The sequence below is a fragment of the Salmo salar genome, chromosome 25 (genome assembly GCF_965601325.2).
Source record: "Salmo salar chromosome 25, fSalSal1, whole genome shotgun sequence".
NCBI classification, from domain to species: domain Eukaryota; kingdom Metazoa; phylum Chordata; class Actinopteri; order Salmoniformes; family Salmonidae; genus Salmo; species Salmo salar.
Window position 1 is genome coordinate 21436145 of NC_138315.1, and position 72089 is coordinate 21508233.

General features: G+C 42.2%; 2 protein-coding genes across 6 annotated transcripts in view; both read left to right on the plus strand.

The window, feature by feature from the left end:
• The first annotated feature begins 40464 nt into the window (after positions 1-40464).
• On the plus strand, positions 40465-57320 carry creb1b (cAMP responsive element binding protein 1b). Of its 4 annotated transcripts, none has more exons than XM_082968975.1 (8): positions 40465-40625; positions 44540-44652; positions 45231-45401; positions 45639-45739; positions 45844-45992; positions 46240-46422; positions 46516-46672; positions 56500-57320. In XM_082968975.1, the coding sequence occupies exons 2-8, from the start codon at positions 44548-44550 to the stop codon at positions 56519-56521; spliced, it is 888 nt and encodes a 295-aa protein (XP_082825101.1). In that variant the 5' UTR covers positions 40465-40625; positions 44540-44547; the 3' UTR covers positions 56522-57320. The 4 variants fall into 4 exon arrangements, with proteins under 4 accessions (XP_082825101.1, XP_014028997.1, XP_014028999.1 ...); XM_014173522.3 differs by lacking the exon at positions 56500-57320 and adding an exon at positions 48676-54389; XM_014173524.3 differs by lacking the exon at positions 56500-57320 and adding an exon at positions 48676-54389 and having other exon boundaries at positions 45234-45401.
• A 10170-nt stretch (positions 57321-67490) lies between these two features.
• LOC106586338 (cyclin-Y-like protein 1) overlaps positions 67491-72089 on the plus strand; it is a 17858-nt gene continuing 13259 nt past the window's right edge. The window contains exons 1-2 of one of the 2 annotated variants that reach the window (XM_045707364.2): positions 67491-67560; positions 68339-68519. In XM_045707364.2, the coding sequence (XP_045563320.1) occupies positions 68363-68519 (157 nt within the window). In that variant the 5' untranslated portion in view covers positions 67491-67560; positions 68339-68362. The other variant, XM_045707365.2, reaches the window with a different exon arrangement.

The window sequence follows — 72089 nt, forward strand, 5'->3', positions numbered from 1 at the left end:
GCTTCTATTACCAGACCATCAGACTGTTGAACAGCTTCTATTACCAGACCACCAGACTGTTGAACAGCTTCTGTTACCACCAGACTGTTGAACAGCTTCTATCACCACCAGACTGTTGAACACCTTCTATTACCAAACCATCAGACTGTTGAATACCTTCTATTACCACTAGACTGTTTAACAGCTTCTATTACCACCAGACTGTTGAACAGCTTCTATTACCATCAGACTGTTGAACAGCTTCTATTACGTCCAGACTGTTGAACAACTTCTATTACCACCAGACTGTTGAACAGCTTCTATTACCACCAGACTGTTGAACAGCTTCTATTACCAGACCATCAGATTGTTGATCAGCTTCTATTACCAGACCATCAGACTGTTCAACAGCTTCTATTACCATCAGACTGTTGAACAGCTTCTTTGACCAGACCATCATACTGTTGAACAGCTTCTATTACCAGACCATCAGACTGTTGAACAGCTTCTATTACCATCAGACTGTTGAACACCTTCTATTACCAGACCATCAGACTGTTGAACAGCTTCTATTACCATCAGACTGTTGAAAAGCTTCTATTACCAGACCATCAGACTGTTGAACAGCTTCTATCACCAGACCATCAGACTGTTGAACAGCTTCTATTACCACCAGACTGTTGAATAGCTTCTATTACCATCAGACTTTTGAACAGCTTCTATTACCTGCAGACTGTTGAACAACTTCTATTACCACCAGACTGTTGAACAGCTTCTATTACCACCAGACTGTTGAACAGCTTCTATCACCATCAGACTGTTAAACAGCTTCTATTACCACCAGACTGTTGAACAGCTTCTATTACCATCAGACGGTTGAACAGCTTCTATTACCACCAGACTGTTGAACAGCTTATATTACCACCAGACTGTTGAACAGCTTCTATTACCAGACCATCAGACTGTTGAACAGCTTCTATTACCAGACCACCAGACTGTTGAACAGCTTCTGTTACCACCAGACTGTTGAACAGCTTCTATCACCACCAGACTGTTGAACACCTTCTATTACCAAACCATCAGACTGTTGAATACCTTCTATTACCACTAGACTGTTTAACAGCTTCTATTACCACCAGACTGTTGAACAGCTTCTATTACCATCAGACTGTTGAACAGCTTCTATTACGTCCAGACTGTTGAACAACTTCTATTACCACCAGACTGTTGAACAGCTTCTATTACCACCAGACTGTTGAACAGCTTCTATTACCAGACCATCAGATTGTTGATCAGCTTCTATTACCAGACCATCAGACTGTTCAACAGCTTCTATTACCATCAGACTGTTGAACAGCTTCTTTGACCAGACCATCATACTGTTGAACAGCTTCTATTACCAGACCATCAGACTGTTGAACAGCTTCTATTACCATCAGACTGTTGAACACCTTCTATTACCAGACCATCAGACTGTTGAACAGCTTCTATTACCATCAGACTGTTGAAAAGCTTCTATTACCAGACCATCAGACTGTTGAACAGCTTCTATCACCAGACCATCAGACTGTTGAACAGCTTCTATTACCACCAGACTGTTGAATAGCTTCTATTACCATCAGACTTTTGAACAGCTTCTATTACCTGCAGACTGTTGAACAACTTCTATTACCACCAGACTGTTGAACAGCTTCTATTACCACCAGACTGTTGAACAGCTTCTATCACCATCAGACTGTTAAACAGCTTCTATTACCACCAGACTGTTGAACAGCTTCTATTACCATCAGACGGTTGAACAGCTTCTATTACCACCAGACTGTTGAACAGCTTATATTACCACCAGACTGTTGAACAGCTTCTGTTACCACCAGACTGTTGAACAGCTTCTGTTACCACCAGACTGTTGAACAGCTTCAATCACCACCAGACTGTTGAACAGCTTCTATCACCACCAAACTGTTGAACAGCTTCTATTACCAGACCATCAGACTGTTGAACAGCTTCTATTACCATCAGACTGTTGAACAGCTTCTGTTACCACCAGACTGTTGAAAAGCTTCTATTACCAGACCATCAGACTGTTGAACAACTTCTATTGCCACCAGACTGTTGAACAGCTTCTGTTACCACCAGACTGTTGAACAGCTTCTATCACCACCAGACTGTTGAACAGCTTCTATCACCACCAGACTGTTGAAAAGCTTCTATTACCAGACCATCAGACTGTTGAACAGCTTCTATTACCATCAGACTGTTGAACAGCTTCTATTACCGGACCATCAGACTGTTGAACAGCTTCTATTACCAACAGACTGTTGAAAAGCTTCTATTACCAGACCATCAGACTGTTCAACAACTTCTATTGCCACCAGACTGTTGAACAGCTTCTGTTACCACCAGACTGTTGAACAACTTCTATCACCACCAGACTGTTGAACAGCTTCTATCACCACCAGACTGTTGAAAAGCTTCTATTACCAGACCATCAGACTGTTGAACAGCTTCTATTACCATCAGACTGTTGAACAGCTTCTATTACCAGACCATCAGACTGTTGAACAGCTTCTATTACCAACAGACTGTTGAAAAGCTTCTATTACCAGACCATCAGACTGTTGAACAGCTTATTTTACCACCAGACTGTTGAACAGCATCTATTACCACCAGACTGTTGAACAGCTTTTTTTACCAGACCATCAGACTGTTGAACAGCTTCTATTACCATCAGACTGTTGAACAGCTTCTATTACCTGCAGACTGTTGAACAACTTCTATTACCACCAGACTGTTGAACAGCTTCTATTACCACCAGACTGTTGAACAGCTTCTATCACCATCAGACTGTTAAACAGCTTCTATTACCACCAGACTGTTGAACAGCTTCTATTACCATCAGACGGTTGAACAGCTTCTATTACCACCAGACTGTTGAACAGCTTCTATTACCACCAGACTGTTGAACAGCTTCTGTTACCACCAGACTGTTGAACAGCTTCTGTTACCACCAGACTGTTGAACAGCTTCAATCACCACCAGACTGTTGAACAGCTTCTATCACCACCAGACTGTTGAACAGCTTCTATTACCAGACCATCAGACTGTTGAACAGCATCTATTACCACCAGACTGTTGAACAGCTTCTGTTACCACCAGACTGTTGAACAGCTTCAATCACCACCAGACTGTTGAACAGCTTCTATCACCACCAGACTGTTGAACAGCTTCTATTACCAGACCATCAGACTGTTGAACAGCTTCTATTACCAACAGACTGTTGAACAGCTTCTGTTACCACCAGACTGTTGAACAGCTTCTATCACCACCAGACTGTTGAACAACTTCTATCACCACCAGACTGTTGAAAAGCTTCTGTTACCAGACCATCAGACTGTTGAACAGCTTCTATTACCATCAGACTGTTGAACAGCTTCTATTACCAGACCATCAGACTGTTGAACAGCTTCTATTACCAACAGACTGTTGAAAAGCTTCTATTACCAGACCATCAGACTGTTGAACAGCTTATTTTACCACCAGACTGTTGAACAGCTTCTATTACCACCAGACTGTTGAACAGCTTCTTTTACCAGACCATCAGACTGTTGAACAGCTTCTATTACCACTCAGACTGTAGAACAGCTTCTATTACCAGACCATCAGACTGTTTTACAGCTTCTATTACCATCAGACTGTTGAACAGCTTCTATTACCATCAGACTTTTGAACAGCTTCTATTACCAGACCACCAGACTGTTGAACAGCTTCTGTTACCACCAGACTGTTGAACAGCTTCTATCACCACCAGACTGTTGAACACCTTCTATTACCAAACCATCAGACTGTTGAATAACTTCTATTACCATCAGACTGTTCAACAGCTTCTATTACCATCAGACTGTTGAACAGCTTCTATTACCAGACCATCAGACTGTTGAACAGCTTCTATTACCATCAGACTGTTGAACAGCTTCTATTACCTCCAGACTGTTGAACAACTTCTATTACCACCAGACTGATGAAAAGCTTCTATTACCACCAGACTGTTGAACAGCTTCTATTACCAGACCATCAGATTGTTGAACAGCTTCTGTTACCACCAGACTGTTGAACAGCTTCTATCACCACCAGACTGTTGAACACCTTCTATTACCAAACCATCAGACTGTTGAATAACTTCTATTACCACTAGACTGTTTAACAGCTTCTATTACCACCAGACTGTTGAACAGCTTCTATTACCATCAGACTGTTGAACAGCTTCTATTACCTCCAGACTGTTGAACAACTTCTATTACCACCAGACTGTTGAACAGCTTCTATTACCACCAGACTGTTGAACAGCTTCTATTACCAGACCATCAGATTGTTGATCAGCTTCTATTACCAGACCATCATACTGTTCAACAGCTTCTATTACCATCAGACTGTTCAACAGCTTCTATTACCATCAGACTGTTGAACAGCTTCTTTGACCAGACCATCATACTGTTGAACAGCTTCTATTACCAGACCATCAGACTGTTGGACAGCTTCTATTACCACCAGACTGTTGAACAGCTTCTATTACGAGACCATCAGACTGTTGAACAGCTTCTATTACCATCAGACTGTTGAACAGCTTCTATTACCATCAGACTGTTGAACAGCTTCTATTACCAGACCATCAGACTCTTGAACAGCTTCTATTACCACCAGACTGTTGAACAGCTTCTATTACCAGACCATCAGACTGTTGAACAGCTTCTATTTCCATCAGTCTGTAGAACAGCTTCTATTACCAGACCATCAGACTGTTGAATAACTTCTATCACCACTAGACTTTTTAACAGGTTCTATTACCACCAGACTGTTGAACAGCTTCTATTACCATCAGACTGTTGAACAGCTTCTATTACCTCCAGACTGTTGAACAACTTCTATTACCACCAGACTGTTGAAAAGCTTCTATTACCACCAGACTGTTGAACAGCTTCTATTACCAGACCATCAGATTGTTGAACAGCTTCTATTACCAGACCATCAGACTGTTGAACAGCTTCTATTACCATCAGACTGTTGAACAGCTTCTATTACCAGACCATCAGACTGTTGAACAGCTTCTATTACCACCAGACTGTTGAACAGCTTCTATTACCACCAGTCTGTTGAACAGCTTCTATTACCAGACCATCAGACTGTTGAACAGCTTCTATTACCATCAGACTGTAGAACAGCTTCTATTACCAGACCATCAGACTGTTGAACAGCTTCTATTACCACCAGAGTGTTGACAGCTTCTATTACCAGACCGTCAGACTTTTGAAAAGCTTCTATTGCCATCAGACTATTGAATAGCTTCTATTACCATCAAACTGTTGAACAGCTTCTATTACCATCAGACTGTTGAACAGCTTCTATTACCAGACCATCAGACTGTTGTACAACTTCTATTACCAGACCATCAGACTGTTGAACATCTTCTATCACCACCAGACTGTTCTACAGCTTCTATTTCCAGACCATCAGACTGTTGAACAGCTTCTATCACCAGACCATCAGACTGTTTTACAGCTTCTATTACCATCAGACTGTTGAACAGCTTCTATTACCATCAGACTGTTGAACAGCTTCTATCACCAGACCATCAGACTGTAGAACAGCTTCTATTACCATCAGACTGTTGAACAGCTTCTATCACCACCAGACTGTTGAACAGCTTCTATTACCATCCGACTGTTGAACAGCTTCTATTACCTCCAGACTGTTGAACAGCTTCTATTACCAGACCACCAGACTGTTGAACAGCTTCTATTACCTCCAGACTGTTGAACAATTTCTATTACCACCAGACTGTTGAACAGCTTCTATTACCACCAGACTGTTGAACAGCTTCTGTTACCAGACCATCAGATTGTTGAACAGCTTCTATTACCAGACTATCAAACTGTTGAACAGCTTCTATGACCAGACCATCAGACTGTTCAACAGCTTCTATTACTATCACACTGTTCAACAGCTTCTATTACCATCAGACATTTGAACAGCTTCTATTACCATCAGACTATTGAACATCTTCAATTACCAGACCATCAGACTGTTGGACAGCTTCTATTACCACCAGACTGTTGAACAGCTTCTATTACCATCAGACTGTTGAACAGCTTCTATTACAGCACCATCAGACTGTTGAACAGCTTCTATTACCAGACCATCAGACTGTTGGACAGCATCTATTACCATCACACTGTTGAAAAGCTTCTATTACCACCAGACTGTTGAACAGCTTCTATTACCACCAGACTGTTGAACAGCTTCTATTACCTCCAGACTGTTGAACAGCTTCTATTACCACCAGACTGATGAAAAGCTTCTATTACCACCAGACTGTTGAACAGCTTCTATTACCAGACCATCAGATTGTTGAACAGCTTCTGTTACCACCAGACTGTTGAACAGCTTCTATCACCACCAGACTGTTGAACACCTTCTATTACCAAACCATCAGACTGTTGAATAACTTCTATTACCACTAGACTGTTTAACAGCTTCTATTACCACCAGACTGTTGAACAGCTTCTATTACCATCAGACTGTTGAACAGCTTCTATTACCTCCAGACTGTTGAACAACTTCTATTACCACCAGACTGTTGAACAGCTTCTATTACCACCAGACTGTTGAACAGCTTCTATTACCAGACCATCAGATTGTTGATCAGCTTCTATTACCAGACCATCATACTGTTCAACAGCTTCTATTACCATCAGACTGTTCAACAGCTTCTATTACCATCAGACTGTTGAACAGCTTCTTTGACCAGACCATCATACTGTTGAACAGCTTCTATTACCAGACCATCAGACTGTTGGACAGCTTCTATTACCACCAGACTGTTGAACAGCTTCTATTACGAGACCATCAGACTGTTGAACAGCTTCTATTACCATCAGACTGTTGAACAGCTTCTATTACCATCAGACTGTTGAACAGCTTCTATTACCAGACCATCAGACTCTTGAACAGCTTCTATTACCACCAGACTGTTGAACAGCTTCTATTACCAGACCATCAGACTGTTGAACAGCTTCTATTTCCATCAGACTGTAGAACAGCTTCTATTACCAGACCATCAGACTGTTGAATAACTTCTATCACCACTAGACTTTTTAACAGGTTCTATTACCACCAGACTGTTGAACAGCTTCTATTACCATCAGACTGTTGAACAGCTTCTATTACCTCCAGACTGTTGAACAACTTCTATTACCACCAGACTGTTGAAAAGCTTCTATTACCACCAGACTGTTGAACAGCTTCTATTACCAGACCATCAGATTGTTGAACAGCTTCTATTACCAGACCATCAGACTGTTGAACAGCTTCTATTACCATCAGACTGTTGAACAGCTTCTATTACCAGACCATCAGACTGTTGAACAGCTTCTATTACCACCAGACTGTTGAACAGCTTCTATTACCACCAGTCTGTTGAACAGCTTCTATTACCAGACCATCAGACTGTAGAACAGCTTCTATTACCAGACCATCAGACTGTTGAACAGCTTCTATTACCACCAGACTGTTGACAGCTTCTATTACCAGACCGTCAGACTTTTGAAAAGCTTCTATTGCCATCAGACTATTGAATAGCTTCTATTACCATCAAACTGTTGAACAGCTTCTATTACCATCAGACTGTTGAACAGCTTCTATTACCAGACCATCAGACTGTTGTACAACTTCTATTACCAGACCATCAGACTGTTGAACATCTTCTATCACCACCAGACTGTTCTACAGCTTCTATTTCCAGACCATCAGACTGTTGAACAGCTTCTATCACCAGACCATCAGACTGTTTTACAGCTTCTATTACCATCAGACTGTTGAACAGCTTCTATTACCATCAGACTGTTGAACAGCTTCTATCACCAGACCATCAGACTGTAGAACAGCTTCTATTACCATCAGACTGTTGAACAGCTTCTATCACCACCAGACTGTTGAACAGCTTCTATTACCATCCGACTGTTGAACAGCTTCTATTACCTCCAGACTGTTGAACAGCTTCTATTACCAGACCACCAGACTGTTGAACAGCTTCTATTACCTCCAGACTGTTGAACAATTTCTATTACCACCAGACTGTTGAACAGCTTCTATTACCACCAGACTGTTGAACAGCTTCTATTACCAGACCACCAGACTGTTGAACAGCTTCTGTTACCACCAGACTGTTGAACAGCTTCTATCACCACCAGACTGTTGAACACCTTCTATTACCAAACCATCAGACTGTTGAATAACTTCTATTACCATCAGACTGTTCAACAGCTTCTATTACCATCAGACTGTTGAACAGCTTCTATTACCAGACCATCAGACTGTTGAACAGCTTCTATTACCATCAGACTGTTGAACAGCTTCTATTACCTCCAGACTGTTGAACAACTTCTATTACCACCAGACTGATGAAAAGCTTCTATTACCACCAGACTGTTGAACAGCTTCTATTACCAGACCATCAGATTGTTGAACAGCTTCTGTTACCACCAGACTGTTGAACAGCTTCTATCACCACCAGACTGTTGAACACCTTCTATTACCAAACCATCAGACTGTTGAATAACTTCTATTACCACTAGACTGTTTAACAGCTTCTATTACCACCAGACTGTTGAACAGCTTCTATTACCATCAGACTGTTGAACAGCTTCTATTACCTCCAGACTGTTGAACAACTTCTATTACCACCAGACTGTTGAACAGCTTCTATTACCACCAGACTGTTGAACAGCTTCTATTACCAGACCATCAGATTGTTGATCAGCTTCTATTACCAGACCATCATACTGTTCAACAGCTTCTATTACCATCAGACTGTTCAACAGCTTCTATTACCATCAGACTGTTGAACAGCTTCTTTGACCAGACCATCATACTGTTGAACAGCTTCTATTACCAGACCATCAGACTGTTGGACAGCTTCTATTACCACCAGACTGTTGAACAGCTTCTATTACGAGACCATCAGACTGTTGAACAGCTTCTATTACCATCAGACTGTTGAACAGCTTCTATTACCATCAGACTGTTGAACAGCTTCTATTACCAGACCATCAGACTCTTGAACAGCTTCTATTACCACCAGACTGTTGAACAGCTTCTATTACCAGACCATCAGACTGTTGAACAGCTTCTATTTCCATCAGACTGTAGAACAGCTTCTATTACCAGACCATCAGACTGTTGAATAACTTCTATCACCACTAGACTTTTTAACAGGTTCTATTACCACCAGACTGTTGAACAGCTTCTATTACCATCAGACTGTTGAACAGCTTCTATTACCTCCAGACTGTTGAACAACTTCTATTACCACCAGACTGTTGAAAAGCTTCTATTACCACCAGACTGTTGAACAGCTTCTATTACCAGACCATCAGATTGTTGAACAGCTTCTATTACCAGACCATCAGACTGTTGAACAGCTTCTATTACCATCAGACTGTTGAACAGCTTCTATTACCAGACCATCAGACTGTTGAACAGCTTCTATTACCAGACCATCAGACTGTTGAACAGCTTCTATTACCATCAGACTGTAGAACAGCTTCTATTACCAGACCATCAGACTGTTGAACAGCTTCTATTACCACCAGAGTGTTGACAGCTTCTATTACCAGACCGTCAGACTTTTGAAAAGCTTCTATTGCCATCAGACTATTGAATAGCTTCTATTACCATCAAACTGTTGAACAGCTTCTATTACCATCAGACTGTTGAACAGCTTCTATTACCAGACCATCAGACTGTTGTACAACTTCTATTACCACACCATCAGACTGTTGAACATCTTCTATCACCACCAGACTGTTCTACAGCTTCTATTTCCAGACCATCAGACTGTTGAACAGCTTCTATCACCAGACCATCAGACTGTTTTACAGCTTCTATTACCATCAGACTGTTGAACAGCTTCTATTACCATCAGACTGTTGAACAGCTTCTATCACCAGACCATCAGACTGTAGAACAGCTTCTATTACCATCAGACTGTTGAACAGCTTCTATCACCACCAGACTGTTGAACAGCTTCTATTACCATCCGACTGTTGAACAGCTTCTATTACCTCCAGACTGTTGAACAGCTTCTATTACCAGACCACCAGACTGTTGAACAGCTTCTATTACCTCCAGACTGTTGAACAATTTCTATTACCACCAGACTGTTGAACAGCTTCTATTACCACCAGACTGTTGAACAGCTTCTGTTACCAGACCATCAGATTGTTGAACAGCTTCTATTACCAGACTATGAAACTGTTGAACAGCTTCTATGACCAGACCATCAGACTGTTCAACAGCTTCTATTACTATCAGACTGTTCAACAGCTTCTATTACCATCAGACATTTGAACAGCTTCTATTACCATCAGACTATTGAACATCTTCAATTACCAGACCATCAGACTGTTGGACAGCTTCTATTACCATCAGACTGTTGAACAGCTTCTATTACAGCACCATCAGACTGTTGAACAGCTTCTATTACCAGACCATCAGACTGTTGGACAGCATCTATTACCATCACACTGTTGAAAAGCTTCTATTACCACCAGACTGTTGAACAGCTTCTATTACCACCAGACTGTTGAACAGCTTCTATTACCTCCAGACTGTTGAACAGCTTCTATTACCACCAGACTGATGAAAAGCTTCTATTACCACCAGACTGTTGAACAGCTTCTATTACCAGACCATCAGATTGTTGAACAGCTTCTGTTACCACCAGACTGTTGAACAGCTTCTATCACCACCAGACTGTTGAACACCTTCTATTACCAAACCATCAGACTGTTGAATAACTTCTATTACCACTAGACTGTTTAACAGCTTCTATTACCACCAGACTGTTGAACAGCTTCTATTACCATCAGACTGTTGAACAGCTTCTATTACCTCCAGACTGTTGAACAACTTCTATTACCACCAGACTGTTGAACAGCTTCTATTACCACCAGACTGTTGAACAGCTTCTATTACCAGACCATCAGATTGTTTATCAGCTTCTATTACCAGACCATCATACTGTTCAACAGCTTCTATTACCATCAGACTGTTCAACAGCTTCTATTACCATCAGACTGTTGAACAGCTTCTTTGACCAGACCATCATACTGTTGAACAGCTTCTATTACCAGACCATCAGACTGTTGGACAGCTTCTATTACCACCAGACTGTTGAACAGCTTCTATTACGAGACCATCAGACTGTTGAACAGCTTCTATTACCATCAGACTGTTGAACAGCTTCTATTACCATCAGACTGTTGAACAGCTTCTATTACCAGACCATCAGACTCTTGAACAGCTTCTATTACCACCAGACTGTTGAACAGCTTCTATTACCAGACCATCAGACTGTTGAACAGCTTCTATTTCCATCAGACTGTAGAACAGCTTCTATTACCAGACCATCAGACTGTTGAATAACTTCTATCACCACTAGACTTTTTAACAGGTTCTATTACCACCAGACTGTTGAACAGCTTCTATTACCATCAGACTGTTGAACAGCTTCTATTACCTCCAGACTGTTGAACAACTTCTATTACCACCAGACTGTTGAAAAGCTTCTATTACCACCAGACTGTTGAACAGCTTCTATTACCAGACCATCAGATTGTTGAACAGCTTCTATTACCAGACCATCAGACTGTTGAACAGCTTCTATTACCATCAGACTGTTGAACAGCTTCTATTACCAGACCATCAGACTGTTGAACAGCTTCTATTACCACCAGACTGTTGAACAGCTTCTATTACCACCAGTCTGTTGAACAGCTTCTATTACCAGACCATCAGACTGTAGAACAGCTTCTATTACCAGACCATCAGACTGTTGAACAGCTTCTATTACCACCAGACTGTTGACAGCTTCTATTACCAGACCGTCAGACTTTTGAAAAGCTTCTATTGCCATCAGACTATTGAATAGCTTCTATTACCATCAAACTGTTGAACAGCTTCTATTACCATCAGACTGTTGAACAGCTTCTATTACCAGACCATCAGACTGTTGTACAACTTCTATTACCAGACCATCAGACTGTTGAACATCTTCTATCACCACCAGACTGTTCTACAGCTTCTATTTCCAGACCATCAGACTGTTGAACAGCTTCTATCACCAGACCATCAGACTGTTTTACAGCTTCTATTACCATCAGACTGTTGAACAGCTTCTATTACCATCAGACTGTTGAACAGCTTCTATCACCAGACCATCAGACTGTAGAACAGCTTCTATTACCATCAGACTGTTGAACAGCTTCTATCACCACCAGACTGTTGAACAGCTTCTATTACCATCCGACTGTTGAACAGCTTCTATTACCTCCAGACTGTTGAACAGCTTCTATTACCAGACCACCAGACTGTTGAACAGCTTCTATTACCTCCAGACTGTTGAACAATTTCTATTACCACCAGACTGTTGAACAGCTTCTATTACCACCAGACTGTTGAACAGCTTCTGTTACCAGACCATCAGATTGTTGAACAGCTTCTATTACCAGACTATCAAACTGTTGAACAGCTTCTATGACCAGACCATCAGACTGTTCAACAGCTTCTATTACTATCAGACTGTTCAACAGCTTCTATTACCATCAGACATTTGAACAGCTTCTATTACCATCAGACTATTGAACATCTTCAATTACCAGACCATCAGACTGTTGGACAGCATCTATTACCATCACACTGTTGAAAAGCTTCTATTACCACCAGACTGTTGAACAGCTTCTATTACCACCAGACTGTTGAACAGCTTCTATTACCAGACCATCAGACTGTTCAACAGCTTCTATTACTATCAGACTGTTCAACAGCTTCTATTACCATCAGACATTTGAACAGCTTCTATTACCATCAGACTATTGAACATCTTCAATTACCAGACCATCAGACTGTTGGACAGCTTCTATTACCACCAGACTGTTGAACAGCTTCTATTACCATCAGACTGTTGAACAGCTTCTATTACAGCACCATCAGACTGTTGAACAGCTTCTATTACCAGACCATCAGACTGTTGGACAGCATCTATTACCATCACACTGTTGAAAAGCTTCTATTACCACCAGACTGTTGAACAGCTTCTATTACCACCAGACTGTTGAACAGCTTCTATTACCTCCAGACTGTTGAACAACTTCTATTACCACCAGACTGATGAAAAGCTTCTATTACCACCAGACTGTTGAACAGCTTCTATTACCAGACCATCAGATTGTTGAACAGCTTCTGTTACCACCAGACTGTTGAACAGCTTCTATCACCACCAGACTGTTGAACACCTTCTATTACCAAACCATCAGACTGTTGAATAACTTCTATTACCACTAGACTGTTTAACAGCTTCTATTACCACCAGACTGTTGAACAGCTTCTATTACCATCAGACTGTTGAACAGCTTCTATTACCTCCAGACTGTTGAACAACTTCTATTACCACCAGACTGTTGAACAGCTTCTATTACCACCAGACTGTTGAACAGCTTCTATTACCAGACCATCAGATTGTTGATCAGCTTCTATTACCAGACCATCATACTGTTCAACAGCTTCTATTACCATCAGACTGTTCAACAGCTTCTATTACCATCAGACTGTTGAACAGCTTCTTTGACCAGACCATCATACTGTTGAACAGCTTCTATTACCAGACCATCAGACTGTTGGACAGCTTCTATTACCACCAGACTGTTGAACAGCTTCTATTACGAGACCATCAGACTGTTGAACAGCTTCTATTACCATCAGACTGTTGAACAGCTTCTATTACCATCAGACTGTTGAACAGCTTCTATTACCAGACCATCAGACTCTTGAACAGCTTCTATTACCACCAGACTGTTGAACAGCTTCTATTACCAGACCATCAGACTGTTGAACAGCTTCTATTTCCATCAGACTGTAGAACAGCTTCTATTACCAGACCATCAGACTGTTGAATAACTTCTATCACCACTAGACTTTTTAACAGGTTCTATTACCACCAGACTGTTGAACAGCTTCTATTACCATCAGACTGTTGAACAGCTTCTATTACCTCCAGACTGTTGAACAACTTCTATTACCACCAGACTGTTGAAAAGCTTCTATTACCACCAGACTGTTGAACAGCTTCTATTACCAGACCATCAGATTGTTGAACAGCTTCTATTACCAGACCATCAGACTGTTGAACAGCTTCTATTACCATCAGACTGTTGAACAGCTTCTATTACCAGACCATCAGACTGTTGAACAGCTTCTATTACCACCAGACTGTTGAACAGCCCTCTATTACCACCAGTCTGTTGAACAGCTTCTATTACCAGACCATCAGACTGTAGAACAGCTTCTATTACCAGACCATCAGACTGTTGAACAGCTTCTATTACCACCAGACTGTTGACAGCTTCTATTACCAGACCGTCAGACTTTTGAAAAGCTTCTATTGCCATCAGACTATTGAATAGCTTCTATTACCATCAAACTGTTGAACAGCTTCTATTACCATCAGACTGTTGAACAGCTTCTATTACCAGACCATCAGACTGTTGTACAACTTCTATTACCAGACCATCAGACTGTTGAACATCTTCTATCACCACCAGACTGTTCTACAGCTTCTATTTCCAGACCATCAGACTGTTGAACAGCTTCTATCACCAGACCATCAGACTGTTTTACAGCTTCTATTACCATCAGACTGTTGAACAGCTTCTATTACCATCAGACTGTTGAACAGCTTCTATCACCAGACCATCAGACTGTAGAACAGCTTCTATTACCATCAGACTGTTGAACAGCTTCTATCACCACCAGACTGTTGAACAGCTTCTATTACCATCCGACTGTTGAACAGCTTCTATTACCTCCAGACTGTTGAACAGCTTCTATTACCAGACCACCAGACTGTTGAACAGCTTCTATTACCTCCAGACTGTTGAACAATTTCTATTACCACCAGACTGTTGAACAGCTTCTATTACCACCAGACTGTTGAACAGCTTCTGTTACCAGACCATCAGATTGTTGAACAGCTTCTATTACCAGACTATCAAACTGTTGAACAGCTTCTATGACCAGACCATCAGACTGTTCAACAGCTTCTATTACTATCAGACTGTTCAACAGCTTCTATTACCATCAGACATTTGAACAGCTTCTATTACCATCAGACTATTGAACATCTTCAATTACCAGACCATCAGACTGTTGGACAGCATCTATTACCATCACACTGTTGAAAAGCTTCTATTACCACCAGACTGTTGAACAGCTTCTATTACCACCAGACTGTTGAACAGCTTCTATTACCAGACCATCAGACTGTTGAACAGCTTCTATTACCACCAGACTGTTGAACAGCTTCTATTACCATCAGACTGTTGAACAGCTTCTATTACCATCAGACTGTTCAACAGCTTCTATTACCATCAGACTGTTAAACAGCTTCTATTACCATCAGACTGTTGAACAGCTTCTTTGACCAGACCATCAGACTGTTGAACATCTTCTATTACAAGACCATCAGACTGTTGGACAGCTTCTATTACCACCAGACTGTTGAACAGCTTCTATTACCATCAGACTGTTGAACAGCTTCTATTACCGGACCATCAGACTGTTGAACAGCTTCTATTACCAGACCATCATACTGTTGAACAGCTTCTATTACCACCAGACTGTTGAACAGCTTCTATTACCAGACCATCAGACTGTTGAACAGCTTCTATTACCATCAGACTGTAGAACAGCTTCTATTACCAGACCATCAGACTGTTGAACAGCTTCTATTACCACCAGACTGTTGACAGCTTCTATTACCATCAGACTGTAGAACAGCTTCTATTACCAGACCGTCAGACTTTTGAAGAGCTTCTATTGCCATCAGACTATTGAACAGCTTCTATTACCATCAGACTGTTGAACAGCTTCTATTGCCATCAGACTATTGAACAGCTTATATTACCATCAGACTGTTGAACAGCTTCTATTACCACCAGACTGTTGACAGCTTCTATTACCAGACCGTCAGACTTTTGAAGAGCTTCTATTACCACCAGACTGTTGAACAGCTTCTATTACCATCAGACTGTTGAACAGCGTCTATTGCCATCAGACTATTGAACAGCTTCTATTACCATCAGACTATTGAACAGCTTCTATTACCATCAGACTGTTGAACAGCTTCTATTACCATCAGACTGTTGAACAGTTTCTATTTCCACCAGACTGTTGAACAGCTTCTATTACTAGACCATCAGACTGTTGAATAGCTTCTGTCACCAGACCATCAGACTGTTGAACAGCTTCTATTACCACCAGACTGTTGAACAGCTTCTGTTACCAGACCATCAGATTGTTGAACAGCTTCTATTACCAGACTATCAAACTGTTGAACAGCTTCTATGACCAGACCATCAGACTGTTCAACAGCTTCTATTACTATCAGACTGTTCAACAGCTTCTATTACCATCAGACTGTTGAACAGCTTCTATTACCATCAGACTGTTGAACATCTTCAATTACCAGACCATCAGACTGTTGGACAGCTTCTATTACCACCAGACTGTTGAACAGCTTCTATTACCATCAGACTGTTGAACAGCTTCTATTACCGCACCATCAGACTGTTGAACAGCTTCTATTACCAGACCATCAGACTGTTGGACAGCATCTATTACCATCACACTGTTGAAGAGCTTCTATTACCACCAGACTGTTGAACAGCTTCTATTACCACCAGACTGTTGAACAGCTTCTATTACCAGACCATCAGACTGTTGAACAGCTTCTATTACCACCAGACTGTTGAACAGCTTCTATTACCATCAGACTGTTGAACAGCTTCTATTACCATCAGACTGTTCAACAGCTTCTATTACCATCAGACTGTTAAACAGCTTCTGTTACCATCAGACTGTTGAACAGCTTCTTTGACCAGACCATCAGACTGTTGAACATCTTCTATTACAAGACCATCAGACTGTTGGACAGCTTCTATTACCACCAGACTGTTGAACAGCTTCTATTACCATCAGACTGTTGAACAGCTTCTATTACCGGACCATCAGACTGTTGAACAGCTTCTATTACCAGACCATCAGGCTGTTGAACAGCTTCTATTACCATCAGACTGTTGAACAGCTTCTATTACCACCAGACTGTTGAACAGCTTCTATTACCACCAGACTGTTGAACAGCTTCTATTACCAGACCATCATACTGTTGAACAGCTTCTATTACCACCAGACTGTTGAACAGCTTCTATTACCAGACCATCAGACTGTTGAACAGCTTCTATTACCATCAGACTGTAGAACAGCTTCTATTACCAGACCATCAGACTGTTGAACAGCTTCTATTACCACCAGACTGTTGACAGCTTCTATTACCATCAGACTGTAGAACAGCTTCTATTACCAGACCGTCAGACTTTTGAAGAGCTTCTATTGCCATCAGACTATTGAACAGCTTCTATTACCATCAGACTGTTGAACAGCTTCTATTGCCATCAGACTATTGAACAGCTTCTATTACCATCAGACTGTTGAACAGCTTCTATTACCACCAGACTGTTGAACAGCTTCTATTACCAGACCGTCAGACTTTTGAAGAGCTTCTATTACCATCAGACTGTTGAACAGCGTCTATTGCCATCAGACTATTGAACAGATTCTATTACCATCAGACTATTGAACAGCTTCTATTACCATCAGACTGTTGAACAGCTTCTATTACCATCAGACTATTGAACATCTTCAATTACCAGACCATCAGACTGTTGGACAGCTTCTATTACCACCAGACTGTTGAACAGCTTCTATTACCATCAGACTGTTGAACAGCTTCTATTACCGCACCATCAGACTGTTGAACAGCTTCTATTACCAGACCATCAGACTGTTGGACAGCATCTATTACCATCACACTGTTGAAAAGCTTCTATTACCACCAGACTGTTGAACAGCTTCTATTACCACCAGACTGTTGAACAGCTTCTATTACCAGACCATCAGACTGTTGAACAGCTTCTATTACCACCAGACTGTTGAACAGCTTCTATTACCATCAGACTGTTGAACAGCTTCTATTACCATCAGACTGTTCAACAGCTTCTATTACCATCAGACTGTTAAACAGCTTCTATTACCATCAGACTGTTGAACAGCTTCTTTGACCAGACCATCAGACTGTTGAACATCTTCTATTACAAGACCATCAGACTGTTGGACAGCTTCTATTACCACCAGACTGTTGAACAGCTTCTATTACCACCAGACTGTTGAACAGCTTCTATTACCGGACCATCAGACTGTTGAACAGCTTCTATTACCAGACCATCATACTGTTGAACAGCTTCTATTACCACCAGACTGTTGAACAGCTTCTATTACCAGACCATCAGACTGTTGAACAGCTTCTATTACCATCAGACTGTAGAACAGCTTCTATTACCAGACCATCAGACTGTTGAACAGCTTCTATTACCACCAGACTGTTGACAGCTTCTATTACCATCAGACTGTAGAACAGCTTCTATTACCAGACCGTCAGACTTTTGAAGAGCTTCTATTGCCATCAGACTATTGAACAGCTTCTATTACCATCAGACTGTTGAACAGCTTCTATTGCCATCAGACTATTGAACAGCTTCTATTACCATCAGACTGTTGAACAGCTTCTATTACCACCAGACTGTTGACAGCTTCTATTACCAGACCGTCAGACTTTTGAAGAGCTTCTATTACCACCAGACTGTTGAACAGCTTCTATTACCATCAGACTGTTGAACAGCGTCTATTGCCATCAGACTATTGAACAGCTTCTATTACCATCAGACTATTGAACAGCTTCTATTACCATCAGACTGTTGAACAGCTTCTATTACCATCAGACTGTTGAACAGCTTCTATTTCCACCAGACTGTTGAACAGCTTCTATTACTAGACCATCAGACTGTTGAATAGCTTCTATCACCAGACCATCAGACTGTTGAACAGCTTCTATTACCACCAGACTGTTGAACAGCTTCTGTTACCAGACCATCAGATTGTTGAACAGCTTCTATTACCAGACTATCAAACTGTTGAACAGCTTCTATGACCAGACCATCAGACTGTTCAACAGCTTCTATTACTATCAGACTGTTCAACAGCTTCTATTACCATCAGACTGTTGAACAGCTTCTATTACCATCAGACTGTTGAACAGCTTCTTTGACCAGACCATCAGACTATTGAACATCTTCAATTACCAGACCATCAGACTGTTGGACAGCTTCTATTACCGCACCATCAGACTGTTGAACAGCTTCTATTACCACCAGACTGTTGAACAGCTTCTATTACCATCAGACTGTTGAACAGCTTCTATTACCGCACCATCAGACTGTTGAACAGCTTCTATTACCAGACCATCAGACTGTTGGACAGCTTCTATTACCACCAGACTGTTGAACATCTTCTATTACCATCAGACTGTTGAACAGCTTCTATTACCACCAGACTGTTGAACAGCTTCTATTACCAGACCATCAGACTGTTGAACAGCTTCTATTACCACCAGACTGTTGAACAGCTTCTATTACCATCAGACTGTTGAACAGCTTCTATTACCATCAGACTGTTCAACAGCTTCTATTACCATCAGACTGTTAAACAGCTTCTATTACCATCAGACTGTTGAACAGCTTCTTTGACCAGACCATCAGACTGTTGAACAGCTTCTATTACAAGACCATCAGACTGTTGGACAGCTTCTATTACCACCAGACTGTTGAACAGCTTCTATTACCATCAGACTGTTGAACAGCTTCTATTACCGGACCATCAGACTGTTGAACAGCTTCTATTACCAGACCATCAGGCTGTTGAACAGCTTCTATTACCATCAGACTGTTGAACAGCTTCTATTACCACCAGACTGTTGAACAGCTTCTATTACCACCAGACTGTTGAACAGCTTCTATTACCAGACCATCATACTGTTGAACAGCTTCTATTACCACCAGACTGTTGAACAGCTTCTATTACCAGACCATCAGACTGTTGAACAGCTTCTATTACCATCAGACTGTAGAACAGCTTCTATTACCAGACCATCAGACTGTTGAACAGCTTCTATTACCAGACCGTCAGACTTTTGAAGAGCTTCTATTGCCATCAGACTATTGAACAGCTTCTATTACCATCAGACTGTTGAACAGCTTCTATTGCCATCAGACTATTGAACAGCTTCTATTACCATCAGACTGTTGAACAGCTTCTATTACCACTAGACTGTTGAACAGCTTCTATTACCACCAGACTGTTGAACAGCTTCTATTACCATCAGACTGTTGAACAGCGTCTATTGCCATCAGACTATTGAACAGATTCTATTACCATCAGACTATTGAACAGCTTCTATTACCATCAGACTGTTGAACAGCTTCTATTACCATCAGACTGTTGAACAGTTTCTATTACCACCAGACTGTTGAACAGCTTCTATTACTAGACCATCAGACTGTTGAATAGCTTCTATCACCAGACCATCAGACTGTTGAACAACTTCTATTACCATCAGACTGTTGAACAGCTTCTATTACCACCAGACTGTTGAACAGCTTCTATTACTACCAGACTGTTGAACAGCTGCTATTACCACCAGACTGTTGAACAGCTTCTATTACTAGACCATCAGACTGTTGAATAGCTTCTATCACCAGACCATCAGACTGTTGTACAACTTCTATTACCATCAGACTGTTGAACAGCTTCTTTTACCACCAGACTGTTGAACAGCTTCTGTCACCAGACCATCAGACTGTTGAACAGCTTCTATTACCACCAGACTGTTGAACAGCTTCTATTACTACCAGACTGTTGAACAGCTGCTATTACCACCAGACTGTTGAACAGCTTCTATTACTAGACCATCAGACTGTTGAATAGCTTCTATCACCACCAGACTGTTGAACAGCTTCTATTACCAGACCATCAGACTGTTGAACAGCTTCTATTACCAGACCATCAGACTGTTGTACAACTTCTATTACCAGACCATCAGACTGTTGAACACCTTCTATTACCACCAGACTGTTGAACAGCTTCTATCACCACCAGACTGTTGAACAGCTTCTATTACTACCAGACTGTTGAACAGCTGCTATTACCACCAGACTGTTGAACAGCTTCTATTTCCAGACCATCAGACTGTTGAACAGCTTCTATCACCAGACCATCAGACTGTTTTACAGCTTCTATTACCAGACCATCAGACTGTTGAACAGCTTCTATCACCAGACCATCAGACTGTTGAACAGCTTCTATTACCACCAGACTGTTGAACAGCTTCTATTACCAGACCATCAGACTGTTGAACAGCTTCTATTACCAGACCATCAGAATGTTGAATGGCCATCACCAGCCGTTTTCCAGGTGATGCACACTCACTCACGTAAAATCCACACACGCTATCACACACACACACCTCATGCTCTCAAACGCACGCACATACACACATACTCACACACTCACACACACAGCCAACGCTGCTGTCCCATGCTATAGAGCAGGTATTCCTAAACTGGGGTATGCTCTATTGCGTTTGTGATTCACATTTAAAACAAATACAAGCCAGTGAATTCTATGCGTTGCAGCTTGATGAGTCAACAGACGTGGCAGGCCTGGCATACCTCCTGGTATATGTCCGTTACGTTTATGGGGGGTCAATTAAGGAAGATATCCTCTTCTGCAAACCACTAGAAACCAGGACAACAGGAAAGGATATTTTTTTAAGTAGTGGACAGCTTTGTGACATAAATAGACTTTAGTGGTCAAGATGTGTTGGTATCTGTACTGTTGGCGTAAAAGCCATAGTGAGTGGTGAAACGAGAGCAAACAGTTGCTCCCGACGCCACTTGGGTACACTGCAGCATCCACCGAGAGGCTCTTGCTGTCAAGGGAATGCCTGACAGCTTGAAAGACGTTTTGGACACTACAGTTAAAACGGTTAACTTTGTTAAAGCAAGGCCCCTGAGCTCTAGTGTATTTTCTGAACTATGCAATGATACGAGCAGTGACCATGTAACGCTTTTACAATATACAGAAGAGCGCTGGCTATCAAGGGGCAAAGTATTGACACGTTGTTTTGAATTGAGAGACAAGCTTAACGTTTTCTTTACTGACCATAATTTTCACTTGTCTGACAGCTTGCATGATGATGAGTTTCTCACACGACTGGCCTATCTGGGTGATGTTTTTTCTCACCTGAATGATCTGAATCTAGGATTACAGGGACTCTCCGCAACTATATTCAATGTGCGGGACAAAATTGAGGCTATGATTAAGAAGTTGGAGCTCTTCTGTCTGCATTAACAACACACAGGTCTTTCCATCATTGTATGATGTTTTTGTGTGCAAATGAACTCGGACAATGTCAAATGTGATATAGCGAAGCACCTGAGTGAGCTGGGTGCGCAATTACGCAGATACTTTCCTGAAACAGATGACACAAACAACTGGATTCATTATCCCTTTCATGCCCTGCCTCCAGTCCACTTACCGATATCTGAACAAGAGAGCCTCATCGAAATTGCAACAAGCGGTTCTGTGAAAATTGAATTTAATCAGAAGCCACTGCCAGGTTTCTGGATTGGGCTGCGATCAGAGTATCCTGCCTTGGGAAATTGTGCTGTTATTAAGACACTGATGCCCTTTGCAACCACGTACCTACAGTTGAAGTCAGGAAGTTTACATACACTTAGGTTGGAGTCATTAAAACTAGTTTTCAACCACTCCACAAATTCCTTGTTAACAAACTATAGTTTTGGCAAGTCGGTTAGGACATGTAGTTTACATTCACTAAGTTGACTGTGCCTTTAAACAGCTTGGAAAATTCCCCAAAATTATGTCATGGCTTTAGAAGCTTCTAATAGGCTAATTGACATCATTTGAGTCAATTGGAGGTGTACCTGTGGATGTATTTCAAGGCCTACCTTTAAACTCAGTGCCTCTTTGCTTGACATCATGGGAAAATCTAAAGAAATCAGCCAAGACCTCAGAAAGAAAATTGTAGACCTCCACAAGTCTGGTTCATCCTTGGGAGCAATTTCCAAATACCTGAAGGTACCACGTTCATTTGTACAAACAATACTACGCAAGTATAAACACCATGGGACCACGCAGCCGTCATACCGCTCAGGAAGGATACTCGTTCGTCTCCTAGAGATGAACGTACTTTGGTGCGAAAAGTGCAAATCAATCCCAGAACAACAGCAAAGGACTTTGTGACGATGCTGGAGGAAACCGGTACAAAAGTAACTATATCCAATGTGAGAAACGAGTCCTATGTTGACATAACCTGAAAGGCCGCTCAGCAAGGAAGAAGCCACTGCTCCAAAACCGCCATAAAAAAGCCAGACTACGGTTTGCAACTGCACATGGGGACAAAGATCGTACTTTTTGGAGAAATGTCCTCTGGTCTGATGAAACAAAAATAGAACTGTTTGGCCATAATGACCATCGTTATGTTTGGATGAAAAAGGGGGACGCTTGCAAACTGAAGAACACCATCCCAACCGTGAAGCATGGGGGGGTGCTGTGAAAATTGAATCATCAGCATCATGTTGTGGGTGTGCTTTGCTGCAGGAGGGACTGGTGCACTTCACAAAATAGATGGTATCATGAGTAAGGACAATTCTGTGTATATAGTGAAGCAACATCTCAAGACATCAGTCAGGAAGTTAAAGCTTGGTCGCAAATGGGTCTTCCAAATGGACAATGACCCTAAGCATACTTCCAAACTTGTGGCAAAATGGCTTAAGGACAATAAAGTCAAGGTATTGGAGTGGCCATCACAAAGCCCTGACCTCAATCCTATAGAAAATTTGTGGGCAGAACTGAAAAAGCGTGTGCGAGCAAGGAGGCCTGCAAACCTGACTCAGTTACACCAGTTCTGTCAGGAGGAATGGGCCAAAATTCACCCAACTTATTGTGGGAAGCTTGTAGAAGGCTACCCAAAACGTTTGACCCAAGTTAAACAATTTAAAGGCAATGCTACCAAATACTAATTGAGTGTATGGAAACTTCTGACCCACTGGGAATGTGATGAATTATTTAAAAGATGAAATAAATCATTCTCTCTACTATTATTGACATTTCACATTCTTAAAATAAAGTGGTGAGCCTAACTGACCTATGACAGGGAATTTTTACTAGGATTAAATGTCAGGAATTGTGAAAAACTGAGTTGAAATGTATTTGGCTAATGTGTATGTAAACTTCTGACTTCAACTGTATGTGAGAGTGTATTCTCGGCCCTCACTAGCATGAAAATGAAATACAGGCACAGACAGTGTGTGAAATAATTTAAGACTGAGACTCTCCAATACAACCCATCATTGCAGAGTTATGTACATCCTTTCAAGCACTCCCTTCTCATTAACCTGTGGTGAGGTATTCACAATTTTCGATGAACAAATAAGGATTTATATGTAAGATTGCTAAATAAAGAGCAAAATTATTGATTATTATTATATTATTATTTGTGCCCTGGTCCTATAAGAGCTCTTTGTCACTTCCCATGAGCCGGGTTGTGACAAAAACTCACGCTCATTCTTATGTTTAATAAATGTATCCTATAGTGTGTGTGTGGCAGGCTTACAATGATGGCAAAAAACAACATTTCAGAGTGCGCTGACCCCGATGCTAGAGGGGGTACGCAGCTGGAGGTTGAATGTTTGAAGGGGTACGGGACTATAAAAAGTTGGGTAACCATTGCATTGAGACATTGAACCACACGTCACTAACCGTTTCACACTGTGTATTTAAATACAGTATCCCCGATGTAGCTCATCATAATATTTCTAATACTGTACCTTTAAATTACACTGTTTAACACACCACATATTTATTGATACACTGGATTCTTGACATAGCTCACTAATATACTGTATCTACTGCTGTACTTTTTAAATTATCCCGGTGTACATACCTATAGATTCAATTCAATTACTGCTATAGTGCTATTTGGGTTGTTAATCAGATTTGTCTTCTTCATTTCCTGGCTTTTTGTATCATTTCTTTACATTTGAATGAATTGACGTTTTGCTGCATTGTTAGGAGCTAGTAAAACAGTATTTCACTGCACCTGCTATAACAGCTGGTAAACCCAGTGCACTGGTGGCTTTACCAGAATTCTACATGTGGTATATACTGTGTGCGCGTGTGCGCGTGTGCGTGCGTGCGTGTGTGCGGTGTGTGTGTGTGTGTGTGTGTGTGTGTGTGTGTGTGTGTGTGTGTGTGTGTGTGTGTGTGTGTGTGTGTGTGTGTGTGTGTGTGTGTGTGTGTGTGTGTGTGTGTGTGTGTGTGTGTGTGTGTGCATGTGTAATGATGTGATAGAGAGATGGGTGGGTCTGGGGATAGTGAGAGGTTGTCACAGGTTAGAGGGGAGAGTTGCTGGGATCAAACCATCTGTGGTATGCCGCCAGTGACATATCAGCTGCCAAGGTCGAAGCCAAGGTCTGCACACACACACCGACACACATGCATGCATAAACATAGACACACAAATACATAAACGTACTCAGATTTCAACACACGTACAGGACATATATTAAAACATATGCGATGGCGATAGAGCATCAAATATGCACATAACTCTAGAAATGTCAACTAATGTCAATAAACAGGACTTAAAGGAGAAGCAGGTAATGGTCAACATAACATCCTGTTGTCCTGTTCTCCTCTACAGGGCCTAATGACCTCCCCCTCAGCAGACACTTTATGTTCTGATTCACCTCCATCTTCCAACTCCTGAATCTCAGGATGCATCCCAAATGGCAGCCTATTCCCTAATTTGACCAGAGCTGGTCAAAAGTAGTGCACTATATAGGGAATAGGGTGTCATTTGGGAAGCTCCCACTCTGTCCAGACACAATCAAATTATGGTGTTGGCATCGATAGAAATTGTAGGGATTGACTGTCCATGATCTAAATTGCTTTGGATAGGGTCATGTGAAGCACACAAAGCATTAACACTGAGTGGCCTAATGGACAACAAGCTACTGAATGAGGCCCATCGAAGTGAGGGTGCACTGGGCCAAGTCAGCCACACAGATTTTGTGGACTCGATGAAATGGACAATGGACAGCATTGCAAAATAAAGAACTGCATGTTTTTTCAAGGCCTTTAAGACCATTGTTCTGCTCACACAAATAGTTTTGATGCACAGAGAGGGAAATCATAACACAGACAAAGCTGGGAACCAAGAGACAGGTATGAGACCTAAGATTGGCCCAGAAATTGTCTGTCTGTCTGTCGGTCTGTCTCTCTCTGTGGTCCCTGAGAGAGAGCACCTGATTGTGTAAGGCAGAGCCGTGGCTCCACAGGGGGCATGCATTATGCAGTGCTCGCATTTCTATTCCACTTCATCCTCCTACTCCTGCACCGTAGTAAAAATAGCACCAACCAACCAATGGGGGGGAGGGGGGGGGGTAGATCCCCCGCTTTAATATTGCAGATAGATTTTGGGTTCTACCAATTTAATTGTTTGCATCATTTATAATCCCCCTTATTTATTATATTGTTTTTGTATGATAATTTTCCCCAACCCTACCAGCCCTCCCCTGATTAGAGTAAACTAACAGACAACGATACTTCTACTGCTACTTACAGCTATTTTACTCGCATGTAGGGTACATGTAGTTAGCATCGTTGTTTACGACACCCCTCTGCCCCTTTCTCTCAATCCCTCCCTCCCTCCATCTCTCCCTCTTCCTCTCTCCCTCTTGAGCATGGTTATTGCTGTTGTTATTGTCATCCCTCCTATCCTCGGTAGAGAGAGACGAAAGCAGAGGAGGCTGCGTCAGTCTGGACGACAGGGGCCTTAGATGTCAGAGATGCCTTGTCCCCATCTTTTTCTTGCCTGCTTAATAAAATGCCTGTGGTGCCACAGTCCCTCCCTCCCTCATATGCTTGCCTCCACTCTTCCTTTGTCATTGCACTTTGGGGGAATGGATAAGAAGAGGGAGGGAGGAATCATAAGTAAATATGTATTGGTGTATAGTCCTGCTGTGCTTTCTCAGTTATGTTCACATATACAGTCTAAAGGAGAGGAAACCTTTCTAGAGACCGCGATGTGCAGGGGCCAACGCAATAATATTTCCCAGCATGCACTGTGGGCTCTGAGCATTTACATAACAGTGTCCAATTGCAGGCAGGCGGTGTATGAATATTACATGTTAGAGAAGCAGGGGAGTCTCATCCTGCACTGGTGAAAGTGATAACTACTACTAGATACATTAACGCAGGAAATAATGGTATTACAAAATAATTACGTAAGCTAATTCACTGGTTGTTATTTCTTCATGGAAGTCAAAATTTAATTGGTGATACATGTGTGATGTGCACTCTATACAAGGTCAACCTTGCATTCACACACCTCCAACACAAGCAGAGTTATAATGAATAGAACTGTGTTGGAAATGGACCTCTAGCTACTAATGAGGTTATATTCTCCTTCTAGCTGTGTGCTGCTACACTATAGTACACTACAGACAGCACCTATTGAGGGCTCAATATAGAGACAGAGTGGAGTGCCTCTCCTCTGGCAGTCAGGCAGTCTGGGATCCTTTGAGCCCACACATCAATAACAGCAACATGCAGTTCTCTGTAAGACTGCAGCTATCAGCACTACTGTTGAAACACACAGAGAGGAAGAGAGACAGAGTCGGAAAGAAAAAGGGGTGGTGAGGGGACGGAGAGAGACAGAGACGGAGAGATAGGGAGGAATAGAGATAGAATAAGAAAGAGAGAGAGTGAGAGCGAGAAAGTGAGAGACAGACAGAGAAATCAAATCAAATGTTATTTGTCACATGCTTCGTACTCAACAGGTGTAGACCAACAGTGAAATGTTTACTTACGGGTCCTTTTCCAACAATGCAGAGTGAAAGATAAGATTTTTTTTTTACTCTAAAAAATTAAAAAATTGATACAGTGAATAACATATATAGGGAGTAGAACATAACATGGCTATATACAGGGAGTAGAAAATAACATGGCTATATACAGAGAGTAGAAAATAACATGGCTATATACAGGGAGTAGAACATAACATGGCTATATACAGGGAGTAGAACATAACATGGCTATATACAGAGAGTAGAAAATAACATGGCTATATACAGGGAGTAGAACATAACATGGCTATATACAGGGAGTAGAAAATAACATGGCTATATACAGGGAGTAGAACATAACATGGCTACATACAGGGAGTAGAAAATAACATGGCTATATACAGAGAGTAGAAAATAACATGGCTATATACAGGGAGTAGAAAATAACATGGCTATATACAGGGAGTAGAACATAACATGGCTATATACAGGGAGTAGAACATAACATGGCTATATACAGAGAGTAGAAAATAACATGGCTATATACAGGGAGTAGAAAATAACATGGCTATATACAGGGAGTAGAACATAACATGGCTATATACAGGGAGTAGAAAATAACATGGCTATATACAGGGAGTAGAAAATAACATGGCTATATACAGGGAGTAGAAAATAACATGGCTATATACAGGGAGTAGAAAATAACATGGCTATATACAGGGAGTAGAACATAACATGGCTATATACAGGGAGTAGAAAATAACATGGCTATATACAGGGAGTAGAACATAACATGGCTACATACAGGGAGTAGAAAATAACATGGCTATATACAGAGAGTAGAAAATAACATGGCTATATACAGGGAGTAGAAAATAACATGGCTATATACAGGGAGTAGAACATAACATGGCTATATACAGGGAGTAGAACATAACATGGCTATATACAGAGAGTAGAAAATAACATGGCTATATACAGGGAGTAGAAAATAACATGGCTATATACAGGGAGTAGAACATAACATGGCTATATACAGGGAGTAGAAAATAACATGGCTATATACAGGGAGTAGAAAATAACATGGCTATATACAGGGAGTAGAAAATAACATGGCTATATACAGGGAGTAGAAAATAACATGGCTATATACAGGGAGTACCGAGGTAATTGAGGTAGCCATGTACTGTACATATAGGTAGGGGTAAAGTGACTAGCAGCAATGTATGTGGTGAATGTGAAAATGTGTGTGTGTGTGTGTGTGTGTGTGTGTGTGTGTGTGTGTGTGTGTGTGTGTGTGTGTGGGGGTGGGTGTGTGTGTGTGTGGCATAGAGAGTGCAAAAGAGTTAGAGCAAAAAAGGTCAATGCAGGTAGTCCAGGTAGCCATTTTATTAGCTATTTAGCAGTCTTGTTTAGAGTGTCTTATGGCTTGAGGGTAGAAGCTGTTCAGGGTCCTGTTGGTTCCAGACTTGGTGCATTTGTACCGCTTGCCGTATGGTAGCAGAGAGAACAGTCTGTGGCTTGGATGGCTGAAGTCTGACAATTCTGGGGGGGCTTCCTCTGACACTGCCTGGTATAGAGGTCCTGGATAGCAGGGAGCTCAGCCCCAGCGATGTAATGGGCCGTACGCACTACCCTCTGTAGAGCCTTGCAGACAGATGCAAAGCAGTTCCCATACCAAGAGGTAATGCAACCAGTCAAGATGCTCTCAATGGTGCAGCTGTTGAACCTTTTGAAGATCTGGGGGACCCATGCCAAATCTTTTCAGCCTTCTGAGAGGGAAAAGGCGTTGTTGTGCCCTCTTCATGACTGTGTTGGTGTGTCTGGACCATGATAGATCCTTAGTGGAACGTGAAGCTCTCGACCCGCTCCATTACAGCCATTACAATGTGAATGGGGGCATGTTTGGCCCTCTATTTCCTGTAGTCCACAATCAGCTCCTTTGTCTTACTGACATTGAGGGAGAGGTTGTTGTCCTGGCACCACACTGCCAAGTCTCATCGTTGTTGGTGATCAGGCCTACAACAGTTGTATCCTTGGCAAACTCAATGATGATGTTGGAGTCATGTGCAGCCACGCAGTCGTGGGTGAACAGGTAGTACAGGAGGGGTCTAAGCACTCACCCGAGGGGCCCCCCATGTTGAGAGTCAGTGTGGCGGATGTATTGTTGACTACTTCTTTTTGTCCAGGTCGGAAAGGGCAGTGTGGAGTGCAATAGAGAATGTGTCATCTGTGGATCTGTTGAGGCGGTATGCAAAATTGAGTGGGTCCAGGGTGTCTGGAATGATGGTGTTGATGTGAGCAAGGACCAGCCTTTCAAAGAATTTCATGGCTACAGATGTGAGTGGTACAGTGCGATAGTCATTTAGACAGGTTACCTTGGCATTCTTGGGCACAAGAACTATGCTGGTCTGCTTGAAAGATGTAGGTAGGTTGAAAATGTCAGTGAAGACACTTGCCAACTGGTAAGCGCATGCTCCAAGTATGGGTCATTATGGTAATCCGTCTGGCCCTGCGGCCTTGTGAATGTTAGCCTGTTTAAAGGTCTTATGTTGGCTACAGAGAGCGTGATCACACAGTTGTCCGGAACAGCTGGTGCTCTCACGCATGGCTCAGTGTTGCTTGCCTCGAAGCGAGCATAGAAGGCATTTAGCTCGTCTGGTATGCTCGTGTCACTGGGCAACTTGTGGCTGGGTTTCTCTTTGTAATCTGTGATAGTTTGCAAGCCCTGCCAAATGTGACGAGCATCAGAGCTGGTGTAGTACAATTCAATCTTAGTCCTGTATTGACGCTTTGCTGTTTGATGGTTCGACAGAGGGAGTAGCGGGATTTATTTTAAGTGTCTGGGTTAGTGTCCCGCTCCTTGAAGGCGGCAGCACTAGCCTTTAGTTCAAAACGGATGTTGCCTGTAATCCATGGCTTCTGGTTGGGATATGTATGCACGGTCATGGTGGGGATGACGTCGCCGATACCCTTATTAATGAAGCCGGTGACTGATGTGGTAAACTCCACAATGTCATCAGATGAATCCCGGAACATGTGCTAGCAAAACAGTCCTTAAGGTTAGCATCCGCTTCATCAGACCACTTCCGAATTGAGCATGTCACTGGTACTTCCTGTTTGAGTTCTGGCTTGTAACCAGGAATCAGGACAGCCTGGTCTCAGAACATTTTGTATTATTCTGTATGTAAATCCGAGACACTCCATTTAGTACGATATGTTACGTTTGGTATGGTTAAATAAGAAAGATGGTTATTTGGTGCAAAAAACAGAGTAGGGTGGTTGATCGGAGTGGATTGGTAGTCATATAACGTGAACGCCTAGCAATCCAAAAGGTTACTAGTTCGAATCTCATCTAGTACAACTTAAGCATTTCAGGTAATTAGCAACTTTTAAACGACTTACTACTTTTTAGCTACTTTCCAACTACTTAGCACATTAGCTAAACTTTCCCCTAACCTTAACCCATTTAGCTAACCCTTCACCAAACCCTAACCTTAACCATTTTAGCTAACCCTTCCCCTAACCCTACCCCTAACCTTAACCTAACTCCTAAACTTAACCCTAACCTTAACCCTAACCCCTAGCCTAGCTAACATTAGCCAGCTGGATAACGTGAGCCACCTAACTAGAATTCGTAACATATCATACGTCTTACAAATTCGTAACATAGCATATGTCACATATTATACGTTTTGCAAATTTGTAACATATTTTATATCTTGCAAATTCGTAACATATTATACGAATTGTAATTCGTAACATATCATACGAAATGGGTGATGGATATCCACAAATTAACCCATACCATACGAAACAGAATATATCATACTAAATGGATTTACGTACAGAATATTACGAAATGCTCTGAGACCAGGTTGATCAGGAGGATAGAGTTATGGTCAAATTTGCCAAATGGAAGGAGAGGGAGAGCATTCTATGTGTCTCTGTGTGTGGAGTAAAGGTAATCTAGAGTTTTTTCCCTCTAGTTGCACCGGTGACATGCTGGTAGAAATGATGTAAAACGGATTTCAGTTTTCCTGCATTAAAATCACCGGCCACTAGGAGCCCTGCCTCTGGATGAGCATTTTCTTGTTGGCTTCTGGCCCTATAAAGCTCATTGTGTGCGATCCTAGAGCCAGCATCAGTTTGTGGTGGTAAATAGACATCTACGTAAAATATAGATGAAAACTATCTTGGTAAATAGTATGGTCTAGAACTTATCATGAGGTATTCTAACTCAGGCGAGCAGAACCTTGACACTTCCTTAATATTAAAGATTGCGCACTAGCTGTTGTTAACAAAGAGACACACACCCCTGCCCGTGAGACAGACACGGACACAGTTTTTCAGAACTGAGTAGAGAACTCATTCACTTCCACTATACTGAATGAAGACAATAGTCCCCTACTGTTTCAGACCTATCTGCCTGATGCACATTGAAAGCTTCTCCCTGCAGAGGAAGTAAAGGTGACAACAAGGCTCACTAGCACCTCAACACAGAGCAATTCATCAGTTCCTATTAACTGGGGATAGAATATAAATAGATGCTGTTGAATGTTGCATAAGGCCCTATGCAAACATAAATTATAACATAGACCAATAACCGTTACAGTTCTACTCAAAACCTCCCCGTCCCCAATGATTAGAAAAATAACCATGTAGAAAATATAGCTGATATTTTGTTGTCGTTTGCTTCAGAAAACAAACTATCAAGGGGCAACACAATACGAGAACATCCACAAATAAAGCCTGTATGTTTTTTTTCTATACGAAATCAAACTGTTCTGATATTTCTTTCATGAGCATTTTGAGGAAAGCTTTAGAGAGGAAACAACAAAGAAAGTGTGAGAGGCAGTGCAGGCTGTGAGGAACAAATACTACCAAATACTAGATAACGACACACCAAGCTCCTTTAGTAACCAGGGTAAATACATGCATCAGACATAAAGAAATGCCTCATGAACTGTATCATACACTAAGACACCTGTTTATTTCTTTTGAATTACCATTTGGTTATGCATTTTCAAAGCTTAAGGCATGGTTAGGCCTATGATGCATTTTTGGTGGAGCACCTTGGCAGAATGAAAGGGTGTCCTAAAGGAGTGCAGAGTAATTCAGCTAGCCCGTCAGGTTGGCTCCATGCTGGCCCAGGGATACGGTCGCGATGAGCGTGAGGCGGGGAGCCAAAGACAAAGCGAGCACTAACCCAGGAGAAGACACACAGCGGGGCTCAGCGAGAAAGAAAAAGAGCCTCCACGGCCCACTCTGCTCCAACTGTGCCTGCTTTCTCAAGGTCAATCACAGAGCCGGGTACACACACAGAGCCAGGTACACACACACACACACACACACACACACACACACACACACACACACACACACACACACACACACACACACACACACACACACACACACACACACACACACACACACACACACACCCACACACACACAGTGAGCACACAGTGAGCACACACACTCACAGAGCCAGGAAAACACACAGTCACACACACACAAACATAGACAGGTACACAGTGCCTGCGCACTAGACACACATTCACTCAAGGTAGAGAATAAAAAGAGAAGCAGCTCCCTGCATCTCTTTCTATGTGACATATCTATATATTGAACAAACTATGGTGTTTATTAGCCAAGTCAAAGCCAACCATCTGGTGATAAAAAGCTGATTATTCGAACACAGATGCACAGCGTATTTATGATAATAGACCAAATGCTTCTATTGATTATTCTGTGTCTGTTTATGCATATGTGAGCACGGACAGCTCTGTGTTAGTGTGACTGTGATGTTTATTCCTCTTTGAAAAAGATCGTTACACTGCTTGGTCAAAATTTAATTTTTTTCTCCTTTGAGGTTTTAGCCAGCAGCCGCAAATTCACTGTTGTTCATTAACGAGGCAGGGTCCATTCCCCAAACAATGTGTTTCATGTCACAATAAAAAGCAGTTTTTTTATGGCTTGTAGCCATAAAGCACTATTAAACAGATAAAACATGTACAAGCGAGTATCTGGAGGATTATAAAAAGAATTGCCTTGATAAACTCACATATTCACCGCAGCAGCTACAACCCCCTCTTAAACAGGCAGTAGGTTGAGACTGGAAACCATTGGTCCTCTTCCAGTACACTGTTGTAGGGTGCCCCCATCTGGACAGAAGAGGTACTGTCGGTGAAAGGACAACCCATTACAAAGTGGTAAGACCGCCCTCTTGCTGTCTTCTGGGTTATAGCACAAGTTTTACATAACAATAACAAAAAACTAATACCAACCAATCATCATCTATGTACCCAGGCTTTGTACAGTATTCTAAAATAATAATGGTCGTTATCTCATCGGTGCATTGATCAACTGTTTTGTCAACGGAAGTTAACAGTGGTAAGCATTTGAATAGGCTACATGTTGGAAATAGAGTGGGGTTGACAAAATGCAGTGTATCAGTTTCTAACCTAAATATATTGATTGATATGTGACGTAGAGAATGGAGAAACATCAAGCGATTCGTGCTCTTTTGATAAATAAAATAGGTTCAGATGTGTCAACTGCTTTTCTTTCAATAGGCCCAGACCTACATATTTTCAATAGGCCTAGTCCTACCCTTTTCAATAGGCCTAGTCCTACCCTTTTCAATAGGCCTGGTCCTACCCTTTTCAATAGGCCTAGTCCTACCCTTTTCAATAGGCCCAGACCTACATATTTTCAATAGGCCTAGTCCTACCCTTTTCAATAGGCCTAGTCCTACCCTTTTCAATAGGCCTAGTCCTACCCTTTTCAATAGGCCTGCCCAGGCCTACACTTTTCAATAGGCTTTCCACATTTATACATTCCAGTGGGCTAATGTCAACTGCAGGTTTCATTCAAGGAGCAATAGAAAAAAAAGTCTGATTCTTATCTTTAATTTGTCTCTTTATTTCCTCCAATTTTGGACGTGTATTCATTATCCACTTAAAACACAGGTTCTAGGGGACAGGGAACAGTTGGCGGAAGGTATAAAAAAAACAAGCAAAGTTTATTAAATAATTCAGGTTCCGGTTTGCTTGTCGTTAACAGGTTAACAATACACAACAACACGATTATACAAAAGGCTTCATAGAGCTAGCCTCCACTGTATAGAACTGTCACCAAGTTCAACTGTGCTTTCACAGACTTTAGACTAAGTCCATATACAGTGCCTTCAGAAGGTCTTCATGCTTACATTGACTTATTACACATTTTGTTGTGTTACAACCTGAATTCAAAATTGATTACATAGATGTTTTTATCGCTCATCTACACACAATACCCCATAATGACAAAGTGAAAACATGTTTTGGACATTTTTGCAAATTCATTGAAAATGAAATACAGAAATATCTAAACTTACATAGTATTCACACCCCTGGGTCAATACTTTGTAGTAGCACCTTTGGCAGTGATTACAGCTGTGAGTCTTTCTGGGTAAGTTTCTAACACAGCGTTTCCCAAACTCGGTCCTGAGGACCCCGAGGGGTGCACGTTTTGGTTTTTGCCCTAGCACTACACCGCAGGAGGCTGCTGTAGGGAGAACAGCTCATAATAACGGTAGGAACGGAGCAAATGGAATGACATCAAACACCTGGAAACCATGTTTGATGATTTTGATACCATTTCACGTATTCCTCTCCAGTCATTACCACAAGCCCATTCTCCCTAGTTAAGGTGCTACGAACCTCCTGTGCACTACACAGCTGATTCAAATAATCAAAGATTGATGATGAGTTCATTATTTGAATCATCTGTGTATTGCTAGGGCAAAAAAAAAAACATGCACCCCTTCAGGGCCCCAGGACCGAGTTTGGAAAACGCTGCTCTAAGAGCTTTCCACACCTGGATTGTGCAACATTTGACCATTATTCTTTGAAAAATTCTTCAAGCTTTGTCATATTGGTTGTTGATCATTGCTAGACACCCATTTTCAGGTCTTGCCATAGATTTCCAAGTAGATTTAAGTAAAAACTGTAACTCGGCCACTCAAGAAAATTCACTGTCTTTTTGGTAAACAACTCCAGTGTAGATTCTGCCTTTTAGGTTATTGTCCTGCTGAAAGGTGAATTCATCTCCCAGTGTCTGGTGGAAAGCAGAATGAACCAGGTTTTCCTCTAGGATTTTTCCTGTGCTTAGCTCCATTCCATTTCTGAACGATTACAAGCATACCCATAACGTGATGCAGCCACCACTATGCTTGAAAATATGGAGAGTGGTACTCAGTAATGTGTTGTATTGGTTTTGCCCCAAACATAACACTTTGTATTCAGGACAACAAGTTAATTGCCTTTGCCACATTTCTTGCAGTATTACTTTAATGCCTTGTAGCAAGCAGGATGCATGTTTTGGAATATTTTTATTCTGTACACACTTCCTTCTTTTCACTCTGCCAATTAGGTTAGTATTGTGGAGTAACTACAATGTTGTTGATCCATCCTTGGTTTTCTCCTGTAACTGTTTTAAAGTTACCACTGGCCTCATGGTGAAATTACTGAGCGGTTACCTTTGTCTCCGGAAACTGAGTTAGGATCTTTGTATCTTTGTATCTCTGTATCTTTGTAGTGACTGGGCGTATTGGCCAGTGGTGTAAAGTACTTAAGTAAAAATACTTTAATGTAATACTTAAGTCGTTTTTTAGGGTATCTGTACTTTACTTTACTATTCATATTTTTGATGACTTTTCCTTTTACTTCACTACATTCCTGAAGAAAATAATGTTGTTTTTACTCCATACATTTTCCCTCACACCCAAAAGTACTTGTTACATTTTGAATGCTTAGCAGGACAGGAAAATGGTCTAATTCACGCATTTAAAGAGTAAATCCCTGGTCATGCCTACTGCATGTGATCTGGCGGACTCACTAAACACAAATACTTTGTTTGTAAATGATGTCTGAGTGTTGGAGCGTGCCCCTGGCTATCCGTACATTTTAAAAACAAGAAAACCGTGCCGTCTGGTTTACTTAATATAAGGGATTTTAAATAATTTTTGCTTTTACTTTTGATACTTAAGTATATTTTAGCAATTACATTTACTTTTGATACTTAAGTATATTTAAAACCAAATACTTTTTTACTTTTTCTCAAGCAGGATTTTACTGGGTGACTTTCAATTTTACTTGAGAAAGTTTCTATTAAAAACATAATTCTTGTGATGTCAAATTGTGCAATGCAATCCGCTGTTTTCCAATGGACTAAGTTAGCAACTTCAAACATGCACTACCACTCAATACTTTTATAAATAGCAATTATTTAACGCTTACTTTGTACTTGTTATAGAGTTGTCAGTGGAAGTTGGAATCTATCATTTTTGTATTTTATGCATCCCCTGCCAAAACAAAAAAATCTGCCCTGAAATAATGGGGTTGCTCCTTCTCTGATCGCACTGAGTCAGGTCATACAGTAGTTTAGATTCTGTTTAAAGGCAGAGATTATGTAGATGCACAAAGTAAACAGTAGTAGTTGGTGGATTTCCGCAACAACCAGAGGGGTATACTATACTGAACTAAAATATAAAACATGTAAAGTGTTGGTCACATGTTTCATGAGCTGAACATTCTTTTTGTTTGTTTTTTCATAACGCACAAAAATCTTATTTCTTTCAAATGTTGTGCACACATTTTGTTTACATCCCTGTTAGTGAACATTTCTCCTTTGCCAAGATAATCCATCCACCTGACAAGTGTGGCATATCAAGAAGCGGATTAAACAGCATCACCATTACACAGGTGCGCCTTGTGCTGGGGACAATAAAAGGCCACTCTAAAATGTGCAGTTTTGTCGCACAACACAATACCACAGATGTCTCAAGTTTTTGATGGCGCGTGCAATTGCCATGGCATTCTGACTGCAGTGTTGTGGCAGAATTGTGGTGAGCTGTTGTAACTTCTCATGGGTTATGTTATTATTCTGTGTTGGACTGTGATGTTATACATTTCATAGACTCCTGTTGTCACTGCACCCTAACACAAGGACATTGTGTTCTGTAACCGTTGCTTGTATAGAAGAACTGTTGTGAATATGATTGTATTATCACCTCCCACTATATAAGGGACATGTAACCTTTTACTCTTCGAGCTTCTTCCTTGACTGCGATCAATAGTCACTGTCTTAATCTTTGGATCAAGTTTTTCACAACAGCAGGAATGTGCACCAGCAAGAGAATTGAATGTTCATTTCACTACCGTAAGCCGCCTCCAACATCATTTTGGAGAATTTGGCAGAATTTGGCAGAATTTGGCAGCTGTCCCGTTGTTTTGGCCCAGCAACTACTACTTTGGGCACGTTCTAGCAGATCACGTTTGTCAAGACCTTGACCAACATTGGTCATTGTCTTTCAAGGTGTGTTGCTTTATGTGTATAAACATTGTCCAACTTGTGACTACATGTGGACTGCATGACCTTTACAACAAAGGTTATGAACCTTCGACCCAGGTTGACTGGAAATGTTTGCAGTGACTCCTCACCAACTGCAACTTGATGTCGGAACCAAAGCATTGTGGGAGACAACCTTCTTCTGTTTTTTTGGAAGCAAAAGGCACTAAATGCTCATAAACGGTTGATGTCGCCACATATCATTGGTTATTATTAATGCATGTTTACCGTTTTAGGTGGATTACTATTTAGAGCTTAAATACATGTTTATCCTTACATCCTTACAATCTAGATACATAGGCCTACATGTGATCCACATTTCTAACATAAATAAATCCAATAATCTACTTGTGACAATATACAGTGCATCCAGAAAATATTCAGACCCCTTGACTTTTTCCACATTGTGTTATGTTACAACCTTATTCAGAAATTGATTCAATTTTTTTAAAAATCCTCATCGATCTACACACAATACCCAATAATGACAAAGCGCAAACAGTTTTTTCACATTTTTGACAAATTTATTAGAAATAAAAAACATAATACTTATTTACATAAGTATTCAGACCCTTTGCTATGAGACTTGAAATTGAGCTCAGGTGCATCCTGTTTCCATTAATCATCCTTGAGATGTTTCTACAACTTGATTGGAGTCCACTTCTGGTAAATTCAATTAATTGTACATGATTTAGAAAGGCACACACCTGTCTATATAAGGTCCCACAGTTGACAGTGCCTGTCAGAGCAAAAACCAAGCCATAAGGTCGAAGGAATTGTCCGTAGCCTTGGTGGTTCCAAACCTCTTCCATTTAAGAATGATGGAGGTCACTGTGTTCTTGGGGACCTTCAATACTGCAGAAATGTTTTGGTACCCTTCCCCAGATCTGTGCCTCGACAAAACAGGATTTTGTCGAGGCACAGATCTGGGGAAGGGTACCAAAACATTTCTGCAGTATTGAAGGTCCCCAAGAACACAGTGACCTCCATCATTCTTAAATGGAAGAGGTTTGGAACCACCAAGGCTCTTCCTAGAGCTGGCCGCCTGGCCAAACAGAGCAATTGGGGGGGAAGGGCCTTGGTCAGGGAGATGACCAAGAACCCGATGGTCACTCTGACAGCACTCCAGAGTTCCTCTGTGGAAATGGGAGAACATTCCAGAAGGACAACCATCTCTGCCGCATTCCACCAATCAGACCTTTATGATAGAGTGGCCAGACGGAAGCCACTTCTCAGTAAAAGACACATGACAGCCTGCTTGGAGTTTGCCAAAAGGCACCTAAAGGACTCTCAGACCATGAGAAACAAGATTCTCTGGTCTGATGAAAACAAGATTGAACTCTTCAGCCTAAATGCCAAGTGTCATGTCTGGAGGAAACCTGGCACCATCCCTACGGTGAATCTTGGTGGTGGCAGCATCATGTTGTGGGAATGTTTTTCAGCAGCAGGGACTGGGAGACTAGTCAGGATCGAGGGAAAGATGAACAGAGCCAAGGATAGAGAGATCCTTGATGAAAACCTGCTCCAGAGCACTCAGGACCTCAGACTGGGGTGAATGTTCACCTTCCAACAGAACAACAACCCTAAGCACACAGCCAAGACAACGCAATGTCCTTGAGTGGCCCAGCCAGAACCTGGACATGAACCCGATCTAACATCTCTGGAGAGACCTGAAAATAGCTATGCAGAAACCCTCCCCATCCAACCTGACAGTGCTTGAGAGGATCTGCATAGAAGAATTGGAGAAACTCCCCAAATACAGGTGTGCCAACCTTGTAGCTTAATACACAAGAAGACTCAATGCTCTAATTGCTGGCAAAGATGCTTCAACAAAGTACTAAAGGGTCTGAATACTTATGTAAATGTGATATTTCTGTTTTTTTTTTTTTTTTATTAGTTTTAATTTACTATAATAACCTTGGGACACACACAGCACAGGTTGCCACATTGTAACATTGCTCTTCACTTGGTTGGCACTACCAACTAGTCGCTACAAAGTAACCTTGCTAAATGTATAAAAATACCCTGCTACTTTGTAACAGAATTATGACCATTTATGTCTCGCCTAAACGTTCGTTCCTTTCCGCCCATTTTCGAGATGACTTCGGTCTACTCCGTCAGTTGTTCGGCTTGTTCCGCGCATCATTCGGTCGTTCTCGATGGTGCCGCTGACGATTTGATTTTCGTCCCTCTCGTTCTCGGTGTTGTTGTTCTCGGTGACGCGACGGAGGTGTAGCCTGACGCGGTCTCTTACGTGTCGGCCTGAATAAAAGTGGAGCTCCGAGGGCCCGGGAGTGACCGAGGGAGTCTGTTTCGGTAAGAGAGGACTAGTGTCCAGGGGAAGAGAGACAAGGCGCGTCCCACATAAACTGTATTCTGGTCCGGTTCATATCGGATGAACAAAGAGATCATGGCGGCGGGCTTGTTTCAGGCAGTCATGCAGGCATGGAGGGAGGGGAGGCTGCTGCGGCTAGTAGAAAAAGGCAGGGAATGAGGAGTATGCTAGCTCGCCAGTCAGGATCGAGAACATTGCTTGTTTGGACAGCATAGTCTGTGATGCGACATTACAAGCAAATGCGCACTGTGATCAAATATTAGACTTTCTGCTTTCTGTGCTTATTGAAGGCTACTTGCGCGCTGTGGGTCTTCTTGCGCAGCAGCCTAGCCATCGCCTGTAGAGTAGAAATGCAAAGGTAGCTCTCTTAGATTTTATGTAGCCTAAAAAAATGTAGTGGTTCTATAAGCCAAACTCAACTGCTAAATAATTGTTCGTACGAAAAATGTGTTGGGTATTATTGAACTTAAATTCTTAAAGTGCAAAATGATGTATTGGCTTTCAAACCAGAATAAGAAATTATGAGAAATGTCGATTTTATTTATAGGGGTAGGCCTAGTCCACTTGTCAAACCAACTCTTTGGGAGAAGGGTTGTTGCTTTGCTGTCCTAGTCTATAATAAGAATCGACAGTTTAGACACGTGCCCGAATTTGGATTATGTATCCATATGCCTAGTCTATTTGCTTCTAGTCTTTTTTTTTTGCCTAAACAAAGTTATGTAAGTGTAGTCTAGTCAAAACATTCTCAAACGCATAAGGCCACTATGAGTTTTTGGTAAGCCTATTTTGGATATTCACATATTATACAGCATGATATCATTTTATATATCGTTCTCAAAAGTTCACAAAAATAGTCGTGAACTAAATGTAAAACCAATGGTAAACTATTTATGAATGGTATGACACAAAGGGGGCGTCGCTACTCTCCATGTGGCTCTCTGTCTTGTCACTGAGCAGATATTAAGTCGACATGTACAATTGAATGTAAACACGTATATTTACAGTTTGAAAATGTGTGATATGGTGGTTAGAGAAATCTTTTTTTATACTGCCATGTTGCACTGAGCCTTGCTGTTGAAAACCACATTAGTGTCCGACTTTCAGCTGTCTCCCCCAACTTCACTCCTCGACTTTTGTCTACAGTCGGTTACTTAAGCCTTACCGCTCAAACACACCCAAATGACTTTTGAAGAGGGCGAACTCTAACATTTCACAGAGATGTTATGCACTGTGACCGACTGTGATGCAGTGTGTGAGCTCACGATGCTTTCATTTCTGCCTTCTTTTGAATGGGACTTTAATAATGATTGATCATTCTACACACTATTACTGCTTGTTGCATTGCTATTTAGTAAAAACATTTTATTTTATTACATTGTCAAAATCTACAGGCTACACTCATGGTTGATAGCTTTATTCCACAAATGTTCTTCTGCCGTGCTCTTTCTCTATGGTTCTGAAAAGGTTAAATAAAATTAAAAGGTCAAGAAAAAAGAGTTGACTAGCAGGGGAGAATGAAGCTTTTTCTCTCCCTTTGTCTGCAACAGGCACCTCTTTCATGACCCTGCTTTTCCACTGAGGGAGGGCTTGTGGCTGCTGGCCCTTCCTCCCCATCACAACCAGACTACCATGTTTAGCAGCCAGCCAATGGTCACTGGTAGTAGGGGGATTTCCAACATTGTATTCTCTGACAGACAGAGCTAGCGCCGTTGGGGTGGGGCTGGCAGACCAGACAAGTCATAACACATATGTGCCTATGGCCACAGACTGCCTGAGAGCCCTGTCCCGTGTGTGTGCCCTGTCCTAGCTATCCCTGTTAGGTGAAACATTTCTCTGGCTAGTCTAAAGACATGGCATATTGACAAGACAGAGGAGTAGGAAGTGTTTTGGGAATCTGGGAAAGGCCTCTAGCAGATAAAGCCAATGCATGACATGTTGGTAATGGGTTTCTGGCAGTGCATGTTTGCCAAGTCTGAGTTGGTCGGACTCTGTGGAGTTTAGCAACAGCTATCGGAGAATATTCAAGCTTAAAGGTCTAGAGAAGGAAGAAAATGGCACGAGTCCAAAATGGCACCCTTTCCCCTTTATAGTGCATTACTTTTGACCAGAGGCCAGCACACTATCCCGTAAATAGTGCACTACTTTTGGCCAGCGCTCTATTGGCCTCTGGTCAAAAGGTGACTCACGGGCCGAATTATTTTATTTGGCCCCCCAAGTTTTCTGAGAAAAGATTCCTCGTTTTGAAATATTTTTTTGTTGGACATAAAATACTGAAAAATCACCAGGGAATTAGCTCAAAATTATTTGAATTGAGTAAATCTGTTCCCAAGTATTCCCACGCATAAATAGAGAGGCATATGTGATTGTATTCCACTGTAATTAAGGTTTAAAATGATTCTGTTTTTGTCAAATACTGTTTGGGATTCTTGCGGTCTGTTTGCACTGTACAAATGATTTCTAACTATGTTCCGGCCCTCCGGCCATCCGCTCAAGGAAAAATCAGCCCACGGCTGAATGTTATTTGGAACTCCTGATATAGGGTATAGGATGCCATTTCAGGTGCAGCCATGCTATGTTTGGCAGCCATTAGGTGGATGTACAGGCCTTCTGCTGAACAAGGTGTCCCAGAGGACCAGAGGGAAATGTCAGCTGCCCAAACCAAACACACGCTAGCTGCTAGGCCCTCTACCCGCAAGGAGGAAAGTGACGCATTCCTAGACAATGAGATGAATGACCTCTCCAGGGAATAAGGGTGTGTGTTTGTGTCGAATCACATTTTATTGGTCGCAAACGCATATTTAGCAGATGTTATTGCAGGTGTAGGGAAATGCTTGTAAATGTGTGTCTGTGTGTGTGTGTTTATAACCTAGGAATGGGTCACTTCCTTACTCCTCTACGCCAGTCTCCAAGGTATTCCTCAGCCAGAACGGAATCATTTGTTCTTTATAGTAATGCCATCTGTTTTCCTAGGTTGTCTTAGGACATTCCTAAAAGATTTCCAGACCAAAAATGACATCACATTGCCCCAACTCTCTTAGGTACCTTTAGAAGAGTATGATAAAGCTTAGGAATAGCCCTGAGAACTTATCAACTTACATTGGACCTCTCAGTTACATCCGTGAGAAGCGGCTTCGCCCCGCTTGACTTCTGAGAAGGTACAAGCTATCATGTTGCCAGTCACCTTTAAGTGACACAAGACATATAAAACTGGGTCAGTTACAAACAGTCACATAATCCACATTTGTTTCCGTTGTTAAATACTCTGTTCATAAGAGCTGGAAGGACGGCTGTGGTCAGTTTGCAGAAACAAACACTTGTCTAACAGAAACGGAGTGGGTTGATTCTAGAGACAGACACTGATTTCCTTTCAATGAGCTGTGAAGGTAGATTAATTACATGCATTGCTCACAATCTGCTATTACACGGTAATTAGCATGATAATAGCACATTTTTACCTTTATTTAACTAGGCAAGTCAGTTAAGAACAAAGTCTTATTTACAATGACGGCGTAGGAACGGTGGGTTAACTGCCTTGTTCAGGGGCAGAACGACAGATTTTTACCTTGTCAGCTCAGGGATTCGATCTAGCAACCTTACGGTTACTGGCCCAACGCTCTAACCACTAGACTACCTGCCGCCCCAAATACCAGTTGGTGCTGGGTAACTAACTATCTGTTGTGTTGAATCCTTCAAAATAAGTACAAGTAGAAAGTACTACTAAGCACAATACTACCATATCTCTCAACAAAAACCAGGTCAAAACAGTTGAAATGATCATCAGCATTACTGAGATTTTCTCCTTAATGATCATAACAAGACATCCTTAAAATGAATCAGAAAGTCCAAACTAAGCCCTCTCTAACCCTAATGACCTTCTCTCCCTTTTCCCCTACAGCTAAGTCGATGACCATGGAGTCGGGAGCAGAGGTTCATCAGGGAGGAGACACGGCAGTGTCAGAGACAGACAGCCAACAGATCTCCCAGGCACAGATAGCCACCCTGGCACAGGTAAGTAGCCTGCCCATCTACCTACCACACACTAGTACAGTATAACATTACTACTACCACTCACAGGTAAGCCTACTCTGCCTCCCTACCACACACTCGCACATTACATCTACCACTCACTAACCCACTGACTCATCTATGACTGGACCCAGTCCCTCACAGGGTTGTGCATACTCACTGACTGATGGGGAATGGTCTGCCACTTCAGACACCCAGCAGTTATATACAGTATGACTCACTGAGAGACGGTAGTCAGCATGACCCTGTTGTATTAGAAATAGGAAGACATGGAAATAGTCCCCCCCACACAAGTTCAGTTACAGCAGAACAGGCTGATGCAAGATGCAAGCAGGAGACAGTAGGATGTCACAGAATATACTGTACATACTGACATCATTCACGCCACCGCTTCATTCTCATATGCACACCAATGCAGTAAATATGTATACATACAGAGACAAAAGAATGTAGCAAACAGGTGTTTTATAAACATAAGTAGTAGGGCCCAGAAAACCCCAAGTTTTTCCAGACCAGGAGAACTCGGGGGTTCTAGTTATAGGTGTGTGTCCCCTGGACAGCAGGATTATGTTTATGCTTTGCAGGTTTCCATGGCAGCAGGTCACGCCACATCCAGCGGTCCTACGGTCACCCTGGTGCAGCTGCCCAACGGTCAGACGGTCCAGGTTCACGGGGTCATCCAGGCCGCTCAGCCCTCGGTCATACAGTCACCACAGGTCCAGACTGTTCAGGTGAGTAGACCTTTTCATCTAACCTTTATTTGTAGAGCTTTGTCGTTGAGATAAAAAACTTTAGCCAAAGCCTTAGCTTAGATACAACAACTTAGCACTAGAAGAATTCACTGTGACCCCAACCAGACCTGGTCATAATAAACCAATTATGATCACCGACCCTGGTGTTGAAGAAATACAGTGTATGTAAGTATTTGTTCCTGCCCAGCACTAACACACCTGATTGGACTTTTCCAGATCTCCACCCTAGCAGAGAGTGAAGACTCTCAGGAGTCAGTGGACAGTGTGACTGACTCTCAGAAACGCAGAGAGATCCTCTCACGTCGCCCCTCATATAGGTACACTTTGGTGTGTGTGTGTGTGATTATCCAGTACTGTGATTACTGTAGGTGTTTCTTGGTGTTTATCTGACATCCTGCCCTCTGACCTCTAACCCTAACAGGAAGATCCTGAATGACCTGTCATCAGGTGACACCCCAGGGGTTCCCAGGATCGAGGAAGAGAAGTCGGAGGAGGACACAGCGCCCGCCATCACCACGGTTACCATGCCCACATCATGCCCCATCTACCAGACCAGCAGTGGCCAGTACAGTACGTCACGTTTGACCCTTTGTTCTTTTACTCAACAATGTCAGTGTCATCGGAGCAGCAAAAGTTATTTTTTCAGTCACTGACAGAGGTAATTTAAGAGGGTATTTTAAGCAAGATGTTTAGTTGCTAATGTTACAACCTTATTATTTTCCTTCTCTCGCTCTCTCTTTGTCTGCCCTCATTCTCTGTCTCTCTCTTTGTCTTCTCTTTGTCTCTCTCTCTCCTTCCCTTCCCTCTCCTCTCCCAGTCGCCATCACCCAGGGCGGTGCAATCCAGCTGGCCAATAACGGAACAGACGGGATCCAGGGACTGCAGACCCTGACTATGACCAACGCTGCGGCCGCCCAGCAGGGCACCACCATCCTGCAGTACGCTCAGACCTCGGACGGCCAGCAGATCCTGGTGCCCAGCAACCAGGTGGTAGTGCAAGGTGAGTGGTAGTGCCTTACCTCTTGATATGGATAAAAACGCACAGTCAATCGGAGTGTTTGAGATCGTTTGGATCATTTCCATTGTTCCCCAGCTGCGTCAGGAGATGTGCAGGCCTACCAGATCCGCACGGCCCCCACTAGCACCATCGCCCCTGGGGTGGTCATGGCCTCCTCCCCTGCCCTGTCTGGCCAGGGGGGCCCAGAGGTAGAAGTTACCCGCAAGAGAGAGGTCAGACTCATGAAGAACAGGTAAGGACAGAGTGAGGTTCCCTTTGGTTATGGTCTACTGTGAACTCCATTTAGCCAAGACCTGTAAACCTTATAATAAGCCATTTTAGGGCTTATACATGCTACAAGTAATAAAGCATTATAGCTGCTTGCATTAAGTAAAGTGTAACCAAGACCATCAATTCATTCAATTCCAATAACTTCATGTGTGGTGACGGATTGCTAGATACAAGACACATAACATACAACACAAAACAAGTACAGCATAAAGGATTGGAAGTATTCTATGCAGTCACAGGCTATATACAGTGGGGCAAAAAAGTATTTAGTCAGCCACCAATTGTGCAAGTTCTCCCACTTAAAAAGATGAGAGAGGCCTGTAATTTTCATCATAGGTACACGTCAACTATGACAGACAAAATGAGAGAGAAAAAATCGGGAAAATCACGTTGTAGGATTTTTTATGAATTTATTTGCAAATTATGGTGGAAAATAAGTATTTGGCTCTCACAGACCTGTAACTTCTTCTTTAATAGGCTCCTCTGTCCTCCACTCGTTACCTGTATTAATGGCACCTGTTTGAACTTGTTATCAGTATAAAAGACACCTGTCCACAACCTCAAACAGTCACACTCCAAACTCCACTATGGCCAAGACCAAAGAGCTGTCAAAGGACACCAGAAACAAAATTGTAGACCTGCACCAGGCTGGGAAGACTGAATCTGCAATAGGTAAGCCGCTTGGTTTGAAGAAATCAACTGTGCGAGCAATTATTAGGAAATGGAAGACATACAAGACCACTGATAATATCCCTCGATCTGGGGCGCCACGCAAGATCTCACCCCGTGGGGTCAAAATGATCACAAGAACGGTGAGCAAAAATCCCAGAAGCACACGGGGGACCTAGTGAATGACCTGCAGAGAGCTGGGACCAAAGTAACAAAGCCTACCATCCGTAACACACTACGCCGCCAGGGACTCAAATCCTGCAGTGCCAGACGTGTCCCCCTGCTTAAGCCAGTACATGTCCAGGCCCGTCTGAAGTTTGCTAGAGAGCATTTGGATGATCCAGAAGAGGATTGGGAGAATGTCATATGGTCAGATGAAACCAAAATATAACTTTTTGGTAAAAACTCAACTCGTCGTGTTTGGAGGACAAAGAATGCTGAGTTGCATCCAAAGAACACCATACCTACTGTGAAGCATGGGGGTGGAAACATCATGCTTTGGGGCTGTTTTTCTGCAAAGGACCAGGACGACTGATCCGTGTAAAGGAAAGAATGAATGGGGCCATGTATCGTGAGATTTTGAGTGAAAACCTCCTTCCATCAGCAAGGGCATTGAAGATGAAACGTGGCTGGGTCTTTCAGCATGACAATGATCCCAAACACACCGCCCGGGCAACGAAGGAGTGGCTTCGTAAGAAGCATTTCAAGGTCCTGGAGTGGCCTAGCCAGTCTCCAGATCTCAACCCCATAGAAAATCTTTGGAGGGAGTTGAAAGTCCGTGTTGCCCAGCGACAGCCCCAAAACATCACTGCTCTAGAGGAGATCTGCATGGAGGAATGGGCCAAAATACCAGCAACAGTGTGTGAAAACCTTGTGAAGACTTACAGAAAACGTTTGACCTGTGTTATTGCCAACAAAGGGTATATAACAAAGTATTGAGATAAACTTTTGTTATTCACCAAATACTTATTTTCCACCATAATTTGCAAATAAATTCATTAAAAATCCTACAATGTGATTTTCTGGATTTTTTTTCTAATTTTGTCTGTCATAGTTGAACTGTACCTATGATGAAAATTACAGGCCTCTCTCATCTTTTTAAGTGGGAGAACTTGCACAATTGGTGGCTGACTAAATACTTTTTTGCCCCACTGTATACACATATTTACAAATGAAGAAAAACTTCAAGACTTCAACTAGAAGCTGCTCTAGAGAAGATGATGTGTACCATCCCATGCAGCTGAGCCAATAGCCAGAGGTTTCCCTAACTGTGTCTTGGTCCTTGTTGTGTCACAGAGAGGCGGCCCGCGAGTGTCGCAGGAAGAAGAAGGAGTATGTCAAGTGTCTTGAGAACCGCGTGGCCGTGCTGGAGAACCAGAACAAAACCCTCATAGAGGAACTGAAAGCACTTAAAGACCTGTACTGCCATAAATCTGAGTAGCTTCAAAATAACCCATCCTAGCCCAACTGTCACTCCCTATTCAGCGGGCATCAGACTGCCCACTGACCTGTACAGAGACTCTGCCAAGCATTGGCCTACGGGCATGACCCATGACATCTGAAGCAAGAGGATGTGAGAGAGAAGACAGAATGAAAATGGATTGATGGACTGGAGATCAGTGATGGACAGTGCTTTGTGGGAGTTGTAGTTTTGTAGTAAACACGACCACTCTGGCCCATACGTCCCCCAATCTCCCATCCACCAATCCATTTTCACCCTGTCTTCTCTCTCACATCCTCTTGCTTCCACTCCTTCTTCTCCCGCTCACTTGTTATCCACCTTTTCATCTTTCTTTGCCTCTCCCAACTTCTCTCAATATTATCCCACCACGGAACTGAAAGGATGAGGATCCATTCATCAGTTATGGTTCCAGGGATAATGTGGTGAAACAAAACACTAACTCTTTTACACTATTCAAGCTTCTTGTTTGGGGTTTGATTACTGGGAAGAGAAGTCACAGACTTCTGACATAGTCATTTTTTATTAACCCAAAGCCTCTTAAGTCTTCACTATGGTTAGCCAATCAAACAAAAGGGTTAGCGTCTGAATGTCCAATCAGCTCAAGAGGAAGTCAAGACAAGGAAGTCAAGGTAGCCTCCAGAACCCTGGCATTGGAGTCAGTTAAGACATTGTAGAATTCCCTGGGCCCGGTTTCCCAAAAGCATCTTAAGGCTAAGTTCATCGTTAGAACCTTCGTAGGAGCCTCGTTATTAACATTGCACTTGAAAGCGCTCGTAATCTAACGCATGCTTCAGACCACTCGTAGAACAGCAGTGCGTCCTTAGAGGCTTTTCTGCCCTCCTTTATATACAGATCTCCGCTAAACATCACATGGTTTATCCGGCTCTCTGTGACCGCCGATAACTTCAGAACAATGTTGACTACAAATGCAAAGTTGACAATGTCTTTGTAATTGACACAAACGAGCAACGTATAAAAATATGCTTCAAATGAAAACAGAGATGACTTCATTAAAATATAAACAGTAGGATATAGACCTATTTCAGTCCTATTGAAATGCATACCATGTTCAATCGAGTTCTATTTTGCTACTTGTAGGCTACTGTTTGTAATTTGTCTCAATATATTTCATGATGTGTAGCCTAACGTGCTCAGTGATGTGCCAAATCTTTGATTTAGTGGGTAAGCATTAGACTAAGGCGCCTCAATATTTGCATCCGTAGGTGGTAATATCCATAGCCGCGGGAAGTAAGGGTGCTGCATCACCCCCTGATAAATCACAATAAACCAAATTGGTGCACTAGGCCTTTATTACCCCTGTATGAGAGGAGAATAATACTCATCAGCAGAGCGGGGGCCCCCAACTCCCCCGTCGACAAAACATTTCAGCACCCCCACCCCAAAACAACTTCCTGCAGCCATGGTAATATCACTCTAGGAGCTGATCTGTCATCAGTATTGTGAAATAATTAGAATGTTGAGGAAAGTTCTCTTTCTTTCAAACCTATCAGTATCGACACATGATCAAACGACGCTCTTAGCGAGCGTTCTCTCTGTGTGGTGTTTTGGGAAACGCATGTTACATCTTCGGGAAAGATACATTGTTAAAACACGCCTAAATTCCATTGCTATCAAGAAACCGGGCCCTGCTCAGTAGATCATATGAGATCAGATTGTTATTTTCTAGATCTCAGTGCTTAGGTTAAGCCTACATAATCAGTATAACCCATCAACTCGGATTCATCTTCCATTTCAAGTGTCTTGGGTATTTTCTTTATTTCGTTACATTTTGATATCTGAGATTTGAGCTACTTTTGTTACGCTCTAAAGATTTGGGCTGTTGCTATGTGGTGGTGGAATATGGATCCCATATAACTACTGAAGAAAACACATTCATGTCTGAATACAGGAAAAAGTTGTCAGTACACACCACATAGCCCTCTATGGGTTAATGGCAATTATCTGAGATTAAATTCACCCAAGTAAATCTTGTTGGAATAGATACATTTGTAATCTCCGGCATCCACATATGTATGGTGAGTGTACTACTGTACATACATTCAGTACATACACTACCGTTCAAAAGTTTGGGGTCACTGAGAAATGTCCTTGTTTTAAAATAAAAGCACATTTTTTGGGGCCATTAAAATAACATTAAATTGAACAGAAATACAGTGTAGACATTGTTAATGTTATAAATGACGTTTGTAGCTGGAAACAGCTGATTTTTAATGAATTATCTACATAGGCGTATAGAGGCCCGTTATCAGCAACCATCACTCCTGTGTTCCAATGTCACGTTCTGTTAGCTAATCCAAGTTTATCATTTTAAAAGGCTAATTGATCATTCTAGGCAAGAGTTCCTCTGTCCAGTGTCTGTTCTTTTGCCCATCTTAATCTTTTCTTTTTATTGGACAGTCTGAGATATGATGTTTTCTTTGCAACTCTGCCTAGAAGGCCAGCATCCCGGAGTCGCCTCTTCACTGTTGATGTTGAGACTGGTGTTTTGCGGGTACTATTTAATGAAGCTGCCAGTTGAGGACTTGTGAGGCATCTGTTTCTCAAACTTGACACTCTAATGTACTTTTCCTCTTGCTCAGTTGTGCACCGAGGCCTCCCACTCCTCTTTCTATTCTGGCTAGAGCCAATTTGCGCTGTTCTGTGAAGAGAGTAGTACACAGTGTTGTACGAGATCTTCAGTTTCTTGGCAATTTCTTGCATGGAATAGCCTTAATTTCTCTGAACAAGAATAGACTGACGAGTTTCAGAAGAAAGTTATTTGATTCTGGCCATTTTGAGCCTGTAATGGAACCCACAAATGCTGATGCTCCAGATACTCGAGTAGTCTAAAGGCCAGTTTTATTGCTTCTTTATTCAAGACACCAGTTTTCAGCTGTGCTAACATAATTGCAAAAGGGTTTTCTAATGATCAATTAGCCTTTTAAAATGATAAACTTGGATTAGCTAACACAACGTGCCATTGGAACACAGGAGTGATGGTTGCTGATAATGGGCCTCTGTACGCCTATGTAGATATTCCATTAAAAAAATCTGCCGTTTCCAGCTACAATAGTCATTTACAACATTAATGTCCACACTGTATTTCTGATCAATTTGATGTTATTTTAATGGACAAAAAATTAGCTTTTCTTTCAAAAACAAGGACATTTCTAAGTGACCACAAACTTTTGAACGGTAGTGTATATGATTACATTAAGAATTCGTTAGTAGGTTTATGTAGGACTTGGGATCAATCTTCCAACATCACAGACAGAGATACTTTATATTCTGTTTATGATAGGATAAAGTAGTACCATGTTGTATTACATATTGATTATCTTTCTTTTGATATAATTACTGTACATGGAGCCTACAGCATGTGTAGATTTTACTATGATATTTCTATTGATTTGATAAGAAAATTGTTATGCATAATATGAAACCAATATAGATTAACGTATTTGTATCATATACTGCAGCACATAAAAAAATCAAAAAATATATACGTATATTCCTTTTAGCAAACCAGGCCTATTACAATGTCGGCAGCTATTTAAGAAAAAGGCCTTTTTTAAACTCATCATGCTTCGTGGTGCTCTGCTCATCTTCTTTTGAGACAGGCGAGTGAACAGCCTGTTGGAAGCTATTACGACTCACAAGACATATTAGTTCAATTATTCCTCTGGGTTTCATTAAGCTGTAAATGGCTAAGAAATAAATGTGATGCTGCCGGCCACACCACTCATCTGTACAGAGGACTGAGAGCCCTAAGTGGTTGTAAAAGCCTCTTGCGAATGTTGTAACATGCTTACTATAAATGCATTTCATCACAGAGCACACCCCCCACCCCCCCTAGGGGGAAGCAACACCATCATGCAACAAAAGCATTTTTTTCTTTTTGTTAGATATTATGTCATATGTAATGTCACGGTACAGTAAATGCATTTCTTCCTACATTTTTTGTCTTTTTTTGTACTTTATAAATAAGAATTCATTTTAGACACTAGAATATTCCTGAATTGAATGTGAAATAAATACATGGTTCAGCCAACTCCAAACCTGTAATATCTTTAAAAAAAAACATTATTTGTGGAAATAATCAGTACCAAAATCCTAGTTTGTTAGTCTTTTTGTATTCAGGAGTACGCATCAGGAATCTAAATATATTGATCCTGGGTGAACCATGAAAAACAAATCAACACATTGGAATTGGAATGTATCTTCAATGTGAATACCCAGATTCATCTCATGCACATCAAACATATAACAAAGCATAGCTTCTTGAGTTTTCTGTTAGGATGTGGGTAGTTTGTTAATGGTTATCATTTGTACTGTGTTTGTACGTTGAGATTCAGTCAATCCAGTATCACTCTGCTTGCTTTATTTTTCTACATTAAAGGACTGTTTATAATGTACAGCATTCATCATATTATGTGAATGGTATTGTAAAAAGAAAAGTGGGTTGGGTTTGTGTGAAATGGTCACAGAAAGTAATGTTTCTGATTATCATTGTGCAAGGGTAGCACTGTAATTTTGTTCTTCTGTTGCTTGCAAACGGCAAAGCCATCTATTGAGTCGTATGGATCATTACCTTGTCCTGGCCCTACTCTTTCAGTTTTTAGACGCTTTGACAAGTCATTTGTGCGGCTGAATCCAAGCATGACAAATTGCAGAGGTAATCTCTCAGCAGAGCTTTTTCAGGGTAGATTATGGATTCATGCTGAAGGGATGCAATTTGACACAGCACACCTTGAGCTTCAGCTTTGCTGGCTCTGTAAAACTAATTATTTTATGACAGAAGAGCAGAACTGAGCAGAGCAGGTCAATGGTGCTTACAAAACAGTAGGTGAGGTTTTCTTGAACAGAAGAAGAATTCATCTTGACAAAATACCAGTGATGATACCAAGAGGTAAACTTGCCTATAGGCTTTTTTATTTAGCATTTAATTCAATTTAAGTAGCTGAATGAATAAAAAAAATATCAATAGCCTACAGTGGTTTGGTTTCTGTACCATTTTGAGGTACATAACCTAGCTTTACTTCTTGCATGAACAGCCTGTCATAGTGGAACTTTGAATAATAACCTTTTTCTAAACTTTTGTGCCCTGTTTGAATATTGCCAATTTTACAAATTGTAATCTTTAAATACCATTTATTGTACATAATGTAATCCTGTTAAGGAAGGTTTTATTGTGTTCCAGTTGTGTATCTGTTCATTGTATATACTGTCTGTGAACAGCATTAAACAGCGCTAAACGATCCACACTTCAGACAGATACAAAGCCGCGGGGAGTAGGGGTGCTGTCCTCTGATCAATAAAGAAATAAACATTTAATCAAATTAGTGCACTAGGCCTTTATTACTCCTGTACAAGTGGAGCGAAGCAAAGTACTTGTCAGCAGACAAAAAATCTACAAAAAATGTCAGCGCCCCCACCCCGAAACATCTTCCCACGGTCATGGACAGTTAGACATTTTGAAAGCGCTATGTAACAACATTGTACCACTCTTTTGTAAACATTTATGCCACAATAAATTGCATTCAAAGTGCCTTATTTCTCATCATTTTATACACCATTTGAACTGTCAGAACAATAACATGTTCGATTGGCGAGCACAGCAAATAACCACAGAGCTAGCGTGATGTCAAGGTAAAGATCAGCTTACCTTGTTAGCCAGATCATTTCTCTGAAGACAGCCAACAATATAACTAAACTAAATGTAGCTAGCATACGAGTCCAATGTTTGACGGCCACATTGTTTACATCAAAAGTTAGCTAGCAGCAGTAATTCTCACTATCAACCTCTCTCTTTCCCCTCACCAATCTGTCTCTCCTAGGTCTTCTTCTACTTCCTCCAAAACGCAAATATACACTGCTCAAAAAAATAAAGGGAACACTTAAACAACACAATGTAACTCCAAGTCAATCACACTTCCGTGAAATCAAACTGTCCACTTAGGAAGCAACACTGATTGACAATAAATGTCACATGCTGTTGTGCAAATGGAATAGACAACAGGTGGAAATTATAGGCAATTAGCAAGACACCCCCAATAAAGGAGTGGTTCTGCAGGTGGTGACCACAGACCACTTCTCAGTTCCTATGCTTCCTGGCTGATGTTTTGGTCACTTTTGAATGCTGGCGGTGCTTTCACTCTAGTGGTAGCATGAGACGGAGTCTACAACCCACACAAGTGGCTCAGGTAGTGCAGCTCATCCAGGATGGCACATCAATGCGAGCTGTGGCAAGAAGGTTTGCTGTGTCTGTCAGCGTAGTGTCCAGAGCATGGAGGCGCTACCAGGAGACAGGCCAGTACATCAGGAGACGTGGAGGAGGCCGTAGGAGGGCAACAACCCAGCAGCAGGACCGCTACCTCCGCCTTTGTGCAAGGAGGAGCAGGAGAAGCACTGCCAGAGCCCTGCAAAATGACCTCCAGCAGGCCACAAATGTGCATGTGTCTGCTCAAACGGTCAGAAACAGACTCCATGAGGGTGGTATGAGGGCCCGACGTCCACAGGTGGGGGTTGTGCTTACAGCCCAACACCGTGCAGGACGTTTGGCATTTGCCAGAGAACACCAAGATTGGCAAATTCGCCACTGGCACCCTGTGCTCTTCACAGATGAAAGCAGGTTCACACTGAGCACATGTGACAGACGTGACAGAGTCTGGAGACGCCGTGGAGAACGTTCTGCTGCCTGCAACATCCTCCAGCATGACCGGTTTGGCGGTGGGTCAGTCATGGTGTGGGGTGGCATTTCTTTGGGGGGCCGCACAGCCCTCCATGTGCTCGCCAGAGGTAGCCTGACTGCCATTAGGTACCGAGATGAGATCCTCAGACCCCTTGTGAGACCATATGCTGGTGCGGTTGGCCCTGGGTTCCTCCTAATGCAAGACAATGCTAGACCTCATGTGGCTGGAGTGTGTCAGCAGTTCCTGCAAGAGGAAGGCATTGATGCTATGGACTGGCCCGCCCGTTCCCCAGACCTGAATCCAATTGAGCACATCTGGGACATCATGTCTCGCTCCATCCACCAACGCCACGTTGCACCACAGACTGTCCAGGAGTTGGCGGATGTTTTAGTCCAGGTCTGGGAGGAGATCCCTCAGGAGACCATCCGCCACCTCATCAGGAGCATGCCCAGGCATTGTAGGGAGGTCATACAGGCACGTGGAGGCCACACACACTACTGAGCCTCATTTTGACTTGTTTTAAGGACATTACATCAAAGTTGGATCAGCCTGTAGTGTGGTTTTCCACTTTAATTTTGAGTGTGACTCCAAATCCAGACCTCCATGGGTTGATAAATTGGATTTCCATTGATTATTTGTGTGTGATTTTGTTGTCAGCACATTCAACTATGTAAAGAAAAAAGTATTTAATAAGATTATTTCTTTCATTCAGATCTAGGTTGTGTTGTTTAAGTGTTCCCTTTATTTTTTTGAGCAGTATATTTTACCCAGGTGTATAGCTCACTTAGTTTCAATTATGAAATATACTGTAGTTTAAATGACCCACTAGCTTGTCCTAGGCATGTATTATTGACCTCACGTTACTAGACCTAGCTAGTGGTTTGTTTACATTGTAAAGCTATAGGAGACTATTGTACAAATGCTAACGCTGATCATGTTTATTTTGTACCTCCTTTTTCTCCCCAGTTTCATGATATCCAATTCGTAGTTACAGTCTTGTCCCATCGCTGCAAAGGTCAAGAGCCATGCGTCCTCCGAAACACAACCCTGCCAAGCCGCACTGCTTCTTGACACACTGCCCATTTAAACCAGAAGCCAGCCACACCAATGTTTCAGAGGAAACACCGTCAAACTGGCGACGTGCATGCGCCCGACCCTCCACAGGCGCGATGGGACAAGAACATCCCTGCCTTGCCAAACCCCCCCCTAACCCGGACGACACTGGGCCAATTGTGCGCCGCCTCATGGGTCTCCCGGTCGAAGCCGGCTGCGACACAGCCCAGGATCGATGCAGTGCCTTAGACCGCTGCGCCACTCGGAAGGCAACTTGTGGTTATAATGTAGAACTGCATATTAATTACACCAGGATAATACATGAAGCAAACAAATTGCAACTTTACTTCAAGCAACATGTATTTTGAAATTAAATCAAATAACCTTAAATAATTCCTTTCTGCACACACTCATAGTGATATGTGCTAGTAATATCTCTCTCCTGTGCATGTCATCCTTAAGGCCTACCTACCTTCATTACAAGGATAGGTCTCGCACTAATCCATTTCATGACGGCACATACAGTAGCTGTAGAAGTCAAATCTAGTACCCTTCAACATGGTTAGCCTCATTAATTGTCTCATGAAAAAGAAAAACCCACACACTGATCTTGCCAGTATCAGCCTTTACTATTCTTTCAAGTTATTAGCAAATTATTCCCACACACCACAAAAGGTTGTAGAGGGGAGAATGGTTCATAATAATGGATGGAATGGAGTGAATGGAACGGTATCAAACACACTGAAACAATGTGTTTGACGTGTTCGATACCGTTCCATTTTTTTACGTTCCAGCCATTACTATGAGCCCATTCTCCCCAATTAAGGTGCCTCAGGCCATAAATTATCTCTGATATGTGATTGCGTTTCCTATTTCTAATAGTATAATTTGAAATGGAGAAAACATCTCCACAAAATGTAAACATTCTTATTTGCTAATCCGGTTTCAGTATAGAAATGACAAGCCAAATGTTCAAGTGCATTAAACATGCCCACGAGGTCAATATTAATCTCATCGTATGTCTGCATTTGGCATGCATGCCATAAATAATCTCACATCCACTGTAACCAAAAGGGTAGAGCATGGATAGGTCTGAGGGGAGGGACCTTGCACCTTCTCCTCCAATACAGTTGCAAGACAATACAGTTGAGGAGGTAGGATGTGAGTAATCAAGGAAAGACAAAGCCCTAGTAGCCTTCGTGTGGTGATGTCACCTGCCCTGAGAACTAAAGTACTGTTATCCTAGCCCGACCAAGATGTTGGTTTTTGTAGGATAATGGACGCTGCTTTGTGGGTATGAAGTGCTGATGTGGACAGGGGTTGCATCCTAGGTCAGCCATACAGGGATTGTTACACCTATAGCAATGATCAAGGACATCAGCTGCAAATCTGTGCAATATAATCAGACAACCAGACAAACAAGGAATGTTAAATGACCAAAAAATACACAACTTAAATCAAAGAATCAACACTTTATTTCATATCATACAAAGAACACATATGTAAATGGTTAGTGGGTTTAAACATTCATCTTACTCTAAAACAAGAGATGATAGTTAGATGAATAGTGTCTAATACAAATAATAGCCAGAATGTCAGAGCTGGAACAGAAACCTGCACACCCAGTAGCTAGACCTCTAAGAGCAAGGTTGTCCATGCATGTTCTAGGTCTATGCATTGTTACTTTTAACAGTATTTTGGTAGTCCTACAACCAATTGTAACAGTAAACCAATAGCATATATAACACATTGGCGATATACCCTTCAGTCTCTCCAGGACTTGGGACTTTCTTTGGGACAGTCATCCACAGACAGGGATTAACAGCTTTCACAGGTCTCTGTATCTGAGGTTAGGAAACATAGAAATTAGACCTGGACTTGCTTCATTATTCTCAAGTGATATAACATTTGATATTTTTGTTGCAGTTGTGTTTTTGTATTTTCATAGTTCTCTCTTTGGGACTGGAAATCTGTTCATTAGCTAGCTACTAGCTATGTAGCTAACATAGTTGATTTTAGCAGGTCAAGCTAAGAGGGGTCCTGAAAGACACTCTTCCCCCGGTACTGCTGCTCATTCCGTTCACCAGCTCTGGAGGTCTACGTCACCGGCCTTCTAGGCGTCACTGAACTGAATTCATTACCACCAACCACGTACTGTCTTGTCTCATTACGCACACCTGGTTCCCATTCCCCCTGATTAATATGTATATATATGTGCCCTCTGTTCCCCATTGTCCATGTCGATCATTGTCCCATGTCCGTTGGTCTTGTACTCTGTTGTATCGGCTTTCGTGCTACGTGTTATTGTGCACTTGTTATTACGGGTCTCGTCCCGTGTATTATTTAGAGGTTTACACCTCGCTCTATTGTTTGGGTTACATCCCTGTGTTTTATTTATATATATATATATATATATATATATATATACGTGTTTGTTTTTGGGCTTCATCCCCATTGTTTTCATGACGTACTTTATTTTGGGTGGCGAAATAAAAAAAAATATTACGTATTCCTGCGCCTGTCTCCTATTATTATACAGCATGACAACAGGGGTGTCCACTGAAAGTTGACTAGAAACAACAACTGGAACCTAAAACACACCCACCATGAGCGCCCACTAAATTAGCCTAAGAACAGGCAAACAAAATGAAAACCCACACCCAACTTAAAAACAGGAAGCAAACCAAAAAGTGGACAAAACAAATACAGGGAAGATCAGATAAAGGATTGTTTGTCTAGAAATCAAATAGGGAGAGCCAACTAAAGGTGTTAACCCTCCACATCTCTCAAGACCAACAGACAACACTTCCGTAAATTACAAAAGACGGAATCACAAAGCCATGTTAAGTTCGTAAGGAAACAAGCCTGTCTTTCTGGACTTTGAGGATTTAAAGACCCTTGTACTTCTCAAGCAGTTCAAAAATTGCCTTCACGAAAAGGGTTGTGAGCACAAGGATCTCACTCCTGAGAAAGCTGCAGTTCTTGTAGATGAACAAAGCACCCAGTAGTTATCCCTACGCAAAAAGCAATCCAGAGAAGTCACCTCCTACTGCGAGGTTTCAGTCCTTTTCTACAGTGCCCAAAGATAAGGATTGGCGCCAAACATTTTTTTTTTGTATCTGCCAGTTTGTCATTACTACCGTGGGAAAGGACACATTGTCTCTGTGTCCTAAGTTGAAACATAAAAATGAGAGAGAGAAAAATCAGTTTGTTCTTGTGGGAGGACTCCAGCCCATTAAGTCTCTGGTTGTGACTAGTGTATCTCCTAAACAAGATTTTGGATCAGATGTGCATGAACCCTTTGTTTCAGACGGGTTCGTGTCTCTGCAGAGTGGCAATGCTGTTAAGTAGCCGGTGAAGATACTCCCAGATACTGGGCAGCCCAGTCATTCATTTGAAGGGTGTATTGCCTTTGTCTGACACCTGTGTTAGTGCAAGGCGTGGAGATGGGTTGCATGGAAGTTCTTTTGTATAATGTGGAAATTGAGTCTGATCGTTGGAGTGAGGCCTAGCCTACCAGTGACAGGGGTCTCATTCATTTTGGGAAACAATTTGGCTGGAGGGAAGGTCGTGCCAAATCCTGTCGTTTGTAAGGAACCCAGAGTAGAGGAACTTACTTACTATAAATCCTATCGGTCTTGCTAGCGGACGGGTAAACTGAACCAAGTTGAACCGGTTGCACCTTTGCTGCCTATTCCTGCTTTGGACAAACCTTTCAGCAGGGTTCTGGTGGATTGTGTTGGTCCTTTGCCCAAAGCAAAGAGTGGTAACCACTTTATCTTGACCATCATGTGCGCTGCCACTCATTTCCCTGAGGCCATTCCACTGAGAAAAATCACAGCTCCCTGTGTTGTTAAGGCCCTGGTGAAATGAAATTATTTTCAGCGTTTGAGCTTCCGCAGGTAGTGCAGTCGAACAAAGGTTCGAATTTCATGTCAAATGTCTTCCCGCCACTGCTACAGCAATTGGGTGTTACCCATTGCCCCTCTAGTGCCTACCACCCAGAGTCTCAAGGTGCTCTTGAGAGATTTTATCAGACTTTGAAGTCGATGTTAAGAGCTTACTGCTGTGAGTTTGAGAAAGACTGGGATGAATGGATCCCTCTTGTGCTGTTTTCAGCGCAGGAGGTTGTTCAGGAATGTCTTGGTTATAGTCTGAATGAGCTTGTGTTTGGACATCATGTCAGAAATCCTTTGAGCTTGCTGAGAGAGAGGTTGTTGCAGGGCAACACCTTAAACACAGAAACAAATCTGTTGGAGCACGTTTGCGCTTTTCGATACAGATTGCACCACACGTGTGAGTTTACCAGTGAGAATCTGAAGAAGGCGCAAATGAAAATAGAAGTTTGGTACGATCGAAGGCCCGAAGCCGCACTCTTGATGTGGGTGACCAAGTCCTGGTTTTGTTGCCCATTCTGGGGTCACTGTTGCAAACTCGCTTTTCAGACCCTTACCCTATAGTGAAAAAAATTGGTAATCTAGATTACATCATCACCACACCAGAGTGCAGGAAAAAAAACCTGGCTGTGTCATGTCAACATTTTGAAATCATACTTCACCCGCTATGATCGGGCGGAGAAGTCAGTGGAAACCGGTAGTGATATTCTGCCTTTAGTCTTCTTCGAGAGCACAAGGAAAGCCCAATACACCCTGTGCCTGTTGGGCAGTTGAGTAACTCATAGATTCTAGAAGACTTTGATGTCTTACTTGTCTCCGGAGGAAAAAGGCAACATTGTTGCAATGCTTTAGAATATCAGGGTTTATTCTCAGATGTGCTGTCATCAAGGCAAAGAGTGGCTACTTTGAATAATCTCAAATATAAAATATATGTTGATTGGTTTAACGTATTTTTTTGGTTACTATATGATTCCATATGTGTTATTTCATAGTTTTGATGTCTTCACTATTATTCTACAATGTAGAACAGTACTTACTGTATGTTAGCAAGTTTGATCTGCTGAAGGGATATTGGTAGGTCTCTTTGGGTGTGCCAAAGAGTTGTCTGCTTTTGTCACTCCTGATCGCTTATTTTCCTACCTTCGTCTCCTGTTCGGGTTATGAAATGCTGGAGCCAAGTTTTAAAGGCTCATGCACATCGTGCTACGTGACCTGGAAAATGTGGAGGCATATTTCGGCGATGTGGTCTTATTTAGCATCACCAGACCCCAACACCTTCAGGATATTAGGAGTCTGTTCGGGCGTTTCACAGCTCACAACCTGAGAGTTAACCTGTCAAAGAGTGAAATTACCAGAACAACAGTGAAATATCTCGGGAAGGTGGTGGGGCAAGGAAAAGTCCAACCGGTCCTGGCAAAAGCGGTGGCCATCAATAACCTTCCAGTGCCAGCTTCTCAATAGGAACTGCGCTGATTCTTGGGAATGGCTGGCTACTACTGGAATTTTTGCAAGAACTTTGCTGAGATTGTTGCGCCACTTACAGATTTGATCAGTGCGAACGTCGTTTTCTGGTGGAGCCCTGACTGTCTGGAGGCTTTTGAGAAGACAAAGACCCTTTCGGTGCTAGCTGCTCCGGGTTTCCGTTGTCCATTTGCTTTGTACAGCGATTCCAACGACGTAGGAGCAGGGGCTCTGCTCCTACAGAAAGACAATAACAATGTTAAGCACCCTGTGGGGTACTTTTCAAAGAAATTGGCTTTAGTTTTTATATTTCGAGGTTGGATGTTAGCACGTGGGGCGCACCAATTGGTGTCACCTCGTTAGTCAGTATGGTTACACCTGTGCTGGTTTGTCATCTCGGAAACCACATGTTTGAGTCTGTTCCATTGATTCCATTCCAGCCATTAAAATTAGCCTATTAAAGCGCACTATTAAATTCAGAAACATCATGTCCCTAGATACCTCCATCTTCCTGGAGTCTGTTTGCCCTGCCCTACAAGCTGACTGTCATGAGTCCACCCCTGATGTGATGGTTGACCTGTATAGGGTCCCGTGTGGCTCAGTTGGTAGAGCATGGTGTTTGCAACGCCAGGGTTGTGGGTTTGATTCCCACGGGGGACCAGTAAGAAAAAAAAAAAAATGAAAAAAAAATGTATGCAATGTATGCATTCACTACTGTAAGTCGCTCTGGATAAGAGCGTCTGCTAAATGACTAAAATGTAAATGTAAATGTAGCAGCACTCTAAGGACCATAAACAGCCTTGCCCCTGAAAAAACACGTAAACTCTCCTTCCAATGGTCATCCCCATGGTTCACAGAGGAGCTGAGTCGCATGAAGACCAATGATGTGTATAAACCCTGGATGACTGACAGGGGGTGCTGTATTAAAGCCACCGCACAGCAATCTTGTTACTCCTCTACCATTGTAAAAAAGATTTTGGAAGCTATAAAAATGCATTTATTAATGTCTACATTTGTTTTTGACATGTTTATTCTATTAGACACCTTAATGCATACATAATTATATTATATAAATAAACATAAAAATAAAACATTTCCCTTAAAAATAAAATTTTAAAGTACAAATGTTACTGTTCCCACTACAACAAAACTACTTCCATACATTTAATTTTGTCCTTGAAACATTTAACTGAAATACTGTAGAATTCCATTCATTCCTAGGGAGGACTGCTGCTATTGGGGAGTGCCAATATGGCCGACCGGTGGCTTCAAATCCTCTCAATGGCCAATACATAGAATCAGCAATCCAGGGTTTATATACAGTACACCATTGATGAATACCCATGGCCGCAAGCTAGAGCATCTGTGGAGAAGTACTGGCCTAACTGTCCACCTACTGGCCTATAAAGACCACCAGGCTTGCTATTTCAAAGCATTAAAGCATCCCGCTCCACCTTCTACTCTGCCATGATAGACAACAACCGAGGAAATCCTAGGACTATCGGTTACCTCCTCCACCCTACAGACTCTGGCCCTCCCACAGCAACTACCGAACAATGCAATATATTTGTTGAGTTCTTCAAGGCTTAAATCAACACCATCCGAGAGAACATACTATCCTCCAAATCTAACCCCTCTCTGGCTCCTACACCACCACCCATATCTGCTCATCCTCTAAGTGACTTTGCTAATATAAACTAATATAAAAAATGAAAACTACCAGTGGCACTCTCGACCCTATTCCAACATCACTGTTCAAAACATGCTCAGCTGCTCTCATCCAGTTTTTTAACAAATCTGTTTAACAAGTCCCTCCACAGCGGGCAGGTGCCGTCACTATTCAAAATTGCTACCATCACCGCTATGCTCAAAAAAACATCCCTTGACCCAGACCTCCTCTCAAACTACAGACCTATTTCCAACCTCCCAGTTATATCTAAAGTCCTGGAGAAGATGGTGGCAACTCAAATTCACTCACACCTCAGCGCTAACCAGCTGTATGAAGCTCTCCAGTCTGGCTTCAGACCATACTGAGACAGCCCTGGTGAAGGCAGCTGTTAATGGCCTGCTCATGGCTGCAGATACAGGATCCCCCATCATCTTGATTCTTCTGGACCTCAGTGTTGCTTTTGACACAGTAGAACACAGCAGCACCTCAGAGAGCACACTGCCATCTGTGGGACTGCCCTAAACTGGTTCACCTCCTACCTCTCTAACTGCAAGCAGTATGTGTAAATAAGAATTTGTTCTTATCTGACTTGCCTAGTTAAATAAAAGGTTCAATAAAAAAACAAAAAAACAAGTAAAGTCACCTTCGGCGAGGCAAGATCAGAAGAGTCCACCATAACCTTAACAGATGATTCCACCATAACCTGCGGTGTACCACAAGGGTCAATGCTAGGACCCATTCTCTTCCTGCTGTACATCCTCCCATTTGGCCAGATCTTCAGACAGCACAGTGTCCAATTCCACTGCTATGCAGACAACAAACAGGTGTACATTTGCTCTGTCAACCTGGTCCAGCTAAATGGAAGAGATTAAGTCTTGAATGCAGAACAACTTCCTCCAACAGTACTGCAAGGATTCTGACACAAAAAAGTCTGCCAATAGCACCCGATCTTTGCTGACCTCCAATGGCTACCTGTCCCTCAAAAAATTGCCAAGCACGACTCCAACACCATCATTAAGTTTGCTGACGACACGAAGGTGGTAGGCCTGATCACCGACAACGATGAGACAGCCTATAGGTAGAAGGTCAGAGACCTGGCAGTGTGTTGCCAGGACAACAGCTTCTCCCTCATTGTGAGCAAAACAAAGGAGCTGATTGTGGACTATAGGAAAAGGAGGGCCGAACAGGCCCCCATTAACATCGATGGGGCTGAAGTGGAGCGGGTTAAAAGTTTCAAATTGGTGCCCACATCACCAACGAACTATCATGGTCCAAACACACCAAGACAGTTGTGAAGAGGGCATGACAACACCTTTTCCCCCTCAGGAGACTGAAAAAAATTGGCATGGGTCCCCAGATCCTCAAAAAGTTCTACAGCTGCACCTTCGAGAGCATCCTGACCGGTTGCATCACCGCCTGGTATGGCAACTGCTGGGCATCTGACTGTAAGGCGCTACAGAGGGTAGTGCGTACAGCCCAGTACATCACTTGGGCCAAGCTTCCTGCCATCCAGGACCTACAGTTGAAGTCGGAAGTTTACATACACCTTAGCCAAATACATTTAAACTCAGTTTGTCACAATTCCTGACATTTAATCCTGGAATAAATTCCCTGTTTTTGGTCAGTTAGGATCACCACTTTATTTTAAGAATGTGAAATGTCAGAATAATAGTAGAGAGAATGATTTATATCAGCTTTATTTCTTTCATCACATTCCCGGTGGGTCAGAAGTTTACATACACTCACTCAATTAGTATTTGGTAGCATTGCCTTTAAATTTATAAACTTGGGTAAAACATTTCGGGTAGCCTTCCATAAGCTTCCCACAACAAGTTTGATTAATTTTGGCCCATTTGTCCTGACAGAGCTGATGTAACTGAGTCAGGTTTGTAGGCCTCCTTGCTCGCACACGCTTTTTCAGTTCTGCCCACAAATTCTCTATGGGATTGAGGTCAGGGCTTTGTGATGGCCACTCCAATACCTTGACTTTGTTGTCCTTAAGCCATTTTGCTACAACTTTGGAAGTTTGCTTGGGGTCGTTGTCCATTTGGAAGACCCATTTGCGACCAAGCTTTAACTTCCTGACTGATGTCTTGAGATGTTGTTTCAATATATCGACATCATTTTCCTACCTCATGATGCCATCTATTTTGTGAAGTGCACCAGTCCCTCCTGCAGAAAAGCACCCCCACAACATGATGCTACCACCCCCGTGCTTCACGGTCGGGATGGTGTTCTTCAGCTTGCAAGCATCCCCCTTTTCCCTCCAAACATAACGATGGTCATTATGACCAAACAGTTCTATTTTTGTTTCTGGCTTTAGTCTGGCTTTTTTTTATGGCGGTTTTGGAGCAGTGGCTTCTTCCTTGCTGAGTGGCCTTTCAGGTTATGTCGATATAGGACTCGTTTTACTGTGGATATAGATACTTTTGTACCTGTTTCCTCCAGCATCCTCACAAGGTCCTTTGCTGTTGTTCTGGGATTGATTTGCACTTTTCGCACCAAAGTGCGTTCATCTCTAGGAGACAGAACACGTCTCCTTCCTGAGCGGTATGACGGCTGCGTGGTCCCATGGTGTTTATACTTGCGTACTATTATTTGTACAGATGAACGTGGTACCTTCAGGCGTTTGGAAATTGCTCCCAAGGATGAACCAGACATATGGAGGTCCACCATTTTTTTCTTAGGTCTTGGCTGACTTCTTTTGATTTCCCCATGATGTCAAGCAAAGAGGCACTGAGTTTAAAGGTAGGCCTTGAAATACATCCACAGGTACACCTCCAATTGACTCAAATGATGTAAATTAGCCTATCAGAAGCTTCTAAAGCCATGACATCATTTTCGGGAATTTTCCAAGCTGTTTAAAGGCACAGTCAATTTAGTGTATGTAAACTTCTGACCCACTGGAATTGTGATACAGTGAATTATAAGTGAAGTAATCTGTCTGTAAACAATTGTTGGAAAAATGACTTGTGTCATGCACAAAGTAGATGTCCTAACCGACTTGCCAAAACTATCGTTTGTTAACAAGAAATTTGTGGAGTGGTTGAAAAACGAGTTTTAATGACTCCAACCTCAGTGTATGTAAACTTCCGACTTCAACTTCAACTGTATATAGGTGGTGTCAGAAGAAGGCCTCAAAAAATTACCACCAAAGTCGTAGTCACCCCCCTCCCACTTTGTTTTTACACTGCTGCTACTTGCTGTTTATTATCGATGCATAGTCACTTTAAAAATTACCTTGACTAACCTGTACCCCCGCACATTGACTCGGTACCGGTTTCCAACCCTGTATATAGCCTCGTTATTGTTTTGTAGGGCGGTGCACAATTGACCCAGCCAAGGGTTTGAACGGGGTAGGCCGTCATTGTAAAATAAGAATTTGTTCTTAACTGACTTGCCTAGTTAAATAAAGGTTACATCAAAATAAAAAGTGGACACGTACAATGAGGGGATTCGATTAATCGGGCGGTCGGGTTGTCGTATTTTGCACAGGGTGAAAGTTGATTGCATTCGTTTTAGTAATAAACTGTTCGGTGAGTGTATGTTTTATGGAAAATAGATGTATGTTTCTGGACAATGCACCATGCTGCCTTGTTGACGACATAACCACGAGACGTAGATTACGGCGTTCATGCTTCACCGCCATTGCCCGGTCACGTCACGGGCCATGGGCCGGTGTCCCGCAGCTCAGAATGATCGAATCTGCCCACTGAACAATGGGAGACGGTCATTCTTAATTACTCATATTTTGGATGAAGACGTATGCTCTGAATGTATTTCAGAATTAATTTCAATTTACACGTTTTTGAACCAATGGCCATTGAGAAATTCCCCTCGTTTTGATTACACGCCCAATAGTAATTTAAGGAATTCAGTAAGTGGGTGGGTCAACTGTGCATGCCTTGTTGCGGTGTTCAGAACAGATGGCGGTAGTGGCAGCGAGCGGTACGTAGAACTGGCCGGTGGGGCGGAGGATCCTGAGTCCGAAAGTTAGGGGGGTGGGGTCGAAGATGAACTTCGAGAAGACTTGACCAGATTGACTTCGATAAATGATTTAAACCGCTCCGGCTTTGATTTCTTTATCAAGACGGCAGCTACGTGAACACCAAGCCTCGGGATAGAGTTGGAGTCTGATCCTGGGATTGGGAATCAAAGAAGGGACTGGCGTGAGAGATCTAATTTACTTCGGACAATTGGGAATCGACGGTTGGAAACTAGTTGCATATGCATAAAATAGTTATATTGTTTTAAAGGGACTAGCTAATCGCTCATACAGACAGTGTTCCGTTGCTGCTACAGCTAGCTTGCTGGCTAGCTGACTGTGCTTGTAAAGGAATGCCCAATGGATGAATGGGCACCCACTTGTATTGCTCGGGTTTAAACAGCTTCTTGATGACCTCGGTGTTACAAGTAGCGAGCAACCTTGTTTTTGCTCAATGTAACTAATATAGTATACACGAAGAAACATCGCTTTTTATTTTTATTGCACAGCCAGCAATCTTGATTAATGTATGGTGCGGAAGGAGAACAGGCACGCAAGCACACCCTCATGGACAGAAGTGCAATTTATTGATTTCTTGTCAGCAATTTGGTTTATAATTTAATATTTTCTCTGTTTTTTTTGTAGCTGTATGATAAGCGTATGTATTTGTTGATAGCTGAAACTAGCTAGCTGGCATAGTTGATTTGAAGGAATTTTGCACTACTCTTGATTCTAAAATAGTATTGAAGTTATTCCTCGTGTGGAATGGGGAATACGATAGCATGCTGCGTGTCCCCGGAGAGAAGCCCAACGTTACCAAGGCAACTGGCGGACCGCCAGGAAGACTACCAAATAAGCACGAACGTGAGAGAGAACACCGGCCCGTACCTGCAGCACATTAGCGACAGAGAGGAGCCTGATGGTAGGTGTCACGCTCGCACAGTTGGGATTAGCTGCTGTAGTTGCTGCAGTAGAGATACTAAAGGTACAATATTCTGATTAGTTTTACACCCATTTAGTCTTGTGAGGACACCATTTCTCATACATCTCCCTCAGGTCTGTAGCCAGTTGAATTACATGCACATAAAGTTGGCTGTGATGAGGCTGCCTGGGAAGGAGGGGTGTTTGAGCCAGGCAAATAACAGCGCGGATGGGCTATTGCAGCAGACGACCACACCGGGTTTCACTTCTGTCAGAGGAAAAACAAGAAGTGGTTCCAGTGGGCACATGCACACCAAAACTGGACAATTGAAGAGTGGAAAAACATTCCCTGGTCTAACGAATCCCAGTTCTTGTTGCATCATGCTGATGGCAGTCAGGATTTGGCGTAAGCAGCATTATAGGAGTGGAACCCGGTGTTGTCATCTGCTGCAACATGGCCCTATCCTGCCTGGTTTGTAAGTCGCTCTGGATAAGAGCGTCTGCTAAATGACTTAAATGTAAATGTTAAATGTCTCAGTCCCGTGTGGCTCAGTTGGTAGAGCATGGTGTTTGCAACACCAGGGTTGTGGGTTCGATTTCCACGGGGGACCAGTACGGGAAGAAAAAAAAAAGTATGAAATGTATGCATTCACTACTGTAAGTCTCTCTGGATAAGAGCGTCTGCTAAATGACTAAAATGTAAATGTAAAAACGTCTCAACAGTATAGGCTGTTGATGTAATTGTGTGGGGAATGTTTTCCTGGCACACATTAGGTCCCTTGATACCAATTGAGCAACATGTCCATGCCCCAAAGAATTCAGGCTGTTCTGGAGGCAAAGTCTAACCCGGTACTAAATGGGTGTACCTAAAACGCTAGTGAGTGTATGCCATTTACCAGATGCTTTTATCCAAAGTGACTTAGTCATGCATTTATACATTTTACATATGGTTGGTCCCGGGAATCAAACCCACTACCCTGGCGTTACAAGCGCTATGCTCTACCAACTGCACTACAAAGGACCATATTTAGTGTACTACCAGAGCCCTATGGGCCCTTGTCAAAAGTACTGCACTATGGTATAGGGTGCCATTTGCATGGTGAGGCTGGCTGGTTGGTGTAATATGGCACAGACCCCCAAGAATCTATTCCCCAAATCTGCCAGATATCCCAGGCATCCTGATGACGTTATACCACAGGACAGCTGCCTCACTCAGTCACACACACACACACATCATATACAAGGGGAAAAGCTGTTTTAAACCAATACTATGTACACTATGCTCTGATAAGCAGTGTTACGTAGCTACAGTATAACTATTTTAATCCTCAGTGAGTATAAGACCCCTTGTCTATGGATGACACCCATGTAATTTCATTGCCTTCCAGCTTGGGATATCCTCCTCATGAAAGAATTGCAGCAATGTTACAAGGATGTTTTGTTTTAGCAGTCCTTGCCATAAACGGATGATTGAATCCTTGATATAGCCACTAATCTCTGCAACGCCTTACCCACCCTACTGTAACAGACAGAGGCATTCCCTTGAGAGAGCACTTTCCCTTGCCCCCCAGGTTTATTTTTGACTTCAGCGAGAGAGAGAGAGTCTGCCTGTCTACTAGCACTAAGCCTAGTGTGTTGGACCCAGCTGTTGTAAGGCTAACCCTGACCCAGGGTTAGATGGTCCTTCCCTTTGTGTCCTTATGTAGTAATGCTGAGATTTTTTTTTTTTTTACCGAAATGTCGGTTATTTTTCATTTTTAAACAACAAATTGACTGACTGGTTAAATTATTTCAATTCCATGTTTTCTGTTGTTGTTGGGTGAGCTCAATGTGTGCTGCAGTTTCTCTAGAGATAAATCAGATCAAGCTCAAATGATGTGATGTAGAAGGGAGTTGTAGTTTCTACAGTTTACCGCAGACAACTTGATAATTAACTACAATGACCGTAGTCCATTGACTGCTAAACTTGTCCAGTCTGTTTCTTTTACGCCTGCTACATAGGAGACAGAAGAATCCACGATCAAGAGAGCAGTTTTTTCATGAGGCATCTTTACCTGAAAATACATGATCTAAGTGATTAATAATTGGTATTCAACAGTTACAAAAGTATTCTTTATTTACTTTGAACTACTAAAATAGTGGTTTTGTTAGACAGCATAGGAAACAGCTCTATAGAGATGATTTGGAATGAAATACAAGTTATCAAATAAAACATGTTAAATACACAACCTGAAATATATTTTATTGAATACTGTGAATAACTGATTGTTGATAAGTGTCATGGGTATGGCAGTCACTACTGTCATGGGACTTTTATTCATTGTTTTATTGTGTTTTTACAGCATTCAACCCACATAATCCATTTCATGTTTAAAAACAATTATCCAAACCCGAAAATCTTTATTTTTAAAATAACATACCGAACCGACCTCAAAAGCACTAATTGCTCAACACTATTATGAAGACAGTCCTCCAGCTTTTCATCACAGGTCTAGGACCAGCTGTAGGTGGATGATAAAGAGTAGTAGACTAACTGAGGGTAGACCACCTGATAAGGGCCACTCATGCCAAAGTGTTGTTTTGTGAGAGCCAGGAAATGAGAAGTTTTAGAGAGTTATCACCATGTGCAGAGACTTCAGACAGCCACTATTCGGCCTAGCGCCAGTGACACATTTTAGCACAATAGACTACATCACCATCACAGCCTGCTCACCCTGGTTCGGGCAGCCCACACACCCTGCTGTCTGAACTGTGAAGGCCAGTAGGCCATTGATCTCACAGCAAGGACTTTCCTCTAATCAATAGAGCGGTTATCAGTGCTGTCTGCTCTGCCTGCCTGCCTACTGTCCCTTCAGCCTAGAGCCTAGGGCTCAAAGCACATTTCTGCACAAGCAGACAATAAAGAAGGCTATTATCGTTCTTACTCGATCACTTAAGTTAATCATATTTGGATGATTACTAGTAATGGCGGAAAAAAAATCGATTGTTGCATATCGCAATATTAGTTTTGCGCTAGTTGGCTGTACATGCAACATTTGAACTCAAAACACGTCATCCACCTGAATCGTGTAGGTGTTTCTGTCCGTTGTTCTGCGCATCTCCATCACGGCGAAATAACATTTGATGTGGTTTCTGTTACATTTGTTTTAATTATTGGAGCGGCTCGCAGCGCGAGCAAAGTGGATACTAGAAATATGTTTATGTAGCATGTAAGAACAAACAGGCCAGGCAGACTAGGCTTCGCTGTCACGCAGCCTCTGAGTGCCAGTGACATAGAGGAAAAACGGAGCAGTGAGTGACGGTCGTGCTTTCGCATTTACATCACTGAATCACAACACTAAAATTCAAACATGGCATGGGGACCCCATTGATTTTAAGTCACTCGGATAGTATAAGAACACAGTATGAGCCATGGCAAAATGGGACTAATACGAGTGAAGGGGGCTGAATGAAGTAATCTCTGTATCCAGTTTGTATGACCACTGGTTATGACCCAGAAGACCTATGACTGCTGCAGCAGAGTAGTAGGTCCAGGGGCATGGCAGATTCTCATATAGGCCTACTACTGCAG

Excerpts from the sequence above, each read along its gene's own strand:
- creb1b (XM_014173522.3), top strand. The coding sequence starts at position 44,548 with ATGACCATGGAGTCGGGAGCAGAGGTTCATCAGGGAGGAGACACGGCA. Across the intron at positions 46,423-46,515 it reads CAACCAGGTGGTAGTGCAAG|CTGCGTCAGGAGATGTGCAG; the intron begins GTGAGTGGTAGT and ends ATTGTTCCCCAG. Across the intron at positions 46,673-48,675 it reads GTCAGACTCATGAAGAACAG|AGAGGCGGCCCGCGAGTGTC; the intron begins GTAAGGACAGAG and ends GTTGTGTCACAG.